At 31.9% G+C, this 72,089-nt stretch overlaps 6 protein-coding genes and 1 long non-coding RNA gene across 7 annotated transcripts; 4 read left to right on the forward strand and 3 right to left on the reverse strand.

The window, feature by feature from the left end:
- Positions 1–2,728: 2,728 nt before the first annotated feature.
- LOC107916927 (uncharacterized) lies at positions 2,729–4,647 on the forward strand. Its single transcript, XM_016846301.2, has 2 exons — positions 2,729–3,565; positions 3,714–4,647. The coding sequence occupies exons 1-2, from the start codon at positions 2,953–2,955 to the stop codon at positions 4,364–4,366; spliced, it is 1,266 nt and encodes a 421-aa protein (XP_016701790.2). The 5' UTR covers positions 2,729–2,952; the 3' UTR covers positions 4,367–4,647.
- Positions 4,648–12,237: 7,590 nt separating this feature from the next.
- LOC107916867 (ubiquitin-fold modifier 1) lies at positions 12,238–14,555 on the reverse strand. The gene is made up of 4 exons (XM_016846237.2): positions 14,301–14,555; positions 14,093–14,190; positions 13,001–13,033; positions 12,238–12,479 (listed from the first exon to the last, which is right to left on the reverse strand). Exons 1-4 carry the CDS (start codon positions 14,366–14,368, stop codon positions 12,412–12,414), a joined length of 267 nt encoding a protein of 88 aa, XP_016701726.1. The 5' UTR covers positions 14,369–14,555; the 3' UTR covers positions 12,238–12,411.
- An 8,088-nt stretch (positions 14,556–22,643) lies between these two features.
- Positions 22,644–25,105, forward strand: LOC107901395 (auxin transporter-like protein 3). The gene is made up of 8 exons (XM_016827389.2): positions 22,644–22,943; positions 23,045–23,230; positions 23,342–23,454; positions 23,543–23,726; positions 23,818–23,915; positions 24,008–24,215; positions 24,289–24,546; positions 24,635–25,105. Exons 1-8 carry the CDS (start codon positions 22,788–22,790, stop codon positions 24,824–24,826), a joined length of 1,395 nt encoding a protein of 464 aa, XP_016682878.2. The 5' UTR covers positions 22,644–22,787; the 3' UTR covers positions 24,827–25,105.
- Positions 25,106–31,562: 6,457 nt separating this feature from the next.
- LOC107901396 (cold shock protein 2) lies at positions 31,563–32,620 on the reverse strand. Its single transcript, XM_016827390.2, has one exon. It carries the CDS (start codon positions 32,386–32,388, stop codon positions 31,867–31,869), a length of 522 nt encoding a protein of 173 aa, XP_016682879.1. The 5' UTR covers positions 32,389–32,620; the 3' UTR covers positions 31,563–31,866.
- An 8,085-nt stretch (positions 32,621–40,705) lies between these two features.
- Positions 40,706–41,514, forward strand: LOC107901397 (uncharacterized). The gene is made up of 2 exons (XR_001685240.2): positions 40,706–40,974; positions 41,053–41,514. It is a non-coding gene; the product is annotated as an uncharacterized lncRNA (long non-coding RNA).
- A 13,433-nt stretch (positions 41,515–54,947) lies between these two features.
- Positions 54,948–58,639, forward strand: LOC107901399 (fluoride export protein 1). The gene is made up of 7 exons (XM_041095148.1): positions 54,948–55,159; positions 55,381–55,750; positions 55,841–55,915; positions 56,086–56,184; positions 56,669–56,861; positions 56,991–57,415; positions 57,629–58,639. The coding sequence occupies exons 1-7, from the start codon at positions 54,963–54,965 to the stop codon at positions 57,845–57,847; spliced, it is 1,578 nt and encodes a 525-aa protein (XP_040951082.1). The 5' UTR covers positions 54,948–54,962; the 3' UTR covers positions 57,848–58,639.
- Positions 58,640–66,912: 8,273 nt separating this feature from the next.
- Positions 66,913–71,288, reverse strand: LOC107942792 (G-type lectin S-receptor-like serine/threonine-protein kinase At5g35370). Its single transcript, XM_016876510.2, has 2 exons — positions 70,586–71,288; positions 66,913–69,890 (listed from the first exon to the last, which is right to left on the reverse strand). The coding sequence occupies exons 1-2, from the start codon at positions 71,147–71,149 to the stop codon at positions 67,152–67,154; spliced, it is 3,303 nt and encodes a 1,100-aa protein (XP_016731999.1). The 5' UTR covers positions 71,150–71,288; the 3' UTR covers positions 66,913–67,151.
- Between the last annotated feature and the right edge of the window lie 801 nt (positions 71,289–72,089).

Raw genomic sequence — 72,089 nt, forward strand, 5'->3', positions numbered from 1 at the left:
TTCCTATTTTAATATGTCCATTCCTTGTATCAATTTTATTCAGAAATTATCACATCATCATTGGCATGGCTCCACCATCAACCACCAACAGCCTGTGCAGTCTGCAACCTCATGCAATGCTCTCTTGTTCAGCTACTTGATTTGAAAGTATTGAAACTTGAAGACAATAAGGTGGTGACCTAATTGATTTATGATACATAAAAAGAATGAAAGCAAAAAAATTATTTTTCTGATACAAGTATGATATGAGAAAAGAGATGAAATACTCCTACAATGAAGCTTCAAATATACGAGAATGATTGTATGAAATTGTGATTTCGTGTTATTCTTATTCATTTCCAATAGGAGAATAACAAATCAGATTTTTTTCCTCCTAACTTTTAACATTTTTAGTTGAATTTGAATATTTTATTTTAATATCATGAATTTATGTCTTAAAAATTATTTGTTGTTGATGTGCGATAGTGATTTGCTGTTAGTGATGTATGTAAGTTGTACTAAATAATAATAATAAATGGACCCAGACCATCTCATTTCTTTATTCTTAGGTATCCAAATACTCATTTACTTATAATATCATATATCGGATTCAAATCTAGACAGTTTCATTTCTTTATTCTTAGGTATCCAAACAATAATTACTCACTTTTGTAATTATAAGGAATTCTAATTTTCTAAACATGTTTGGCTAACATAGTGTATTTACATTGTAATTTTTAATGCCATGTTTAATGGTATAAATTGTATTTACGCGACTACTTAATTTTAAATTAAAAAAAAACATATTAGTTATTAGAAAAGTGTCAATAATACTTGAAAAAAAACTCTAGACAAGTAGCAAACTTAGAACCAAATTATTGTATATAAAATGTTAGTCCAAGAAACACGATTACTAATAAAATTAATGTTTACTCGTAAAATAAACCTTCAAAAACTAAAAAGAAAAAATCAATTAAGTCTTTCCGAACTTTTTTCTCCCAATTTAGCTCCCAAACTAACAAAAGTGGCCAAATGGACCCTTTGACTGACATTAAGCATTAGTATTTAACGGCAACGCTGATGTGGTCGTTAACAAATATCATGTCAATGTCAGAAAGAAGAATAAAAAATTTCAAAAAAAATAACATTATATTTAAAATAAGTGCCTAGACTCTAGATTCATTCTAGAATTATAAAAAAATATAAAAAATTATTTAATAAATTAAAATTTATAAAGATTATAAGACATTAATTAAAACCATAAAATTTTATAAAATTTATAAAAAATAATTTATTACAAAAAAATTAGAAAAATTTATAAAAATATTAGAAATTAATTTAAAACAAAATATATAAAAATTAAATTATAAAATTTTATAAAAAATAATTTCCTCGTTTTGATTAAATTATCTAACCAATATAACTTTCACAGATTGAAAAATGAGAGGCAAAAGTATAACAAAAAATTGTTAATTTTAATTTTAATATATAAGTTGTTGATATTTAAAATATAAAAAATAATATTTTTTATAAATTTTATTATTTTTAATTAATATCTAGTATTTTTATATATTTTTAAAAATATATATATGATTTTGATGATTATTTTATAATTTTTATAATTCTAAAATGCATTGCAAAAATGAGTATTTATTTTAAAAATATTTTTTTTATTTTTGATGACATGGCGTCTATTAATGGCCACGTTAGTGTTGTCGTTAAATACTAAAGGTCAGCGTTAGTAAAAAAGGCTTATTGAGGGAAATGTAAGGGGCTTAAATGATTTTTGAGAAAAAGTTTGAGGGCTTATAATACCAATAAACCTAAAATTATTAAGAAAAATAAACATCATAGGAAATTTTATCTAATTACTCTAGCATTCTATATTTGTTAAGCTAGTTCCCTGTTTAAATTTAAACATTTACTCATTGTCAATTGTCATCGTTGGTCGGTCTTTTGTCAAGTATAAATAATTAATAATAAATTATTATTTAATTTAATTAAAATTAGTATTAATAATTTATAATATATACTATGTAAATTAGTTAAACGCTTCGTAGGTCAAAATGTATTTGAAATTATTTGATTAGTAAAATGATATATAATTATATTTTAAACAAATATATATTCTAAAATTAAAATACTGCTATTATACATTTTAAATCTAAACCATGTACAAGTGTGTTTGAAAAGCCATAGGTTGATTGGATTTAAATGTAATTGTTTGTAATTATCAGCATAATTACTTTAGCTACTATTCCAAACACATCATAATTAAAAAAAAGTTCAAATATGCTATTAATTCTTGTACTTTAATATAATTTAAGATTCAGTTCATGTACTTAAAAAGTTAGAAATAAAGTCCTCAAACTGTTTTGATTGAAAAAACACGGTTCAATTTCATATGTTGATTAAGTTATCCTCATGTGACATGCCATATGATTGAAAGAAAATAAACATGTTAAGTCGACAAATTTTAATAGAAACTACCAACGACGATAATGGTTGATCTATGATTTTTGAATTGAAAGAAGTAAGAAGATTGAATTTTTAACTTTTAAAGTATAAGGGCTAAATCTCAAATCCTATATAGAAATACAGGGACTAGTATCATATTGTAACCTAAAAAAAGAGACCCACTTTTTGTTTCTTGTTCAGATTATCCAAGTATCTATAATGGAAATCAACGGCCTATAATTGCCATCAACAATCTACAGTTATATTTATACAGAGAGAGAGAGAGAGGGAGAGAGAAAGAGAGGAGATTAATTTATAAATCCAAGTTGCAGAGGTTAGCCCTCCAAATAAAAAACTAACAAAACACAGCTAATGTCAGTAGGCAGCTATGAAGCATCTCTGAAGCTCCCTCCCTTTCATGTTACTAATGGCAGTCTATCTCAGATTCTGAATACATAAAAAAGAAGCCATCATTTTGTCTTAGCTCCTTTAATCCCACACTACATCTTCTCCAAAATGGCTGGACCTACTCACCAAAGAAAACCATCCAAAGACACTTATCATAACCAAAAGAAAAAGCGCCGCCCTCAGCCTCAACCTCAGCCTCAGAAGAATGACAAACCACCCTCTAATTGGTCACTTGTCAAAGGCCTTTTCTTCGGCAAACCACAACAACAACAACAGCATCAGCAACAACAACAACAACAGCAACAGCAACAGCAACAGCAACAGCAACAGCAACGGGAACATGTTGTGGTGGACGAAACTGGCAAGAAATGCAAGAAAATGAGGTGTTCAGGATCATTATGCAGCAACACAAAGATCATGGAAAGGCCTGTAACAGCTTCCCCTGAGCTCAACAAGAAAAGGGCATCGCTTGGATCCGTGAAAGCTCCTGTGCAGCATGAACCTAATGGAGTAGTAGTTTCTTCTTCTAATGTTGGCTCATTTCGAGGACTACCATTTACTAGATTCTCCGGCTGTTATGAGTGCCGAATGGTGGTCGATCCAGTTCTTGGTATGGCCAAAGACCCTTCCCTCAGGACTACTATCCGTTCTTGCCCTGAATGCGGTGAGATTTTCATGAAAGCTGAAAATTTGGAGCTTCATCAAGCTGTCAGGCATGCAGGTATACTTTTCTTCCTTTTGAGAAAGTTCACTTGTCTACTGCTCCTTTTTTTCCCCATTCGTTTCCTTTATTGCTTTTTATTTTTTTAAGTAACTTAAATCTCAATTTACCATTGAAAATATTCATACAATCTGATATAAATCAACAGTATCTGAACTTGGTCCTGAAGACACAAGCAAGAACATAGTGGAAATCATATTCCAATCAAGTTGGTTAAAGAAACAAGCACCTATATGCCAAATCGATCGCATCCTTAAAGTCCATAACACCCCAAAAACCATCTCCAAGTTCGAGGAATACCGTGATTCAATCAAATCCAAAGCCACCAAGCATCCCAAAAAGCACCCTCGTTGCATAGCGGATGGCAATGAGCTCCTTCGGTTTCATTGCACCACTTTAGCATGTTCACTAGGTCTCAACGGGTCCTCCAACTTGTGTAACTCGAGCCCCAACTGCAATGTCTGCAGCATCATTAAAAATGGTTTCAAGGTAGCCCAAGAACTCGGTAATGGTGGTGGTCCCAATGGGAAAGGAATATTGACGACAGCAACCAGTGGCAAAGCTCATGATATGGCAGCTGGGGTAGAAGAAGATAATGGAAAGCAAGAGAACAGGGCCATGCTTGTTTGTAGGGTGATTGCAGGGAGAGTGAAGAAGAACATGGAAGGCAGCTTGGAGGATTACGACTCGGTCACGGTGGCGGGTGGTGATGTTGGGGCCTACTCCAATTTGGATGAGTTGTATGTTTTTAATCCCAAGGCTATATTGCCTTGTTTTGTTGTCATCTATAGGGGGTTTTAATGGGGTTTTGGCTATAAAACCCGATAAATCCAAAGTTTAGTTCAGTTAGGTCATAAACATGATGTAAATCAATGGTTGATTTGCTAAGCGTGGAGGATAGCTTGGAGGATTACGACTCAGTCACTGTGGCTGATGATGATGATGATGTTGGGGGGTCTTATCCCAATTTGGATGTGTAGTATGTTTAATCCTAAGGCTACCTTGCTTTGTTGTTATTGTAGAGGATTTTAATGGGGGTTTTAACTATAAAACTGAAGAATCCAAAGTTTTTTTTATGAAAATAATCAAAAGTTTTAACTCGAGTCACAAGTCTGATCCAGCACTAATTTAATTGGGTAATAATGAAAATATTTTTTATTTACAAAATAAATAATATTATCTTCAACATTTATACTTTATTATTTGCGGACATTTTTAACTCAATATGAGATTGTGATTTTATCACGTGTCATATTTATTTATTTTTAAATCAAATTGAGATTTTATCATAAGTCCTATTTATTTAATTTTAAATTTTTAACTCAGTAAACAATATTTAAATTTTATAATATGTATTTTTTATTTATAAAAAATTTAAATACAACTTAAAGACACGTGGCACAATTTCAATTTCACATGTACCTAATATATTTGTAATTAAAATCTCAACATTAAATATTTTTAGGTAATTACATTTTGGGTCACTATATTTTGTATTAATTATTATTTAAGTCACAAATCTTTTATTTACAATAAATTGTACATCATTCAATTTCTATTATTAATAAATTAAGTTTTTTTCTTTCAGAATTCTTTTTAGAGGGGACGAAATTAAATTATATATTTTTATGATAGTAAAAGCACAATTTTATCATTTTAATATCTTACATGTTTATAATTTTTAAAAGATTAAATTAAATTTTTATTATTTTTAAAGGGTAAATTACAATTTTACTATTATTAATTTAAAATTTTATAAATTATAAAAAGACCTAAATAAATAAAAAAGATTATTTTAGGGGTCCACCCCTGCCAGCCCCTATGAGTTGGGTTTTCTTTATTAAAGTTTATTTAACAGAAATAGATGACATTAAAATTTGGTAACTTATTACTTGAAAGTAAATTATCCAATGTTTGATTTCCCAGCAAAATAAAAACAAGAAACATGTTGAGGCATGTGGGTCAACAAATGAATCATTAAATGAAGTGGGGAGAGACTTTGTTTTTCGATTTTGAATTCAGACATCATTTTCTTAACCCAATACCATGGCATTTAATGTACATTGGAGACCCCCAAGTTCCCTAACCAAGAACACTATTAAGGCTTTTAAATTTATTTAATGGTGCTATTTCTAAGGCATATTATTTATATTATTCACCAAAAATTTAATTAATGGATGAATGATAATTATTGTGTTAATATCGATATTTTAAAATTTGAAAACGTATAAGAACTTAAAATTATTCAATCGGAGAATATATATTAAATTTATAATTTTACACATAGTATAAGACTAGTAATTGAATTTAACTAAACATATTTTAAAATTCAAAAAGCACAATGACAAAAATTAATTAATTTGAAAAGTACAATAACTAAAACTAGTTAAATTAAATTACAGACAAAATTCACATTATAATATACGTAGATTAGTAGTAAAATTTAACTTTTTGGGTTGAAATAAAAATTTAATTTACATAAAAAAATCATAATAGAATGAAAATAAGAGGTCAAAAGTTTCCGGTACACTAGCTAGAAATATCAACAAAACAATATGAATGCTTAACTATGAAACCCGAATCATGAATTGTAAAAAAGTTATCTTTAAATAATGTTAGACGAGAAAAATAATTTTTTTTTGAATAATCTCAATATAGGTAGAGGTGTTTAAACGGTTAACTGAATCGAACTAGTATTAATCAAACTTTTAATCATTGAACAGTTAGCCGAATTGATTTTTTTTTCAAAAACAAATAACCGAATCAAAATATTTTGGTTAATTCAGTTGGTTAACCGAATTAACCAAAATTTATATTTTTTTTTGTTTTTGTTAAAACATATCAAAAAAAAAGTTGATAATGTTAATTTAACCGAATTAACCAAATTAGTAATAGCTTAATACATATAATATATAATTTTATTTATTAAGTTTGGTTAATTACCTGATTTTGAACTGAATTAGCCGTTAATCGAAATTCCAAAAAACCTTTAACCAACCTCTAATCGAGCTAAATCGGTTAACAGACTGAATAACCAAATTAGATCGATTCGGCCGGTTAATTCAGTTTTAACCAAAGTTTGAACACTCCTAATTAGAAGTTTTGTTCATATATGTTCTTTTCGACACAATACTTAGAACTACCATATATAACTCCTCTCCAACCCATAAATAAAAGGACAATGCACTTCAACACACTCAAGTTCACGTCCTCTTACATTAACAATGTTCATGACAACAAGTTAAGACTCAATCGGCATAATTTTTTAAAAAAAATTTGGAAAATAAAAGAAGCTAACGTAACAAATTAGCCAACTAATCCATCAGCTTGCAGCTGATTTAGAAACCCAAATCAATGAAACATAAAGTTTCTAAATTCTTGTTGGAACCCAAATAAGAAAAAACAAAAAAATGCAACAATCGAAGAAACTGACAGAGTTACAGTAAAATATAAAATGTGAAGTGAAGTAGTACCATCATAGAATAACTCAACAGGTAGCACAATTTAGGCACCCATAACTTCCATTCTCCCTAATGGGGAATTTACTTTTTTTTTCTTACAATATCAATGTCTTGATTCCATTGTCACTTACTAAAAGCCAAAACCCAAACATATTTGCATGTAAATTGGAATCGTAGGTTCGTTTTCCATGGTAGTGGAACCAGCACTGGGACATCATGCCTTGGTGTCTTGTCCTCTTTCAGTTTTATTTCAAATTTGAAGAGAATCCTGACAGAATTTGGTTCTGAAAACAAAGTCTGAAACTGAAACATGGATCTTTTTTTTCTTACAGGATGATTCCAGGGCAGCCATTGTGGAACAACCTAGTTTTACAAACACCTCTCCCTCCTACTCACTCTTTTTCTTTTCAGATAAAGCAGTAACTTAACCATTTTTTAAACTTAAGTCCTTCAATTTTGAATAAATTATATTAATACTCACCCAATTATTAATAAATTTCTTTTTTGGTCACTCAATTATTTTGGATTTTTGAATATTTCCACTTTTACGTTAGCTAGCTAGTGACCCAAAAAAAAAGAATAGTTGGGTGACTGTTTTGTAACTTTTCATAGTTGTATGATCAAAAAAGAAAAAAAATAGTTGGGTGACCTCTATTGTAGTTTACCTTATACCTTTTTCCGGTTTTGGTTTATGTCAACCTAAAAAATTATAATTTTTTTTAAAAATAATTTAGGTGATGACATAACACGATCTCAAAGTGCAAGGTCCCCACGAGGACCAAAATTAAGAAAAACTGTCAAGTTCAGAGACTAATATAGAACATAACCAAGTTAAGAAATATTGTCAAGTTTGAGAACTAAATGTTGTCATATCCGTTTTACTTATTGTCTAACACCTTTCAATATTCGATAATCACATTAAACCCTAATTAAATTTAGTGCGGATCCTCAAAACACTAACTCAAAAGATTTTATTTAAATGATATCATACTCTCAGAACAAAATGGGATATTTTATGGGTTTAATGTACATTAGCTGTTGTTTGTCCACATGTATATTTCTAGACTTTGACTCTGGTTTGATACTCATTATCTCAAGATTTTGATGTCAGTTAATAGGTTAGTATGGGTTCAATAAGCTCTTACAATTTTATATTATATTTATAAAATCACAAATTAAAAAATTTGAAAACTTCTTACATTGCCCATATAAATTGTCTGTGCATCATTGATATTTGGGATACTTTTCTTCCTCCTTTCAATTTCCCAAAAAGTTAGAAATAAAATAAATTGAATGCAGATATATATTATATTATATTATATGCATATTTAAATAGTTGTCTCCAAAACTATCAAAGGCTTGAATTAAGAAAAAAAATTTGAGCAATGACTTAAATTGGATTCAGGTTAGATTTGGGTCAGGTTTATATAAAGTATCTAGATCAACTTTTAAGTTTAGGCTCGATCCGGTTTAAAAATAGGCTTAATTTAAGAGAGGTAAATTCGAGTCCGATTCGGTCCGCCCATATTTAATTTTTTAAATTAATTTTTATTTAAGAATAATTTTAAAATATATATAATGCACTAAATGCACTAAAAACATTAAAATAAAAATTTCCTAACACATTACAAATATGTTTAAAAGTATTTATATTAAAAGTCACTACCATAAATATAAAAAAAATTATTGTAGTAAATATAATTTTTAAAATTTTATATTTTGGGTTGGATTATTTAGTTGGATATTTTTTTTTTAAGTTTTAGGCAGTAGGTTTAATTGTTATTTAGTTAGTGATTTAATATAAGTATAAATATATATTATAACTCGAGTGTTCTATTTTTTTTAGGTTTTGAGTTCTATCCTTGGAATACTCAAGTGTTCCATTATAACACTACAAAATATTACAACTCGACCTGTCACATTTGCAGCACATCGCTAGATTATTGATTGTTTTTGTATTGATTTATAACCTCGGCACACATGCGCCAAGGTGCAGTTAGATAATCAGTAGAAGGTTTTGTATAGTTAGAGGTGCTCATGGGCCAAGTCAGGCCCATGCAAGGTATATAGATTAATTTTTCAAGCTCAGGCCTGTCCCAACCCAAAAAATGGGCTTACTTTTTGCCCAAGCCCGACCCAATTTAAGAAAGGTAAACACGGGCCCGACCCAACTCTAAAGGTAAACACGGGCCCGACTCAACTTGCCTATATTTGATTTTTTAGATTAGCTTTTATTTAAAAATAATTTTTAACAAAATAATACACTAAATACACTAAAAACGCAAAAATAAAAGTTTTCTAACACATTAAAAATAAATTAAAAAGTATTTATATTAACAAATACTACCATAAATATAATAGATATTTTCTTATATTAAAAAACACTAATAAATATAATAAACATTTTACTATATTTAATATAATTTTAAATTTTTACATTTTGGGTTGGGTTGAGTTATTTAGTTAGGTAAGTTTATTTTTTTTAGGTTTTGGTCAAAGGGTTTAATTGTTACTGGGTTAATGATTTAATATAAATATATATAATTATTATTTAACATACATAATTAATATAACTATTTTTTATCATAATGTATTCGGACCAGGTCAGGCTCGGGCTCGTGCCAAAAAAATCTTGTCCAAAGCCTAACCTATGTAAAAAACGAGCCTTAAATTTTACTCAATCTTATTTTTTGGCCTTGTATTTTTATCCAAACCCATTTATTTATTAGACAGGCACTATCAAGCCTTTCCTAAAACTTGACCCTTGCCTTGCTTGTTGATAGTTCGTGTAAAATAAGGCCCCTTAGCTAGTATCTCTTCTAATCCACATTTAATAAGACAGTTTAATAGCTTATCCGCCCCTTTGATTTCATTTATATTGAAGGACATCTTGTCCTTGTGTCTATCCCAAACTCTTTTGTCTTTCATTTAAAATTAGAAAGCCATAAACAAATAAGCCAAAAGGATTATTTATCAAGCTCCTCAATATAAACAAACCAAATTTTATTATCCATAAACCATATCTTACAAGAAACTGAGCTAGACCACGTAGAGAACTGTCCATCCCCTTTTACCTGCACAATTTGTACCAACTAGTAAGTTTTAACCCCACTTTGTACCCAACTTGTTACAAGAATATGTTGTGATTTTCATTTCCATAATGAAACATAGATTGACTTTCACTTTCCTAGTCAGGTATCCATAGTAGAATGATGTTAGGGATTGACTTAGACCCTTAACATTTCAACTAATAAAGATCACGACAAAGTGGGAGGCTTTTGGAAGGACAACCTATTGTAGCTCTTCCTCATTCAGGGTCGGCCCTGGGGCTCGTTTTGAGGTGCAGTCGCCCTAGGCTAAGGCTAAAAGGGGTTAGAAATTTTATTTATTTATCTTTTAATATGAGAAATTCTTTTTCAAACTAAAATAAAATAATTAAATGTCTAGGGTTTTCAATTATTAGCCATAAATACTTCATCTTCAACTCCTTGACTTCTCCAAACCTCTTCTAATTCCTAAATTCCAACTCCTACCATTAAAATTAAAAATGAATTTCAGTTTTCCTTAAAAAAAAATTGTTACTAACTTTCAACATTTTCTATTTTCCCATAACCATGGCCATGGAAGAAATTTTCTACAAATTAAATAGGGCTAAATTTGATTTGAGTAATACATCATTTATAAAATCATTAGCGTCAATCAATTGAAATTATTAATTTTTACTTTATATTTGAGAGATTGAGAGCCTCTCATCTGCAGTTTGCTGAATCTACCATTATTGTAGGTATAATTCTCCCTCCTACCTCTTCTTTCTTGTAATCTTTTCATTCTTAATTTGATGACATTTTTGGGTTTTAACTAATAAAGTCATTAAACCAGCCGTATTTTTAGCTTCTCCCCCTAATTCCTTTTTTGGTGACATAGGGTAGATTGAATGAAAAATATTTTTTTTTAAATTTTGCTAAAAAATATCTTATTCGCTTAATATAATAAATCATATTATTTTAATAAAATTACTAGTATATAATTTATTTTATTGTATTATATTTTATAAATTTTTTAAAAGAACCTGATTTATTATTTTGTCTTGGCCCAATCATCCACCATAATAGAGAGATTAACAACTCTCTCAATCCTAGAACCACTGTTCGTGTGGGATTAATTTGCAACACTATCATCTAACACAACATTCCTATCTTATAAGTTCCATCAACACCAACATTAACGTATCGATGCGTTCAAAAAACTATTTTTTTTCAATATTCCAGTAATCTCAGTAATTTTTGAAAAAAAAAAGAATTTAATATTTAAGTTTTTGAGAAAAAAAAACATGGATTTCATATTTTTTTCAAGAAAACTAAAATTTTAGGAAAAAAAAGAATTATTAGTTTATAAAAATATATTTTTAAAATTTTTAGAAGAAATTTGTAATTTTATATACAAAATAATATTTTAATACTTTTGGTTTTTATAATTTGAATATCTAATCTATATAAAATATTTTTATAATTTTAGAAAGAGAACATTTAATTTTTATATATTTTGAAATTTTAGAATTATAAAATCCTAAAAAATTCTAATTTTTTTTATATAAATTAAAAAATTGAAATTATAAAGAAACCTATATTTTTAAAAAAATTATAATTTCTGAAATTTTAGAACTTTTGCATTTTTATAATTTAAGTAATTTCAAATAAAAACTTGGATATTTTTAAGATTTTTTGGAATTTCATTTTTGTAGAAAAGTATCACGTGGTAGTATTATAGTGGTCCAAATGCACTGACACGTTATACTTTAACACCGTTAAACCCAAGTACATTTTTGGAAGACGGAACAAGTCATAAAAGGCAAATTGAACATTTAAAAACTTTAAATGCCACATTAAAAGTTTTGATAAAGTAAGAAGGGCAAATATGCAATTATCCCCTTTTAAAATGTCAAAATTTTCTTTTATTACAAATTTACAGTTTTTTCAATGTAGAAATTTTTGATTACTTTATAAATTTTCTTAGAATTCTTAGGAGTTAGGATTTCTGAAAATTTCCTTTCATTAATTTAATGTATCTTAAAATAAACTCGAACCCTAATCACATGATTAAAGAATAACTATATTGCTCAAACATCAAGTAATAAAATAAAAATATTACCAATAAAAAAACATCAAGATGAAATGAAACCAAACATTAACATGCATCAAACAAAATTCAGGGTCTTTAAATTATATTGCTCTTATATATTTTCTTTAGGAAAAAAGGAAGTTGCTATCCGTCATGTTCTACATCAAGTAAAAGTTTAAACATACATACCAAAACAAAGGATCCATAACCAAACAAAGTCATAACCAGTCTTCTCACTCAGAGATAACAAATGAAGTTTTTGTTATTTCAAAAGGCTCCCACCCTGTCACGGGGAATCAAGCGAAGTTCCGATCCATGTTTGAGGAACACATTTCCTGCCAAATCCAATCGAGTATTATAGGTAAACATAAATCATAAACTAAAACTGCAAAATCTTTTTATTGTTGTAACCACAGAATAGCTGTTTTATTTTCCGGCTTAGACGGAGATTCTATTTACATAAGTCATAATAGGATGAACATTCAACACAGACACCAAGCATCAGAAGAGAGGTAGAACAGACTTAACATAAACCATACTATAGGTTTTGATATTACTGAGGCTATTCATGATTAAGGCAGATAGGAAAAACAAGGACATAGCTGTAATTCACATCATTACGTTTTTCTGGAAGTATTCAACGAAAGTGAAACTTACACAGGAATGCCTGTCTGCTTAAATGATATCCTAAACTAATCTTACACGCCGGATTCTCAAAAATGAAAATATCGATGCTTATTTCAAGTGCAAAGTTTATAGAAAATGGTAAAATTTCAGGAGACTTGATAAAGAAGAGCAAATAAAATGAAGCTCTAAAACCCTAAAATTAGTCAACAACAATTAAGTGTCAGCATACCTGCACTTTGCTGAGGATTGATTCCCACGCCATCTGTTTTCAGAAAAAAACATAATATAATTCAATATAAAATGAAGTGGAAACCAACATATAATTTAGGATGAACATATTAAGATACCTAACATCATAGAGTTGACATGCCCATCTGATCGCAACTATATGCACATTTATATTTAAAACAACATAGTTGCAACTAGGATTATTGAAAAGTAAATTATAAAAATGGAGCCAAAGCTGCTTATGAAGAGTTAACCATGGAAAGTTTTGATTTATCAACAATTGGTTCCAACTATCCTTTATCGACAAACAGAACCAAATTTCAAGCAGAAGATAATGAATCCTTTCAAATATGATGAACTTGATTAGGCCATTTTTAATTGTTTGCTAAAGAGTATACAGTGTCTTTTCATTGTCTTGGCCTGCTTGATATTTTAGCTAATCTAACTGAAGGACAACCATATGTATAGAACAGATGGAGCACCGTAATGTGCTCCTCTGTACAAGTCTCTCATGTCATTACTAATCAATAAGACCGAACAACTCTAATTGACTTATGACCCATTCATTGAAAAACAATGAATAGCCTTTAACCATAGTTGACAATTTCTCATGAAATTAACACAATGTTTGCAGCCACAAATAAGTGAATACAGATGAATTTTAAGTAGGGGAACAAGATAATATAGCAAAGAAAAAAAAAGGCCCAAATGTTAAAAAAAATACTTTAAATAACATAATAGAAAATAAATAAAGAGATTGCACTTGAAAAAAGCATATAACATCTCCCAATTCTATCAAAATATTAAAAGAAAAACAATTATTTTGATCACGTATTTTTTTTTCATCATAGTTGCCTAAGAAAATCAGATTGTACTAAATTGAATTCAGCCTAATTCACCAATTATTTCGATTTCCTTTAAAAAAGGGCAAATTTGCTAATCTAAGCCAGTTTACATCTTCCAATTCCCAAATCCTAATTTAACAAAAAAAAGCATGTGATTTAATTGAGACATGCAAAAAGAAATATAAAATCACCAAAATCAATACTTAAATCCAAAAAAGAAAAAGAGCAGAGGGAACGAATTGAATTACCATTGGTGATGATAGCACTGGTTTGAGGAGGGACTTTGAATTCCTCGGCTGCGAATTTCAAGACGGCTGTAAAAGGGGCTGCTTCAGGCACGCTAAACCTGCAATTTCGAAAATCATATCAAAAATAAAAATCAAGATTAATAATCAAAATTAGGGAAAATTAAATCAAGCGATCGAACCCCCCCCAAAAAAAAAAAAGAGAACTCACACTTTGAAAGGGAGCTTAGGATCAGAGGTAAGAGTGACTTTAAAAGACACTTTCCCTCCGCTCGCCATTTCTCTCCTTCGCTTTTTCAGATTTCTGAAATTTTCCCAACAAAAAGAGATCTGATTATATATAATCTTTTTAATTAAATTTCTCGAAATTAATTTATAGATATCGCTAAAAATGAAAAGCAGTGAAAAAAATAGATTTCGAATGGGCTGGGTCTTGGCCTAAAAAAGAGCTGGGTTCATTGAGCCTGGACCTTTTGTTAGAAATATCATAATTAATTAAAGTCTTTATGCAAACTTTAGTCCTTGAAGTATACCGTTTTTTCACTTTAGTCCTTAAAGTTTTTTTCCTACTTTAGTCTCTAACGTTATCAGAGTTCCCAGTTTAGTCCTTAAAGTTTGTTAATTAAATACTAGATTTGGAGAGGAAAAATGAATAGGAATAAAGGAAGATTTAGTGCCTAGTCTCTCAACTTGTAACTTTTCCAACTATGGCCTCTGAATTCTTTTGTTCACATTAGTTTCAAAACTTGATAATTTTTATCCAATTTGATCTCTAAATTTAGATTCTGTTAAAGTGTGATAATGTGATACTTTGAGATTGAGCCACTAGAAACTTTTTTAATTTTTAAAAAATTATATCTTTATTTTTTAATTATTTTTATATTTTTTAAATTTTATATAAGTCTATTTAAAATTTTTATGCAACGATGAAGCAATTTAAAATGAATATATGATATTCATTCATAAATAGTTTATTTTTATAGTCTTTATTCATTTATCAAGTTGTATAAAATAACGAATATTATGATTAGATTAATAACTTTTTTTATCATTTCTGTTTTTTATTTTATATATTATAATATAATTATTAATATTATGAACATATTTTTAATGGTTTGCCAACATGTTTTATTTTAAATTAAATTAAATTAAATTTAGGTTTTTTAAGATATTTTCTTTCTCAATCCTTAAATCAGAGAATACATACAATTCAGCATGCTTGAACCCATAAACTCCTATATTAACAATAATACCAACGTCAGTCGAATCAAGATTCACTCCACATATATTTTCTATTTAATAATAATTGGGAAACACTTGAGTTGGAGTGTTAGGTTGAGATGGGCCGGCAATGCCCTTAGCTTTAGTACTTTGAGGGCCCAATGAAGAAGATATGATACCCAATTAGGCGCTTTTGGAGATTACCATAAAATTATATATGAAAGTCATAAAAATGTATGTAGTCAGCTCGAACTTTTTGGAGAAAATAAAAAAGGGAAAAAGGAAGGCAGAGAAGAGAACATGGAAGATGGAGCCAATGGCACAATGGCTGGGCCAAGCCTTAGATTCTGGTCTGACCCTTCCCATGTTACATGGTCCTTCACCATCCCACTTACTCTATCATTCATCTCCTTCCTTCAAATAATGTTATTTTTGGTTCATGGAGTTTTCTTTCTATGTGTCTAGTTTCCTTGCACTTACCATTTCACTTTCATCAATTTTTTAGGTTACAAATACATGCAATATCATCATCAAATTGATAATAGAATAATGATTAAACAAGACTCGTACATCGTAAAACTTAAATTAAATTTTGATTGAGAACTTACACATGGTATTTACACATAGTGAGGCTTGAACATTGAATCTCAAAGTTTTCAAAACTTCAACCTTACTATTAAGTTAATACCTCATTGAAAACCATTGATATTCATAATGAAATTAAGATTATCTAACGAGACTTAAATAAAATATAGAACTTAAAACTTAACTTAATTGATTGTTGAAATTATTTTAAATTTTTTAAGTGCAGTTTGTTCGTACTTAACAATTATCGTTCATGATTCAATTAAGATTATTAGAGCTTTGTTTAATATTAAGTGTAAAATAGTGTTCTAATAAAAAAAATTGAAGCTTAACTCAATTGATTGGGGATATTCTCGATTTTATGATGACGAGGATGGAAAGAAAGAGAGAAAAGGATTCTTCAATGAAACATCCTTTTAAGCACGTGGGACAATGCATCCATTGAAAGATTTAGAAGCTTTTGTTCTACCCAAAGCTATTATCTTCCCAAGAATTTAAAGCACCACAAAAGTGCTTTAAAATGCTATATACAGCTTCGCATGACATCATTAGGTAAAAGTAATACGAAGATTTTTGTATTAAGAATTAGATTATATTTAATTTTTTTATTAAAAATGAGTAAATTAGTTTTTATACGTTAGATCGAAAAGTAAATTAATTTTTTTGTTAAAAATTACATCCGTACTATTAAAAACTGGCGTGACTGACGAAATAACTAGATAGTGACACCTGACATGCCACGTGTATCTCATGCTGACATATTTGTTCTTAATAGTAGAAATAGATGAAATTTTTAACAAAAGGACCAATTTATCCTATGACCTAATGTATAAAAACTAATTTACCCATTTTTTTTAATAAATGAAACAAAATATATTTCAATTTCTAGCACAAGGACTTCCATGATAATTTTACCAACATCCTTCAAACTAATAAATTTACATCATATTAAATACAGATCGCATCTAGTTTAGTTCAATAAACTCATTTTTATTATTTTTTAACATATTAAAAACTATGTATTTATATTTATATCTCATATTTTTATAATTAAATTTAAATAATTAAAAAAAAATCTCATTATGTTCCTTTACTTGAGATATCTAGTTTATGAAAGGATCACCACCTTTTCCTTTCTTTTTTTAATCAATCATTTGAGAGAAAAAAAATCAAAATTTATAACAAAAGATGGAGATGATTATCCATTATCATACAATCAAAGCTTGATGGAATTGCCCAACTAACGACAAAAGGTCATGTAAGAAAATGTAACATTTCAACTAATTTTCCTAGGTTTTCCCATGATTAGTCAAGTTGCACCATTTCATAAGGGTTAAAATTTGTTCCAAGTGTCCGTACCATTTATACATTTGAAATTTAGTTATTTTACTTTTCGAATCTAAAAATATAAGGTCAATTATTAATATTGTTAAATTCGAGTTCATTACAACACCATTTTCTTTAGTTACATGGTTACAAAGTGAGTACATTTTTTTTTATTTCAATTTAACAAAAAAAATTAATAGTGTTAGCAATTGGACTAAATACTGAAATCTAAAAGGTAGAGTCACTGAATTCTTAAAAACAAAAGTACAAAGAGTGCAGGGACTTGTGTCATATTTTAACCTTTTCTAGAACAACTGCCCGATATAATAATATTTTGCTATAACAATCAAGTTTTTAGTAAAACCGATTTTTTATGTTTTATTTTAACATTCTATAACAATTTTTCACTTATAAAAGCAACAATCATATAGTTATGAAGTATATTCTTTATTAAATTAGTTTTCTATAACAACACATTAATTATCTAAAATTTTAAGTAAAATTATAGATATTTCTTGTAAGCAAGCATGTTAATTATAATTTATTAAATAAAAATGATCATAATTAAAATATTATTTCAATAAAATGTTTAAATTTCACATGAAAAAAATCTATTAATCATATATATTTTATTAAATGAAATAATCTTTGGTGGGTGGAATTAAATATTCAATAAACTATTAAAGATATAGTTTTAACATATGCAAAACATAGAACAACTACGTTAAAAGAAATGGAGAAGGGAGGAAAATAGAGGGAGAAGCAGAAGAGAATAAAAAATAAAGAAAAAAGAAAAGTTAAAAAAATATAAAAGAAAAAATTTATATTGCTCAAAATGAAAAAAAAATATAGGGAACGGTTGTATAAATTAACCTAAAATTTTTGTTTGAAACGATGATTTAATGTGTCACGTCAGCTTACCATTACACCATTAATGACAATTAACAGGTCAATGACTAAAATATTACAACGCGATAACGTAAGTGACTAAAACGTAACATTTCAAACATAAGTGACTAAAATGTAATATGAGGTAAACATAAAAGTAGTAATGCATCACATGCTGGACGTTTTTTTTTTAATTTTATTGATGTGATTCTCACTTTCTTTCGTTTTTGAACATAATTTTCACTTTCCTCATTTAATGAAAATTCACAATATATTCTATGGTTGATTACAACAATTATTTCTATAACAACATGTTATAGGTGTATGATAGACATCTCTTTACAACAGACAAAATCGTAATAGACAAATAGGGCTATTATAGAGAGAGTTGATTGTATTTATATTTTTTTAATAAAAAATGTTAAAATATGTCATAAGTCCATGTACTCTTCACAAATTTAAAATTTAGTCCCTATACTTTTATTTATAGGAATTTAATCTATCTACTTTTCAAATTTCAAAATCCAGGTCCAACTGTTAATACTATTAAAAGTATTTTTGTTAAATTCAAATTCATTACAGTGTCATTTTTTTAGTTGCATTATTACAAAGTGAGATTTTTTTTTATTTCAAAATGTCACATCAATAAATTTGACAAAAAAATAATATTAACAATTGGACCTGAATATTAAATTTTAAAAAATAAAAAACTAAATTCTTGAATATAAAAATATAGGGACTAAAATCCAAATTTATAAAAATAACCTATGGCATATTTCAACCTCAAATTAGATTATCACTCAAAAGAATTGAGATTTGTTAACTTGTTTTGTTCGCCGACGATCAATCCACATCCTATCTGATCTAAAGGTCTCGTATCGTTTTCTTTTTCCATTCACATTCATTTTCCCAGCATCCAAACAAAGGTGAAATCATGAAATTATGATCAAATTGGAAACTTTGAAAAAAAGAAAAATAACTGAAAGTTGATGCATCACTAATCCACTCGATCCCCAAGTCAAAGTGGGGCATTCCAAAATAAGCTTTCGAGCTTTTCGCAGCTGTTTTGGTCCCCCCTCCCCCCCGGTTATCTTTTTCCCCAGAAAGACTATCCTCTTGCTCTCACATGGGAAAGTTGCTCCATATGCACTAAACGGCAACGAGTTGAATATCTAACTAACATTTTAAGTTTAAATTTTATAGGTAGGCAAAGGAATTTTGGAAGAATTTTACTTTCCATTCATTTAAGGTTGGATTTGGTCTAACCCCAAATCTAATAAGAGCTTATTCTAACAACAAAATACTAAAAGGTTTATTTATTTTGTTATTTTGACCGTTATTCTTTTTTTTGGGTTATTTTGACTCTCAATCTTTAAAATTTAATCAAATTGCTTATTTTTTGGTTAAATAACTAGCTGAAGTATTACAATTTTAACAATATTGATGTGGCCACTCATATGACAGTCCACGTGTAATTCATAAAAATTTAAAAAATTAATAAAAATATTTAAAAATTCAACAAATTAAAAAAAAAGAGTTCATAGCAACTTTTAGAAAAATCTGTGAAGTATACATTTAAAATAAATTCAAAATTTCAAAACTTAAAATTAATAATAATAAAAATCGAGTTGAAGTAAAACATCATTCAAAAACAATAAAAATCCTGATTCAACCAAATCAAACACATCCCTAATTATATCAATGTTAGAGAATATTAAATTAGAGATATTCATCCCTAAAATAATATTAAACTAATTTTTATGATTAAAATCTCACCACATAATATATATTTTTGTTTCTCAAAAATATTCATTAGAGCGAATCCAATGACTAATTTTTTGTGTTCTGTAAATCCATTAAGGCGGTAGAGATAGACCTATCCATGGGTCGGGTCACCTGGCTTGACCCCAGAAATGAGAGTATTTGGATAAAAATATAGGTCTGAAAAATAGGTTTGAGCAAAAAAAAAAAGGCATGTTTAGAAAACGGGCTCGGCCCAAATATGAAAAAAAATTGTTGCTTTTCCTTGCTTTTTTTATTATTACTATTTTATTGTTATTTTTTTCACTATTTTGCTACCATTTCACTATCATGTTGGTACTATTTTGTTAGTATTGTTTGGATATTGTATAACTTTTGTTTTATTATTAATTTTGTTACTATTTTAGAGGCATTTACTTGTTAAATTGTACATATCTTAATGTTATTTAAGTACATATATATATGTTTATTTTTAATTTGTTGAGAAACATTTATTTTAATATTTTTAGTATTTTGATATATTATATTTTATTTAAAAGTAAAAAATTAATAGGAGTAGACTAGGTCGGGCCTGGGTTTTAACATTTTTATTTAGTCTGTATTTGGGTAAAATCTTAAGCTTATTTTCCAGACCAGGCCCAAACCTAATAAATAAGGTTAAAATTTTAGTTGGACCCGGCCCGGTCCATAGACATCTCTTGATAGACATTAATCACGAATTTTAAAACTATTCCACATGCAAGGTGAACAATCAAATTTTACGTTATTTTTTTTTATTTTTTATTTTTTATTTCAGTCGAAAGAATCCTTCATGATTAGAACTAAATGGAATTTAAACAAATGAAAAAAAAAAAAAGCATGGTGGCGATTGTGGTGTAATTACGAAAGGTGCTTGATTAAAGGCAGTCAAAATAATGACAAGTATCATTTTCGAGCTGTCTAATTACCTTTTGCCTAACATCTCCTTTCTATTACAATGTGAAAAGCCTGAACTTACAGCCAAACCACAATCATGTTTTAATTTGCCTTGCATTAAAGCAACGCGTCAAATGATATTGTATTGAATTATCATTTTTGGTAAAAAGTTTTTTCCCCCTAAATATTCCCTTCCCTTTTACATCTTCACTTTTAACCTATTATTCATATTTTTGTCTCTAAAATTCGAATATGCATTTTTCTTAAAAACTGCAATGTACTTACGACTAATTAAAATAAATCTAAAACAAACACAGTAAAATTCGAGATTTAAATACCAACTTTATACCGCTTGAGAAATAGTGTTCAATAGAAAACAACATTGATATATAGGTCCAAAATATAAGGCTTTAAAGGGTCTAAGTTATGTTTTCCTTTTCTCATGTTTGCCACAGAAGTAAGCAAAATGAAAAATGCTAGGTTGCTTGTGGTCTTACGTATATTTTCTAGAAATAACAGTTTATGAGATTAAACATTTTTTGAGTACGTAATTGTTTTTTATTTATAATATTATTATTATTTCTTTAAAAAAACAATATATTTTGTCACCGTGCTTAATACTTAGTAAGTATTAAAATAAAAATATCCTTAAAATTGAAAAGAATCGCATAAATTAATATTGACATTTGGGTCTCTTCAGTGGTGTAATATTGGACTTCCTCGACCAAATATTCATTTGTATATGAAAAAGTACGTACTACAATTATGTATTTAGACAAACTTAGTTCTCATGTTATTATTATGTTATAACAATTTTGATATATGCTTAAAGGAAAGAACTTTTATCAAATTCTGTTGATGAATAGGGTACTTCGTCGGATATAAATTTAATTTAAATATTAATTAAAAATAAATATATTATTATTTTTGAATAATAAAATAGATTTTTTGGACATACCGAAAAACAAATTTTGGCAAGGGATGAAATGACATGCTAACTCAATTATTCCCTTAATTTGAACATGTCGCCATAATCTAAATAAAGCCACCTAATTGTGACTTCTAAAAGCGAGAGCATTTCAAGATCATGGTCGGATACAAAAACTACCCCCGCAAAATAATAATAATAAAAGACCTAATCAGTAATATTCTCATCTAATCAACCCCTTCAATCTTGGTTTAGATTTAATTTGACACCTTTGAAAATTATATATATTGTAAAGCCAGTTGGCACACGTGTGGTACTAATCATGTTTAGCACCAAAGCTCACTCCCTGTAATCATTCACTACCATCCTTTTTAGCCTACCCCAACATCTCCCCTCCCCTAACATTCATACTCAAATCAATTACACTAATCCTTTCTCTCCCCCACTTTCTTATCTTTTTTTTAATTTAGTCCTTGAGGACTAAATAAATTCTTTTTTGTATTTGATTCAATACCAATCAATGTTGAATGGCTTTCTTTTATGATGAAAATAGGACACATAGTGGACCACCCGCTCGTGCAATGCATGAGAGCATGGACCCATCACCTTCCTGTCAGCCCCAAAGGAAGAAATAACACTGAAATGAGCTTGTCACCCATGGGGGACATTGATGCATCAACCCACCAATGAATGCTAAAGCTATAACCAACTTAGGAAATATCATGTTATCTTTTTTTCGTATTAAGAAATGTAAATCCCGATTATTTACAACTTATATATTTTTTCATTCACAAAAAACGGCGTACTAACCTTTTAAACATGTATATACATGTACTAGTATTCAGTAACTAGCTAGGTCCCCACAGGGGTGACTCAATTATTGCTCAACAAATTCTTTTACTATATTTAAAAAAGAAAAAGGAAAAAAAGAAAAGAAAAGAGTATGGCAGCTGCTTAACTAGTAGTAGATAGGGAAAAGCAGCACTTAGGTTTATCTATAAAAATAGACTTAAATCACTCCATCACTGCCCCCCCAACATTGCTATTGAAGCTTACAGTATCATACCAAAAAACATGGCTTCTGAGAAGGTTGAAACAGTAGTAGCTGGAAACTATATAGAAATGGAAAGAGAAGAAGGGGATTCCAAGTCTGCAAAGAACAAACTATCAAATCTCTTTTGGCATGGTGGTTCAGTCTATGATGCATGGTTCAGCTGTGCTTCTAACCAGGCACACTTTCTTCACTTTGTTGCCAACTTGTTTCTTCTTACACATTTTGTCAACCACTTTGAGCTAATCTTTTTCTATGTTGTTTATGAAATTGCATATAGGTTGCTCAAGTTCTACTTACACTGCCATATTCGTTCTCACAACTGGGAATGTTATCTGGGATTTTGTTCCAACTTTTTTATGGCTTAATGGGAAGCTGGACAGCATACCTTATAAGTTTACTTTATGTGGAGTATAGAACAAGGAAAGAAAGAGAAAAGGTTGATTTCAGGAATCATGTAATTCAGGTACCAAGTTTTTACCTTTTTTTTCTCATACTGAATGTTCTTTCAGAAAGCAAAAGAAAAAAAAAGTTACACATTTTTTTGGGTTCTTTTTGCAAATTTTTTTCATGGCAGTGGTTTGAAGTTCTGGATGGATTGTTGGGGAAACATTGGAGAAACATAGGTCTATTTTTCAACTGCACTTTTCTGCTGTTTGGATCAGTGATTCAGTTAATTGCCTGTGCTAGGTAAATAAACATAAAGAATCATAATTAATGCTTACAATTTGGATGTTTTTATCCATTTGTTCTGATTTTGCATTAATGGAATATACAGCAACATCTACTATATAAATGACAACCTTGATAAGAGAACTTGGACGTACATTTTTGGAGCCTGCTGTGCAACAACTGTGTTTATTCCTTCATTCCATAACTACAGAGTTTGGTCATTTCTTGGCCTTATGATGACTTCTTACACTGCATGGTACCTGACAATTGCCTCCCTTCTCCATGGACAGGTACATGACATAGCAGCTTTATACATATATATGATCTGTCATGTTTTATTCTCTATCCCTCAAAAATTCTCTTTGTTTTTACATGGGAAAGATTGATGGGGTGAAGCACTCAGGTCCAAACAAGATGGTTCTCTACTTCACTGGAGCCACCAACATTCTTTACACCTTTGGTGGTCATGCTGTCACTGTGTGAGCATTTCAACCTAAAAAATCTATACATCTTTTAGTGATATAATTGGACTTGGATTATAATCATTGTTAAATATATGTTTTAATTGTAGGGAGATCATGCATGCTATGTGGAAGCCACAAAAGTTCAAAATGATATACTTGATAGCAACACTTTATGTGTTAACCCTAACTTTACCATCAGCTTCTGCTGTTTACTGGGCTTTTGGGGATTTGCTTCTTACCCATTCCAATGCTTTATCATTGCTACCAAGGTCTGGTTTCAGAGACACTGCTGTTATTCTCATGCTCATTCATCAGGTCTGTGTTTATGAACTTCAGATTCATTCATGGTAGTGAAAAAGTATGTAAACTAACTTCTTTTTTTTTTCAGTTTATTACATTTGGATTTGCCTGCACTCCTTTATACTTTGTGTGGGAGAAATTCATTGGGGTGCATGAAACCAAGAGTGTGTTCAAGAGAGCACTGGCTAGACTCCCTGTAGTGATCCCAATCTGGTTCTTGGCTATTATCTTCCCTTTCTTTGGCCCTATCAATTCAACTGTTGGATCTCTCCTTGTCAGCTTCACTGTTTACATTATCCCTTCATTAGCACACATGATTACTTTTGCACCTTCATCCGCACGAGAGGTTAGCCATACTTTTTGTTCAATTATCATCATCATTACCCTCTCAATAACTATTACTGATGTTTTCTTCTTTGTTTTCTGTTTTGCAGAATGCAGTGGAGAGACCACCATCATTCCTTGGAGGGTGGGCGGGCATGTACTCCATCAACATCTTTGTTGTAGTATGGGTGTTGATTGTGGGATTTGGATTTGGAGGATGGGCAAGCATGCTTAATTTCATACAACAGATTAATACATTTGGTTTATTCACCAAATGCTATCAATGCCCTCATAAGGCTTGAACTATATGGATTTATTATCATCTTCTTCCCAAATGATTAACAAAGTTTTAAGATACTTTTCTTTTTAAGTGTGTAAAGAGGTTGGCATTTGTAAGTTGTAACTCTCATTCCCCCTTTCTTTCTTTTATTTTTGGGTTTGTTCTTGTAAGAGAGCTATATATTATATATTATTAATGGTTTCTATATGAAGGTGTGATGGCAATGATGGCCACCCCTAAACAAACCTAATCTCTTAAGCCTATGATATTTTTATGGGATTAACCCCCTCCATTTATGTCATCCCTGTCATGCAATGATATTTTTTATTCATAATTTATATATATCAAATCTATTCTATTCTATTCATCTCATGAATCTCCTTTCCCCACATATATCACAAAGTTTGATATATATATATAAAGCCTTTTCATTGCCTTCCAATGGGAAATAAACAACAAATACAATAGTTTTTTTTCACTTGTCACCCCACAATCTTAAACCATGATTAGTCTATATTTGATAAATTTAGAATTTGGACTTAATGGTCCCCATGGACCAACTATGAAATCCTAATAAAAGGGTCAGAAACTTATCTAATGGTATCATATATCTTTATTACCCACTGTTCACTGGTAGGTTTATATAAATTTTTGCAGCAAAACTAAATCACTTCAAAAAAGCTCACATCCCATGTGAGAGCAATGCAAAAAAAGATTATAGTATATAGTGTATGATAGCTTGTGGAAGTGTGCTTGCAATTACAAATACAACCAGTGGACAATGGGCATTTGTAACTATTGGGAAGCAAAAGCCTTGCCTAAAGGGTGATGGGGTGTGTTAGAACTTCAATTATAGAGGGCCTAATTTGACAGAATATGGTTTGTCCTTTAGGCATTTAAAGGGTCTATTATTATTATTATATTGTTTAAAAACAGGGTCTTATCTTCATAACTCAAAAATTGGAGGTTTGCCTAATTTGAAGTGTTCCCTTTGTACATTGTGTTTGACCACAAATGAAACGAGCACACAAGTTTCAAGGGTTCAACCATTTGGTGCTTGGAAATTAGCTATATAAATTATTGGTGTCCTCCACATGAGGGGATTTGGGGTTTTTAAAACCCTTTTTAAATTGTAGGACCATACCCGGCCCCTTCATAATTATTGCGTTGCATGTTTGGTACATATGTGCCACTGAACCATGTAACCAGCTGGCTTGGGTTTCTGGGCTAGGGGACCTTAAAGAAGTGAACCACTTAGCCAAGGTGTTAAGGGTTAGGGTTCATGGTCCTGTGGACCCATGGGCTTGTTGGGCTCATTATGACTACCTATCTTCATTGCTAAAGTGACACATTCACTTCTTTGAAAAGGGAAAAATAAAGTTGAACGAATATATATATTAGAAAAGAAGAAGAAAAAAAAGGCAAACCTAATCTCTTAAGCCTATGCAAACTAAAAAGCCATATTCCCTTTCTAAACCTAATCTCAAGCAAACTCAATAGAGCAAAAAAAGAAAAGAAAAGGTAAAATAAACAACCTTCCAAAGAAAAGATGGCAAGGGAAAGTAACATGTCATTTGGTATTCATTCACATGACTTTTATGTGTTAAAACTATGTAGTAGGACCTACTAACATAGTCCCCTATACGTACGACAACAAAAGTATACTTTAACATGTCAGCATTTTTTAACGTTCATTTAAAGCATTATTGTATGTCCATAGATTAAATTGCTCAATTTTATAATAAAGAAATTGGTATATGCCGTCGATAGATTTTTAAAAATGACGGAATTTTAAGGACTAAAATGGTAATTTGAATTAATTAGAGAGGAAGGAGAGGTGTTTTAAAAAGTTTGGCAAAATGAAGGTTGAATTGGTTGGTAGAAGGGGGTATTCAAACATGATGAGTCCCCATCAAAACCCTAACACTATCCAAGATGAGACTGTATTATTGTGTGGTTGGTGTCAAGGAATATATTAATTTCTCAATAATTTTTGTTGCTCCTCCGATAATCAATGAATCTAACTATCCACTTGAACAATTGCTTTTGACCGTTCACACCTAATTGATCTTCATTTGATTTATCAAGCAAATGATTGGGGAAAAAAGAAACCCTAAATTCACTTATTCCCTTTGGATATTTATTGATAAATCTGAAAAAAATTTATGTAGTATTTTTTTATATAAATATTTTTTAATCTTTTTATTGCCTTTTAAAAATTTTGTGTTAGTATTTATTTATAATTAAATTAATTAGTAAGGGATAAATCAAGATATTAATTTTTTTATTTTGTATAATCATGGCTGTTCTCATCCATTTTTGGTAAAAAGAGTTTAATTGTTTATAAGAATAATCTAAAATAAAATATTTAAAACATTTTTAAATTAATGTTTATATATATATTGATTCAACAATGTCAAAAATTTTACTTAAAACAATTAGCTCTGCTTGAATTAGATTTTTTTCATTTAACGTTCACTCGTAAAATCGAACGAACTAAATAGATAGCCCAACCCGGCCCTCCATGGTGTAGATTTTAGTTTAGTGTAGAGACAAGCAATTGGCAACAGAGGGACATGTCCAAAGGCATTTAATACTAAAACCCCTAGTACTTGTATGCATGCAGCTTGTAACCTTATGGTAACAAAGAATCAAATCTTTCTTCATCATAAATTTTCATGCAAGGATGATCCAACAGTCGGGATAAAGTAGACGTGTGTGGTAGGGTTCTATCAGAGACATACCAATTTATGATTGAAGTGACGTGTGTCATTACATGGTTGGATTTTCATTATGACATCATCATCATCTTCTTCAACTCACTTTGTGTCACCAGTATTATTCCTCTAATTACATAGAATTTGCTTGCTTTTAAAGGATAATTTGGTGGATTTATTTAAATGGGATAACAAGTTGAGAGGCAGCACCTGTTTATGAACAGTACATTGGCATCACAATTCAACTCAGAATATCATGGACAAACTAAGTACCCCCTTCGCCCTCTTATGGTTTTTTCTTGCAGCCACACACACACAAATGTTTCAATTGAGCTGAAATGTTAGACCAGAAGCATCATGACAGGACATTTACTATAATTATTGTATACTCTGTTTCATGCCATTTTATCAGTACTTGAACTGTCATACATACAAACTCTTGGAAACACACATATCCTTACATTCTTTTTTTCTTCTTAGAATGTTTTTATCATGTTACATATATACGATAAAAATAAATGAATTATTGAGATCTTATAAGATCTATAATCTTATTATTTGAATGGTACCATATACCCCAATCATACAGGAAAAAGAAAAAGTAGCATTACTCTTGCCACGATTTCTTGCAAGACTATAACATTTTACAAATACTAGTTTGATCGAGTGGTAAAAGAGTTCAGGATTCAAGTTTATTGAGTGAAGAATGCAAAATCGGAGAACTTTACCCTTCATTTAAGAATCCTAAATTGATCCATGCTGTTGTTTTGACTTAAGTTTTTATGTACACTGAACCCAAAGCCGAAAGGGGTCATCAGATCAGTCCCCCCAAAAAGAAAAGGTGACTACTCGTAGAATGGCAATGTCAATGGCTCAGCGAGTCATAGTATTGGGTCCAGTCATGGAGAAGTTTCTTTCTACACTGAAATAAAACTATGTTGTGCTTCTTCATGATGGGTCTTTGTCCTACTGCTTTGTAGGGGCTAATCTAAATTCCTCTAGTGGAAAACAGGTAGAAGGTAGACTGAAGGGGAAGGGCGCATAGTCGTTTTCTCCATATGAACTAATATTTGCCAATTGATTGCCTATGGCCCATTTATATAGCTGCAGTCTGGTTTCAGCAATATTCGAGATAACCCATCTTCCCAATGAGAATAGAAATAACAAAAACAGTTATTTCTAGATCCCAAAACTGCTTTCACATAGTCTTTTTGGTGTAAACCCAGATAACTTGTGTTTTCCGGGTTCAGATTTGTGTTCTCACCATTGTTGGGGCTAGGCTGCTATCACCTCAACTAACAACTTGTTGCTATTGCATTGACATAATCAACAGCAAACTAGTGCCAATTTGGGTATCAAGTCGTATACGCAATATGTCTCGTCCCTGTGCCATGGCCCTTGAATAACTTATGTACAAACACCATTGGACTGCCTGTGTTGGAACTCTCAATAAACTTTAAGCTTTTGACGTGTAATTCCCAGCAGGATGTTTCATTTCATGTCTCACATACACACATTAGGTCCTGCAATTCTGATTAAACAATCTCAATCTTAATCTTAGCATAACATGATTGAAACAAAGACCTCTGGGCACAAATCATGGCGTTGGAGAGCGCATGGAATATGCATTCTGCCCTCCTGTAACAATCTCTAGACTGTTGTTATTCAAAGCAACCACTTCGATTCAGAGAATATTCAACCGATGGTTAGTATTCAAAATGTGAAGAGGCAAAAGTGATTATAAAGAAAAGGATACCAAATCCTCAAGTTGCAACATAAGGCTATGACAATAATTCGTCAAGTACCATGTCATGGGAAATACTATTACTGGTAGCCCTATCTTCAATATGTTTATGTGCCAGTGTGTGCATGTAATTATACACACACATTAATTGAATACATACTCTGTGAAGTCAGCAACTCATCAGATTATGTCCTGTAACAAATAAATTATTAAAGAAGTGTAAATAATCTCTCTTATATCCTTAGTTTATATGTAACACTGAAGAAAACTAATAGAAGCATATTGGATTATCAGAAAGTACTTCTCAGTATTTCTTTCCTACTTTAAATGGTTCAGTTACATGGTCAGCAAAACTGAATTCATCTGTAGCCAGAAATACCATCAATGACAGGTATACATTGGCATAAACAACAATAATTTAGGACAAATGGAGCAAGTGGGTGGAATAATTGAACTAAAGATATTAGCATGAACATGCCAATTCCTCAACGATGACCAAGGGAACTAGAAGTCTGCACAACCATCTACACAGAAAACTGTTTCTCAACATTATTTTCATCTGATTTCAAAATAACTTCGGCAACAATTCAAAATGGTATAAAGTAAAAACCTCATGTCACTAGAGTGCAAAGTCTTGGTTACCGGATCACCCCAGTACTCTTCATATCTTTTAAAAGTTAGTCGCAAATTACAAAAGCATTCCACAAAAGGCTCCCTGGAGAACAACATATCAACCCTCAAAGGTTGTAAATACCAATTGTATTTAACCACCAACATCACTACAAAATATTTTCTTCAGAAAAATATCTGAATGAACTGTTGTCCAATGGAGACAATCATGATTCAATTTTACGTCTTAATTAACTCAGTTCTACCACAAACTAAGTTCCCAAAGTATTCACCAAAAGGTCCCTATGTTACATTAGCATGAAGCTATGAACCTAGAATAGTTAACAACATAAAATGTTCTCCAAAACTGGAATTGATCTTAAGTTGCTAGGATAAGATACAAGGTAGAATTTGATTGTTGCAGCTACATGCATCTGATATAAGCATAAAACTTACTTTGTGTGGTTTCAATGCAATTATGATGCCAGAAATATCATGCTAGAATGAGTTCTATAGTACACTACAAAAGATTGGGTCTTGATCTCAAAGAACATGCGTACTTCTTGCCTTTGAACCATGAAAAGATGTGCCACAACTGCAAATAGCTTGTAAGCTCAATAAGAGATATTTAAATTCCAATGAAGAACGAAGTACTAATTTCACAACTGAATACTTTGCACTCGTATTGTTTATCATGCAAATGCGGTCAATCACGATTATTCTTCCACAACCAAATTTCTTCTGAACCATAAGAATAACATACAACAAAAAAAGAAAGATGTAGCTAATTCTGCAGTTCAATTGTGCATCAAGGTTATATTCATGCCTCTACGGTGATACTAAGAAGCAGTACTTACACAAGTATGAGTTGACGTCGTCTGTTCAAATTCTCAAAGTTATTCATTTCCATTATGATTAATCAACAAATGATATGTTAACTGTTGTGAATGCTTTAGTAATATGAAAATCAGTGCGATTATAATGGATGCCTCAAACAATCCCCTTCTAAGTTTTGATCCGTTGACACTGTTAGGGCGAAAAGATTCAGTATCATCATGCCATCTCATGGTACAGAGTAGTTAACGAATTAGATATAACAATATTTTTTTTCATTTTGTTTTTCTTTTGTCCCTATGAATAAAAGGATTAATCAACAGAGGAAAAAGATGTCAGCATGGCTTGAAAATGAAATAAAATTAAACACTAAAAACAGAACCTTGAGATTAAGACCATATATTGAATCTTGTCAACTAGTGACCATATGTAATCCCTAACCAATCCAACACCAACCACCTCTCAAATGTTATAAAGCAAGATAAGGATTATAAGGACCAACAGAAAGAGATGATTAGGTCCTCATCCTCTCTGCAAGAAAACAGATAAGTCGACCGTCTGGATTGCTCAATCAAGGCCCTTAATGCAAACGAAGTCCAGTGAACCTCATCGAAGTCTTGAAATTGTATTTCGCTCTCAATGTACCTTTCAGTGATACGGTTTTCTAAAACAACTAAAAAACCAATTAAAAGATAAAAAACAATTCACCATCTCTTTCCAAAGACAAGACCATACTACTAACACCTGCTGATATCTCAAAGACATGATGAATTATTTTTCAAGCATCAAACTAAAAAGGGTACTAAAATAACATAGAAATCAAAGAAGAAAACAACATAACCAAAGAAACAAGCTTCAAAGAACACAATTCTTTTTTCTTTTTCTTTTTTGACTTTATATGTAAACTGCAAATGTAAAGACTATGAATCAATGTTTAACAAAAACAAGAATTGCTAAGAATAAGAGGATAATAATGATAACAATACATCATACAGAATAATATAACTTTCTTTTACCACGCTCAAACAAGTAGTAACAGAGGAATCTAATCGGAAAATAGTGAACTTTCCGACTTCTCCTTCTTTTGCTGATAAACCCCATTTGCATCAACACCACAATATTCCTAGCCACAGGGATCTTCCATTTTTTTTGAATAATTTATTCAGAGCAATCCCTTGCAAGATGACCTTCTTCTCCACAAATAAAACATTGTCCTCCAGCTCGCCCTTCTCCCCGACCACTTCCACCACCGCCGCGGCCGTATCCTTTACTTCCAACATCATCTTTACGGCCACCACTGTATCTCGTGATCCCACCATCATCTTGATAACAATCCCTCGCTAAATGCCCCATCTTCCCACAATTATAACACGCACCATCACCACCATAACCGCCTCTCCTGTAACCGCCCCTACCACCTCTACCTCTTCCACCACCCCGGCGAGATCGGGGAAGAGGAGTCACATCGACGGCCTTAGCACGACCATCTTCGCCTAAATCGAGGGAGAATTCAACAGGCTGGTCATCAGAGAGGGTGCGAAAGCCTTGGGAAAGAATAGAAGTTTGATGGACGAAAAGATCGTCGCCGCCGTCATCGGGAGTTATGAAACCGAAACCCCTTCGGGCACTGAACCATTTAACTGTGCCAATGGATTTCTCGGTGCTGGTGGTCTCAGCCATTGGCTTCTAGAAGATTCTAGACAACGTACCAGAAATTTCGGAGTTTTTATTATAATTTTTTGGTCAGTGGATTTTTGCCTTTCTGGACGCGCCAAGAATGTTAGTGGCGGGTTTTCTTTTTCTGGGTTTTTGTGGGACCCGATTGGTAGATCGGAAGGTAGAAATGTGAGGATTGGATTGGATCTAACGGTTGAAAAGTTTTGGTGGTTTATCTATTTGGTGGGTATTTGTTTGACTGGTTTATTACCTTCAGCTTAACGTCTCATTTATTGACGTGAAAAATTAAATTGATATACATTTTTTTTAGATGAAATTATGATTTTACAATTTAAATTAAATCAAGAAAGCGAATTTCATATCATTTAAAAAAAATTATATTTATTTTGGATAAATATTTTTACTGTTTTTATTTTATACCAAGATAAGTTCGTATTTTTAATATATTTATTTTTGGCTAATTATCAAATAAAATGCTATTAAATTTAGATTTTTATTATCAGAAATGAAATTAGTGTGTTGAATTCAAACTCTTACAAAAAACGAGCTAAATTGGAATAAAAAGTAAAGATAATGGCTTAATTGAAAGATTAAAGATTCAAAGATGACTTGATAAAGATTGAATGGTTGAATGTTTTTTTTCAAAAATAACTGGATAAAAATTGAAAGATTTTTAATATTGTTACAACTCTATAATTAATTTATATTCTAATTTAAATTTAATTTTTAATTTTTAAACTATTTAGTGATAATATTTAAGAAAAATCTAGCTAGTACATTAACGCCTTTTAGAATTAATAAAAAAATTCCTTTATTTTTCTTTCCTTTCCAGCGGCAATTCATTCTTCTTTTTACTTTCAACTTTTTTGGTTTAATTGTCTTTCAAGGCCTTTTCCCTTTCCATGGTCTATAATTTCATTTAAACTATTTATTATGATTCTTTTCATGATTAACTAAATCTTTTTAGTTTTAGCTTGGAAATTATTCCAACAAAACATTTGTGAGATTCAAACCCACTCAAAAAACCTCTCAACACAGTATTTTCTATCTCTCCGGTATATGGGATAGTACAAATTCGTCCCTTAAAGTTGATTCAACTTTGATTCAAAAAGTGCACGTTGGGTTGGAGTTGTTTGACGTACAGTTGGGAAGACGAATTGCCCGTGCTGTTTTGGAATTCCCGCGAACAAATTGGCGTGTCTAGGTGAGAAAAGCCAGTTGAATTCTGTCAAGGGAGATAGAGATCAGATTTAAACGACCCACACGGTTGAGGCCGTTGATTTGAGTTGAACTTTTAAGATCATAAGGCTGTTGAAAACTTAAATTGCGAACACGTGTATCGTAGTTAGAAATTTGGCAAGAGTCAGTTTGCAGGTCACATCGGGATTGACTACATCAGGAAAAGTTTGCGATCGGGACGTTCATGGTCGCTATAACCAGCTTATTGCTTGGAAGGAAAAATCTATTTCAATGATCGATTTAAGATTGGAGTACACTGAGACTAAGACTAAGTTTAAAAAATATTTTATTCATCCATTTATTTTATTTTCTTAAATTTATTTTTGCATCTTCGAATCTATTTTTATTTTATTACACTTCATATTTCCTTATTTTATTATCTTAATCAATTTAAACCCCTCATTTATTTTTTCAGCATTGCTACGCATAAGTCGTGGGCATGGCTGTGACCGCGACAATGATTCTGGTTACAGAAAAAGACGAAATTAGATAGCCAGTCCCTGTGGATTCAACCCTACTACTCTATATTGTCATTTACTGTTATTTTATTGTAGGAATTCATATTTGGTGGTTTTGACGCCCATCATTAATATATATTTTAAACTTAAGTTTTTTAAGCATAATAATAAATTTAGTTATCAAGGTTTGCATTTTTTGTCTGTTTGAATTGTTTAGTTAAATTTGATCTCATTTTTTTAAAAAAAATCAAATTATTTTTTAACGAAAATAATAATTAAAACATTAATTTTAATTATTTAAATTAAATTTCATTTAATTAAAAATATTAAAATAATTTGATTAATTAAATAAAAGTAATCAAGTTTACTCCCTCAAATTTGATTAATTAAACACTTTTCTTTTGCTAGTAAATTTATAAACAATTTCTCTTAATTCATTAATTTATCAAGTAAAGTGCATTCATAAAATTAAATAGTTTGGTATGAAGGTATCCTTACAAAGTCAACCATGATATGATCTTAATACATTATAGAGGATGAAAAAATTAAAACAATAAGGTCAATAGTTGCTTCCTAAACAAGCAAACACATCTGCACACTTGTTGCTTTCTATAAAAAATATGTTTCATTGTTGCTTGTGGAGAGCACTTGAAAAGCGTTCTACAATTAGACACCAAAGTAAATAAAGCACGGTTAGTCATAATTGTGCTCTTAATCAAACTAATAACATTACTAGCATCATTTTCAATTTCCAATCCAGTGGTATTCATGGTTTAGAAAGCCGTAACCCATCCTCGAGAGCCCACAATTCAGCCTCAGCACTAGAGGCTTTAAGAATGTGTCGCACTGATCCTCTAACCTAATGACCACTTAGATACTTGTTAATCCCAAGTTTTCCATTGATAAACCATCAATATTCAACTCAAAACAATTGTGATAGGGGGCTTCCAATGAACCTACGCACAAAAAGAAATACCAATATGTTTTAGTGAGGAGAGTGAGGGAGAAAGTACAAACTATTCTCCTGCCTTGGCCACAACTTTAGTAACAACATTATCAACATAGGGATTATTATTAAAAAAATAGGGAATTGCGCTTTAACCAAATCTACCATAAAAAAGTAGTAAATAGTGTTCCATGGCAACTTAGAAGAGGGAATCCAATCATTAGAAGTAACATTAGTCATAATCTAATAAAACCAATCCAGATTTATTCTCAAAGAAAAATTTGGTGGCGGTCCCAACTAATTTTACACTCGTACAATTTCTAAAAAGGTGTTCTATAGTTTTAGGGTAGTTCTTACATAAAGGGCATAAATCTTGAGCATGAATTCCCCCTTTTGTCTAAGAAATATCTGGTAGGAATAGCTGTGTGGCAACATTCCTAAAAAAAATTAGGAGAGATTTTGATTTTCCACAAAATCTTCTAGACACTAGAACTAGAATTAGGGTCACAAATATTGTTAGCCACCAAGTCATAAGCATTACCTAAGCTAAATACCCCATGCTTGGAGAAATTTTAAAAAGTGGAGTCTATTCCTTCAATTCCAAAACTCATAGGAGTTCTTAAAAAGGCATCGACAACATCATGGGTTGGGGGGAGAGCATGGGTTACCACTTATTTGCTCATATTTAATCTTAAACTTCTCAATACTAAAGGCCTCTTCCTTGCAATTAAGAGGCCCCTCCATAAGGCTTCTTGAAGGACATAACCTCGACCAATTATTGAACAAAAAATTGATGTTTCTCCTATTGTGCTTTCTCCACTTGATACCTTTTCAATGAAGTTGCTAAATTTTCTAAGAGAGCTCCAAAAAATGGAGGCAAGTCTTTCGCAACCTTGAGGTTTCTTATTGTCCATACTGGACTCGTAATTCCTCTTTTTCATTCATAATTCTCCATCCAAGCTTAATGAGAAGGGCTTGGTTTTAAGGTTTTGTAATTTTCAGACCAAGACCTCTACATTCTTAGGCTTAGTAATGGCCTTCCACTTCACATGATGAATATTTTTGTGATTTTCATCTTCACCCCACACAAAATCATAGTTAATACGATCAAGGTCTTTGTAAACACTTGAATGAACTAAAACACATTGCATGAAATAGGTGGGAGTATTCGAAGTGGTGGATAGATCAAAGTACGGTGCCCTCACAAGAGAAAATAAGTTACATTTCCAGTTACTAAGCTTGGAGTGGACTTCATCAACAATGAAACCACAGTCTTATTTATAGACTCTTGAAATGGATAGGAAAAAACAATGTATCTACTAGCTACCAAGATATTTTATCTCTTTAATATTAAGCTCATGAATGACCATACTTCTATGACAAGTATTAGTGTTAGGAGAGAAAAATACTTTTGATTTAGCGACACTAATGCTTTTAACCTGATTCTTGGCATAACTCAATTAAAACCCTCTTAATGACACTAACCGTTTTCTTGTTCGTTTTATCAAAAAAAATAATGTCATCCTTAAAAAAGGTGAGATAGTTTAGGACTTCTCCTAAAGATACAGACGGGAGCCTAGTCTGTAACACCCCTAACCCATATCCGTCGCCAGAACAGGGTTACGGAGCATTACTGAAGTTTACAGAACAATTACAATTAATTCATGTCATTTACTATTCATATCTAAAATTAATTATATTTTATTATATAATCTCTTTAAATGGGCCCTCAAGGCCTAAAATAGGCATTAGAAAAAAAATCGGGACTAAACCAAAAACTTAGAGAATTTTTTACGAAATTTTAAAATTTTTCCTAGGTACAAGAGACACATCCGTGCCTTAGGCTGTGTGGGCATTCGATGTGGGACACACGGCCGTGTCCTTACCTATATAACTCATTGACTTAGGTCACACGGCCAACCCCAGGCCCGTGTGTTAGGCTGTGTTAAGGGTGCAGGGGTCACACGGCCAAGCCACACGCCCATGTGCTAGGCTGTGTGCAAATACCTGGGTATTTTGTTTTGAAATTTCAAGGTGCAGGGGACACATAACCAGATACACGCCCATGTGCATGGCCATGTGTCACACACAACTGAGACACACACCCGTGTGGATGAAAATAGGCCATTTTAAGGCCACTTTTCTCACCCTTTTTGACATCAACCTACTCACAACATTTAAATACACTATTATATCCCTACCAAGCAATCAAAACCAACCAATACATGTTCTAAACAAAATAAAACATTACATATACATCAAGTACTTATACTTACCCATTTAATTCATTTTATTGATTTATCAAATTCTACTACTAATTACACACATACAATCATTTAAGATTCACAACCACAATTCAAACTATTTCATTGCCAAACCAACCCTATACATGCCATATAAACCAAAATTTACATTTCAAAAACTATCGGATTAAACTGGATAGTGTGGCTTGATGTGTTGATCCGATCTCTTGATCACACGTTAATCTACAAGAACATAAAACAACACAAGTAAGCTTAATGAAGCTTAGTAAGTTCAATAGATTAAACGTTGATCTTACCGAACTTAATATAATAAACAAAATCGTAAATAAATCATACATTCTCCCTGTCAAATACAACACAAGTCAATGAACACACTTCTTTCAAATCAATATCATTAATAATCAATATATCTTTCAATTCGTTCACATAGGTCTTTTACCAATTCTTACTGAATTGAGGAACGACTTACGAATATCAGTACATCGTTTTCTTTGTGCCATAGTCCAACTATGATCTTACACATGCATTACCATGACCCAACCATGGTCTTACATTCGTAGTGTCATAACTCAATTATGGTCTTATCATCAGAATGCCATAACCCAACTATGGTCTTACTTATAAATACTGCCATAGTCCAACCATGGTCTTACATTCAAATAGCCATAACCCAGTTATGGTCTTTTCATTAAAATACCATATCTCAGCTATGGTCTTACTTATAAATACTGCCATGGTCCAACCATGGTCTTATCCGTCAATTCATCCTTTGCTATAAAACGATTGTACTCTATCCTAGGTTTTACTTATTTTAAGCATTCATTTCAATTTCATATTTTAACAATAAATTTTAATTTCAATGATAAGAATATGAATAAATACATTATATCATTCATAAATTAATAAATAATCATGAAATTTTAACCATATGAACTTACCTGGATTGAATTGCAAAATTGGTAGTAGTTCAGGGATTATTCAACTAATTTTTCTTTTTCTTGTTGATCTACGGGCTCTTGATCTAAAATGTTAAAATTTTCATTCATTAGAATATATTTCAATTTCAGTCCACTTCACAATTTATACCCTTCAGATTTTGAAATTATACAATTACGCTAACTTTTACAATTTTTATAATTTAGTCCCTCACCAATTAACTCATCAAATGAGCTAATTTTCCTCAATTAACACTTTATCTAACTATTATAAGCTATTACACAGCCTTTTATAAACAAAATTTAATACCAAACCCTGAGATTTAATCTCTTTCACAATTTTGTCCTAAAATCTATTGAAATTAGTTGATAAAATCATCATATAACAAAATTAAAACTTCAAATCCATGTTAATTCATCTTAAACATCCAACACTCATCAATGATAACTTTCAAAATTACCCATAGAATAAAAAACTAATAAAATAAATAGTTGAACCTAGTTGTAAAAATCTCAAAAACACAAAAATTTCAAGAAATAAACAAAAATTAAACTTACATGAAGAAAAAATATGAAAAACCAACTATTAGAAACCCTCCTATGACGTTTTGGGACAGCAATTTGGGGAAGAAATGTCTAGATTATCCTACTTACTCCTTTGTTTTATTTTCATTAATTTCCCTAAATGACCAATTTGCCCCTTACTCACTTGATTTTTGTTTTTCTTTTCTACTTAAGCCATTTCAACCTTTTCAATTAGACAAATTTACACTTTAAGTCCTTCCATATTTATATTTTAAGCTATTTAATCACTATTTCATCAATTAGCTAGTTTTGCACCTTTTTCAATTTAGTTCTTTTTACTAAATTAACTATCAAAATGTTAAAATTTTCTAACGAGACTTTAATACTAACTCAATGACACTCCGTAAATATTTATAATAAAATTAATGACTCGGTTTATAAAATTGAGGTCTCGATACTTCGATTTAGAAACCAATTAATTTAATAAATATTTCTAAAACACAAATTACTAATTCATAAGCCTTCCTAAACTCATAATTTGTTCACAAACACTAACACTGTGTTTGGTTCAGTGTAATAGGTAATCCATTACGCCCCGATTACGCGCCTATTACATTACGCCCCTATTCCGGCTTTTGGTTCGCTGTAATAGATATTACGCGCGTAATACAATCCCGACCTAATCCCCAAATTCCCTGCTTTTCTATTCCCTTCCTAAATCCCAGATTACCTATTACGTCCGGCTTCCCTTCCCAACTCTCTGTTTTACCCTCCCTCCCTACCCGAAATCGACCTCCACCCTCTCCTTTTTCTGTCCCCATCATTTCTCCTCCCATTTCCCACTACTTCATTTTTCCTCTCGGAGCACGTTTGGTTGTTGAATCTTACCGACGGCTGGGGTTCCTCTCTCTCAGAAATCCTTAACTCTCGACTAAAATCGCAAGGTAAGGATAATGGGTAATATATTTTGTTTTTCTTTTGTTTACTATGCTTTTGAGGTAGAGTATGTTTAGGTCTTAACAGTTCTCTATTTATGTTTATCGGAATTATTTGGGGTTAGCTTAAAATCACTACAAAGTTAAATGTCTCCATCTCTGCAAGTCCCCCAATATATATATTTTTTGCGAAAAATTTTGAACTTGGGAGAAGATATCTAATTCTTATAGATTGGTTTAGTTTTCTATATGGAATGGACATTGTTATCAGTTAATCCTAGCTGCTTGATGAATCTTTCTTCTTCTTTGACTTCTCTTAATCTGTTTGGGTGTCGTATGCAATGGAACTTCTCTTAATCTATCTCGAATACAACTAAATAAAATTCATATTTTTCAACCATTCTTCTGAAAATTTATTTTGTTTGTTTTGCAGTATCTTTGAAGTGTAATGTTTTTTTCTGGGTTTGATTAAATGGAGAAAAACAAGGATCATGATTATGGAGAGGAAGAAGATTCAGAGTATGTATTACTTGATCTTGAAGCTGTTCGTGGGCAGATTGACATCCCTCCAAATGCACCTTATACTCTTTCTGTAAGTTCTAAATTTTTGTATGTTACAAATTTGTTAAGGTTTTTTTTTTGGCAGTTATGTGAAAATTAGAATTTATAACTGAATGAGTATTTAGGAAGTTTAGTCTTGAATACATATGACAGATACAAATATTTTTAAAAAAACTAAGAACCCGAGAAGAAAGCTTTGCCTTTGGTTTTTGTTGCTCGATGTTCATTTTATATTTGTTAATTCATGAAACGAAAGCTCTCATATTTTTACTGGTCAGCTTATGAGGATTAGGGAATTTTAATGTGTTGATAGAGATCTTCATCTAGATATATAATACTAGCTATCCGTGTGATTGCTTTAACTATGGAGAACTTAATCTAGATAAACCTTGTTTAGATTATGTATGTACTTGCTTTGTACTTGTTGGATTTAATCTAGATAAACCTTCCAGGGCTAAGTTCAGTTAAGTCTATATCATCATCCTCCCCTTGGCATATTGCATTCATTTTAGCTATAGAGTTATTTGCACAATTGGTGATTATCGTTTGACATTTCTCAATCTTCTATACTGGCCTAGTAGTCATTCTTCTCTCCTAACCTTTCTCATATGTGATCAACTGTACTGTTTTATTGCAAGCGCAGTCTCCTAACTACAATGCTACCCTGAAACAAATTTTCCCCAATATTCAGCAAATCGATTCTAAGGTATTGGCTTAGAAATTTTGGTAGGTTCTGGATTTTTGTAGTTGAATGTTCATAAATTTGCAATCACGCGTGTAGTATGCTAACGGTAACATCTCCAGTCCCTTGTTGTCTGGAGCTTGTGAGTTTGCAAATGTTGCTAGGGGAAAACAGGGTTCTGGAAGTGATCCCTAATACATGACAACCAGCAGGAAGCATGTGAGTGCTTGGTGGGATGATATTAGCAGCAGACCGTCCTAGCAGAAGGTTCTCCAGCTCTATGCTCCTCATTTCTAAGAATTGAAAATGATGCAATCTGGGGATGGGGTCTTTTTAATGATGTCTGCTTTGTTGTTTAGCAGTTTGGTTTGGTTTGGGGTCTGGTCTTTGACTGTTTTAAGAGGCCAACTAGTTATCCTGTGTTAGTTATACTTACAATAAAATGTTGGTAGGGGTAGGGGGTTACAATTATCGTTTTGTTTGCCTATGTTTGATATTATGAATAAAGATGAAGAAATCATGGAGATATCAAAGAGAACCAAGTGCACAATTGAATGTGCTTCAAAGGCAAATTTTTTCTTTTATTTTCTATGGTTTTATTACTTATTGATTTTCTTTTGTTGGTTTAAATCTTCGAAATAATTGTCCAAAAGGTTTTGGTAGTGTTGGCATTGGCATCAATAAAAGTTTGAGCTTACTATGAGTATAATTTGAACCCAAATGTGGTAGTGTTGGCATTGGCATTATTTTAAATTGTATAAATTCATATAAGAAAATTTATTATCAAGAATTTTATGAAATTTTATATTATTATTAAATTATATGTAATAATTATTATTTTAAATTATACAAATTCATAAAATATAATTTATTAGTTATAATTATTTTAAATTTTATTAAATCATATATTTAAATTAAAATATATTTAATATTAATTATTTAAAATTTTATTTTATAGTATCATATATTATGATTTGAGTAAATTCATATAAGAATATTAATTATTAAGAATTTTATTAAATTATATATTTTAATTATATTATATTTAATAATAATTATGTTATTTTATATTTTACAGTATCATATATTATGGTTTGAGTAAATTCATATAAGAATATTAATTATTAAGAATTTTATTAAATTATATATTTTAATTAAAATATATTTAATAATAATTATGTTTAAATATGATTAAATTATTTATTATTGATATTAATAATCTTATTAAAATTTAAATAAAATAATTTACCAAAACAAATTTCTGCTAATTATTAAGAATTTTATTAAATTATATATTTTAATTAAAATATATTAAATAATAATTATGTTTAAATATGATTAAATTATTTATTTTTGATAATAAATAATCTTATTAAAATTTAAATAACAATAACAATAATCATTTACCAAAACAAATTTATGCTAAGGGTATTCTGGTCATTTTAATTTTCTCCATTATGCTATTACACCTCTATTACATTCAACCAAACACAGTTTTACTATTACGCCTCTATTCCATTACATTCAACCAAACAGTTGATTTGCTATTACACCTCTATTCCATTACACCTCTAATCCAATACACCTCTAATCCAATACAGCGAACCAAACGTGCTCTAAATAATAAAGTTTTTGAACTTACTAGTCAGATTTAGTGGTCTCGAACCACTATTTCTGACACCACTGAAAATTAGGCCGTTACATTTTCTTTATCCTTACTAACTTTTTCATTACTCAAAGTGAGATAATGCATACAAAGAATAGAAATGTAAGGCGACAAATGGTTCCTTTAATGAATGTCCCTAAAGGTGTTGAATCTTTCAATATGTTGGCCATTAACCATCATTAACAAAGTCGAGGATAAAACACAATCCATAATAAAGGCAATCCATTTGTTTGAGAATTCAAAGTATATAAGCACTTTGTGGATAAAACCCCACTCAAGCTTGTCATAAGCCTTTTCCATATCAAATTTAATAACCATTAACCCCACGCAACCTTTTATTTTCTTAAAAGAATGGAAAACTTCTTGGATAATAAATGCATTTTTTATTATCTATCCCCCATGTACAAAACTGTTCTGGAAAAGGGAGATGACCTTTTTGTAACAACCCATTTTTTAGTGGTGTCATAAATGGTGGCTTCAGAACCCCATTTTTAGATGATTGAGTCAGTAAATATTATTATTTAATATTTACAAGTCTATATTGGTGTTACATTGATTTTTGGTCCAATAATTTTGTTGAACGATTAGTAATTAAGGTATAAGGATTAAATCGTAAAAACTGTAAAAGTTAGACGCTATTGATTTTTATAAGTTAAAAAAGACTTGAATGGTAATTTTTCAAGAACAAATAACCACTTTTTAAAAGCCATAGATGGTTAGTGGGAATTTTTATGTTTAATTGTTATTTAAATTAATGTTAATTTAGATTAAAATATATTAAAACTTAATAGCATAAAAGAAAAGTGGCCATCATCATCTTTCTTTCATTCTCTTCACTGTTTCTCCATTTTTAAAAAGCTAAGAAATTCAACCAAGCTTCTTCCTTTGCATGTAAGTTCAAATCGAGCTCCTTCTTTTTTTGTAAATTTTATGTTTTTGATATCGTTGTAACTTGATTTAGCTAGCCTAAGGATTAAATTGTGAAACTGTTAAATTTTTATAATGTTTTCATTGATTATTTTTGAACTTTTGGTGTAATATGTAACGACCCAAAATCCGTGAGCACCGGAAAAGTGTGTGTTATCGGGCCTCCGTCTTAGTAAACTGAGTCATAAATAATTATTAAAAGTAATTATGAGTTTAGTTGAGTGATTAATTAGGTATTAATTAAGTGAATTTAGTCTAATTAAGAATTATTAGGAAAAAAAAGATTAAATTGCTATAGAAGTGAAAGTTTAATTATAGATTAAAAGAAAATAATAGGGACTAAAATGACAATTAAGCCATTTGGCATAATTGAGGCAGCATAAAGAAATAGAATATAAGGTTTTATTTGTTTAATTATATATATAATGGTATTTAAATATAATTTATATTATATGAATTTATGATAATTAAATTATAATGATATTATATTATTAAATGAATTAAAATATGCCAATTGTATGGATATGATAAAATACATGTGTAATATGTGAATATATATATACATTTTTATTAAAATTATTTATTTGCTTAAAAATTTTAGTAAAAAGATATTAATAATATTAATTAATATTATTATCATGATATTGTATTTGTACCAAATGTATGATGATTAAATAATACATGTGTAACTGTAAAAGCTAAATTTATACAATTGTAATATTTTAAATTGTATATTAAATAGATATTTATTATTTTAAAAAAATATTTATTAGATAAATGATTAAATTATTATTATTATTATTATATTGTGAGATGTTAAATTAGGACAAGTGTATGGTGATGATAAGGTACAAATGTAATAAATTTATGTGTACAATTGTAATACATGTAGATGATATTAAAATAGATATTTACTAATTATTATTATTAAGTTAAAGATATTTATTAAATTAAATAATTAAACTTTGAGATTTTTATTTGATAAACAAATCAAATAATGACAATTGTAATAAAACTATTGGCACAAATGTAAAAATATAAGTGTGACCAAATGTAAAATGAATATTGATATTAAAATAGATATTATTATAATATAAAGTAAATTAAAAACAAAAGAAACAAACAAAGAATAGAAACAGAATAGAAAGAGACGAAACAGAGAAGAAAACAGGGAAGAAAGAAAGAAAGAAAAAGAAAAAGGGAAGGAAAGGAAAAATTAGGGTTTAAGGTTTTAAAGCTTTAAAGGTAAGTCAATCAAGTTCTTTTCTTTTAATTTAGATGTTTTAGAAGTTTTAAAACAAAGTTTTGTTAAAAATAAGTTGAGCTTTTGGAAGTTTATAGATTATTAAGCATGGTTCATGTTGAATAAATTGTTAAATTAGGGATGTATTTGATAGAAATTTTGATTGGAATTGAATAAAGGATTGAATTGTAAACTAAACTATAGGTTTTGAATTTTAGGGATTGAATTGAAATAAATTCGAAATTATGAAAATATGAAAAAAATTAGATAGTTTCAAAAATGAGTTTGGCAAGAAAATTGAGTAGCAAGAAAGTATGAATTGAGAAAGAAAAATATATAGGTTTAGTTAGGATTAAATTGAAATTAAAGTAAAAGTTAGATAAAAATTTCAGCAATTAAATTGTGTTGTGCTAATGATTATGAAAATTATCTTAAATTTTTTTGTAGCTAATATCGCACCCGAGGCATCCACGAGGAAAGGAAAAGAAAAAGTGGACGAGGAATAGACACGGGAATTACGGTTTGTATCACTATAATTCAAACTTTATTATTATTAAGTGTTTAATTTGCTAATTATGTGTGGTAAGTATTTTAAGGTAAGTGTTTAATAAATGATAAATTTATAATGTGGTATTGAAATTGAAACTGATACTGAACTAAATTATGGAATACTGGATATTGTTTTGAGTACTGAGTGAATTGAAAAAAAAATACTAAATATTGTTATGTATAATGCATTGAATTGTGAAATTACTGAAGTAATAAATTACTGTAATACTGTGAAACTGATTGAAATAAGGAATTTATAATTGATACTAAACTAAAGTGGAGATTGTACTGAAAAGTGAATTAAATACCCTATTAACTAGTCGGGCTAGTCGGATATAGTTGGCATGCATTGGATATGGAAGAGTGCGGGGTATTTGCCGGCTTACTGATCAGGCACTTATGTGCCGACTACTGTTACTGTTACCGATTCGGCACTTTGTGTGTCGAATACTGTTACCGTTACTGTTACAGATTCAGCACTTTGTGTGTTGAATAATGTCACTGTTACTATTACTGTTACCATTATTGATTACTGTTTACTGGTGTGTTTGATTGGAATCCGTGTATTCGCCGAGTCCGAGTCAAGTTAATAGGGACAAATGAAATAAATTTACTGATAAAATCAATCTCGAATAATATAGTATATGTGAAAAGTGAAATTTGAAATAAAGAAATAAGAATGATATATATATAGTTAATTGATAATATAAAAAGATTGAATTATTTATTAGTAGTGATAATTGTAATGAAAAGTATGTGTGTGGTTTAATGTAATTAATTATAAACTGAATTATAGTGATACCACCGAGTATATACATACTCAGTGTACGGTTGTTTCCGTGCGCAGGTTGTAGAAGTCAAGCACTGAACCAGTATCCAAAGCCAGACCCGACTTCAGCATACTTTTGGTGATGTATATTTTATTTTGGTAATGTGACATGTACATAGGATGTGTATAAAGGTTATTATGTTTTATTATAAATGGTTAAAAATTTTAGTATTATAACTTTATGAATTATAATGAAAAAAAAAAGTTTATCTATTGTTATTTAACTTAGTATAATGTTAAATTTGAATTGATATTATGTTGATTAAGTAGATTAGAAGGTATTTAGAATAGGAATTGAGAATGTGAAATGAATTGGTTGAATTGGTTATGATTAGAAATGATATGGTTTTAATTGCAGAGGGTTTTATGTAAAAACAAGCAGAAATGCTGTCGAAATTTTTAAAATAAAATAAATAAAAATAAAAAATGAAGTACTCGAACGAGTTTCATTTCACTTTTAATTCATGTTTGAAACTTTGAAAGTTTATTACAGGGACTTAGTTATACAATTATATTACGACTGATATTTTATTATGAATTATCCATGAATTGTTGATATGTCTAGTAATGCCTCGTAACCCTGTTTCGGCGACGGTTTAGGGTTAGGGGGTGTTACTAGGTTAGTTTATAAGCTTAGAAATGAAAAAGGACTAATTTATAAAGTGAAAGTTGTTAGTTTTGAACATAAGGACTAAAGTGTAAAGAACTTGAATTTAATTTTAAATTTCTATAATTATAGATATTATAGGGCTATAGAAGGATGATATTGAAATAGGATTGAAATACGAGGCTTAAATGTGAAAAATATGATTGTTTCAGTTTTAGGGACTAAATTGAATAAAATGTGAAACTTTAGGAAATTTGTAAAAAGTGAAATTAAAGTTTCATATTCATATAATAAGAGGTTATAAGGTAATTGAAATTGATAATTTGAAATGAATTACCGTATGGATCAAGATTTGAATCAATCGATAGATAATCGAGGAACAAAGAAAATTGCAGATTAGTTCCTAACACTTCAATTATTGTTGATTGCACTTGGTAAGTTCATATGGTATAGTTATATTCATATATGTAATGTTTGTGGTTGAATTGTGAATTTATAGTATTTGAATGTACTTTAAACGTTTTACAAAATGATACAAAAAAGTGAGGAAATGATTGAATTGTAAATAGTTGTTATGATATGTTACTTGTGCGTGGATGAACGTGTGATATGATAGGATAAAAGTGGCATGCCAATAGGTTTATTCATACGTTGTGCGAGATATGCATAAGAGATGATATTAATGTATGAAAATTCACTGATTGTAGCAGAATCCAACATTTGTTGTGGATTACTGAGTTTATCTCTACGGAGACCACTATTATCAGTTGTCTCTACGAAGACTTTGCTGTGGTGGAGGGATGTACTGATATATGATATACGAGCCTATGGACCTTGCATTTCGGTGTTTTAGTGTAGTGTAGTTACTGCTCTGATGAGCTAATCGGTGTGCTGTAGTCACTCGCGTATCTGTATTTGTTTATTATAGTTCATCGAGCTAAACTGTTAATGAAAAGAGAAATGACAGAATGATGATATGAACTGAAATTGGAAATGTTCATTTAATGTTAGGTTATTGTAAATGAAGCATAATTGACGATTTCGATTTAATGGTACTGAATTGGATTGATGTGTATAGATTGAATCGTTATATGATTTGGTTATCTTGAACTCACCTTACTGTTGCAAAATGTAATGACAGAAAAGTTATGTATTTAGCTATTTTATTTTGTTAATCGTGTTTTGAGGTGAGTTGTTGTTTTAAAACCTATGAACTTACTAAGCATATGAAATGCTTACTTTGTTTCATTTTCTATTTTTGTAGTTGGCATTTTGCGGGATGTGTCTATTGGATCACCCCAAAGCTCACACTATCCAGCTTCTGACTTAGTAGATTTTTAATCATTCCGAACTTTGTTATGTGGCATGTATATAGGGGTTGCATTACATATGCGTCATACTTGATTTTGGATATTTACATGTTATGTATATAAATGTGTATGATGGCCAAACTTTAAATGTGGAATGGTTAAGATAATGTTATGAGAATGGTGTAAAATTGTTCAATATGTGATGGTTGGGTGATAGCTTAATGCGATGACAAATTATGGTATTCAGGATCATGAATTTGGCTTGGACTTTGAACGACTATACTTTATATGCAAGTTGTGTTTATATGTGAGTTGTCTTTATATGTAAGCTGGGTTATATGCGAGTTGTATGTATATGCGAGCTATGTTTATACGCAAGTTGTGTTATATGCGAACTGCGTTTATATGTGTGTTGTCTTTATATTCGAGCTATGTTTATCAATATGTGGACCGTGAAAATGCGCAAGTTGTGTTTATGTGTGAACTGATTTATTAAAGTTGTTATGTGTGAACCGACTTTGTATGGTATGTATGGCGAGCTCTTTGTGAAGTATTTAAGTGCAAGTTGTACTGTTGTAGTATCCTATAGCTCAGGTCCGACGACTGGACCGGGCGAGGGGTGTTAAACTTTTCAAGTGACAGGTGGATATCTTGAACCATGATTCTGGTAATAATTTTATAGCTAGTGCTGCATAGAATAATAGGTCTAAAATGTTGGATCAGAGTAGTTGATTAAGACTTGGGGATAAGGGCAGCCAGGGCTTGATTAATGTTATCAACTATCTTAACAGAATAGAAAGACTCTTTTACCATGTCACATATATTCTCTTTCCCTTGAGGCTAACATATTTGGAAGAAAAAATGGTGGATACCATCCAACCCTGGGACATTAAAGGATTTAAAAGACTAGACGACTTTGGTAATATCCGCATCTATCACTTTTTTAACCAAAGACTCAGACTCTTCATTAGATAAACTAGGCCAAAGGAAAAAAAATAGTTTAATCTTCCTATCCTCCATTAGCAATGCAGCTTGAAACATATCCTTGAAGTGATTGTTAACCATAGTGTTCAAATCTTTAGAATCAATGACCTAGTTCCCACGAGCACTTAAGAGGCCTAAAATCCTATTATAACTACGTCTCTTAATCGTAGCTAAATGAAAAAAATAGGTATTACAATCACCTTCGATAACCCAATTAACCTTAGACTTAAGCATCCATAAATCGTTCTCTTCATTAAGAATGCTCTAATAGTATTAAATGAGCGTATTTTGAAGTTCCAAAGGGAATTCACAATGCCTCAATTCAAGGGCAATCTCAATACCCTTGAGGTTGGCCAAAATACACTTTTTTTCTTCATAAAAACATTTCTAAAAGTGTTTCTATTCCACTTATTGAGGTAACATGTGAAAGCTTCGATAGTGGGAACTAGGCCTTAATCAAGCTAGGCGCAAAACCCTTGAAGGATCTAGTGGAATTCAAGGTGATCCATTCACAAGTTTTCAAAATTGAAGGACCGATCACAATTCGTATGAACCACTTTCTCAAGGGTGGCAAGAATTGTTGGGATCTAGTGCCCTTAATGTAGTGATTACATTTATATACTTGTAACTTTCTGAACAAGTTGGTTTAATAAAACTCCATCATTATCATTCATATATTTTATAAATTGTCCTCAAACAGTTTTTGCACACAAAGCAAAATGAAACCAAATATTATTTCATTGATTATCTAATATTTAACTAATATTGAACGACATTACATGGTCGAATCGTAATGCGAGAATATAACTTGTAGTAGTAGTTGATCTAAACATGTCCTTAGTCTAATTGAAATTCAACAAGTCGTTTGAAAAACTAATATGATATCTATTAAGTCCAAATGGAGAGATACCTTGTCATGGGTATTAGAGCAGATAATTCCCAAAAGATAGATATATAAATGTAACTAACTAGACTAGCAGTACATCAGACATGACCCAAGTAGAATAGATCCTAGATCCATTTATGTATTATTCACTTGTGACGTTCATAGTGTGAATTACCTCAATCCTGAGTAAGTGATGACTATGTATGCGTGACTCGTATATTTTGATGTATTGAAAGCTTGTGTTGAATTGGTAATAAAGCTGAAAGTTGGTACATTGGGTATACAAGTTCTTCATGACATGAATTTACTTACAATAGTGGAATTCATAGCCCAATAAAATGGTAAATGATATATTCTCATTGACATTACATAATAGATAAAAAGTAACGTGACTACAAGTCATTTGTCTTCAGATAAATGATTTAATTACTATTTGTTAGTAATGAGCTCTTCATGAAGGAATATGTAATTGTTACTATGAGATAAAATAGGATTATATTGGGAGAACATATTTACACTAAATAGATTAAGGATATCCTATGAGAGTAACACACATATGACAAATGTCATTGGATGAACACTTAGTAAAGTAACTTTCGTGATGGCATATAATGGGGAGAGCTTATGATATTTTAGTGGAATGACTCTATGACTAAATAATATTGTAATTAACAAACGAAGAGTTAGAACTTAATTACGAATTATTTGGACCCTAATTATATATGTTCAATTGGTCCCTTCATTAGCTCGGTATAATCTTGATGGTTTGCATTACTTGATGAAAAGAAAAATGTGAAACGATGAACTAGAGAAATAGATCACATGTATCACTATTCGCAATGAATGTGTTTTCTCACTATGAACAAGAGATGATTTGCAAATTAATTTATATCTTTGAATTATTATTTAATTAATCTGAAATTAAATAATTGAACTTCGTAGTGAAAATTAAATTAATTAAGTCATTATAATTTCATAATAATAAGATTAATTAAATTTGTTTACTCATAAATTCTAGTACGATAAAGTCATCATGACTTTAATGAAAACTTTAATAGAATTAGAATTGAGTTGAGAAAATAATTTAATTAGTAATTTAATTATTTTAATTAATTAAATGAATAAATAACATTATGGGCATATGCAAATATTTATTGGGCTTGGAAAATCATATGAGTTAGTTTAAAGATCAATTAGCACATATAATTACTCGATCCAGGACGAGGCTCAGTTTAAATGCAAGGGGCGACAAACTCTAGTACCAAAAGGGGGTTGCTACCGCCTCTACATATACACTCCATATGGGAGTTGATTTCCTATTAAAATATTATTATTCCATATGGGAGTTGATTTTCTACATTGGTATTGTGTCAAATTATAGAAAAATTTATTTTCAAATAAATTATATCTTTTGACAGAACTCGTTTTTCAGTTTCTAGCTTAAAGTTTCACATAATGATTCCATCGATTTGCGTAAAGAGGCCACACTCTAGCAAACCGAGATTAAGAATAGTGGAGAAGATTGGGTGGTCAAAAGTCGAGAACGATTTAGTCTACCTTTTATAAAACATGGATATGATCTAAGTAAATGAGTTTATTGCTATAAACTTCACAATTGATTGGTTTCGAAAGAAAATTTTTAAAATTCCACTGTGAACTATTCCACTGTTTAAATTGATTTTCCCAACAAGAATAAGATAATGATTTGACCTAATCTTGGATAAGTGGTTGACTGTGGTTTTATTGTAGAGACAAGTGAACTGAATAGAGAATCAAAATCGAGTGAGTCTGAGATGAAGGGGCAACGTTTTAGAGATTTAATAAGACCCAATCAGTGTAGCGTTGAATGAGCTACAAATGATAGATGACAAGGACCGGTCTCCCCTAGGAACTAGTAGATTAGCGCAAAGATCCCACCAATTTCTCAAATTATATGAGAACTCTCTACATTGTTGATACCAATAAGACCGGCTTAGCCTTTCCTAGAGGAAGGAGCAACTACCTATGTAGCAATTTATCGATCTTTATGGAATCTGAACTTTGCGAACAAGTGGATTCAGAGAATCCTTCTTACTTCTTACAATAGAGGGATAAAAACTCCATCTCCAAAGCAACGTGTTGGTAGCAATGTTAATAAAAGTATAACCAATAATAAATAAATGCAAGATTTATATGGGCTCTCTAGTGATTCAAGGAGCGCAATACCTCTTTCATAATGTCGAAATGAGGTAAGTTTGGGGGGGAGGCTTAAGAAAATATAATAATGGGATTTAATTGTTCTAATTCATCTCTTTCACTCATTATTTCTATGTTGATCTTGTTTGGAATTGTTGAGGGGCCAAACATGACGACTTTGTCAAAATCGTCAAGGATATGGTGAGGCTTTACAACCTGTTTATCATGATCATCACTGAGACTAGGGCGAGAAGGGATGAGGTTCCTTCTATCATCGATCAACTCCCCTTCGACGCTCAGTGATTATTGGACATAAAGGTGGACTTTGGCTCGTTTGGTACTCAGTGAATGCTTTTCCTAGTTTAACTTAAAGGTTGTTGCTAGTTCTCATTTACTGAAATCTTATCTCCACTCCATAAATGTGGGGGTCGTCCCCTCCCTAATTTGAGGTTTAAGTGATCTCGTTATTGTTTAGATGCTTAGGGTTGAAGGGACCCCGTTTCATGTGGTCCAACTTGAGGGAACCCCCCGAATCTTATTTCCCGAAGCCTTACTATGCATTTTCTGATCCCAATTGGAGAACCCTTAACTCCTTTTACAACTGTTTATGTCTGAAGTTTTTAACTTTGATATGATAGATTGATGTTGGACATACGTTAGATATAATGTAAATTATGGACTTGAAATAGTAACACAATCTATCTGTCATCGCGTATACACATAGGGGTGAGCATTCGATCGAATCGAATCGAAAATTTTTGAGTTAATCGAGTTTTCAAATCTCATTTTATCATCCTAACTTTGTTTGAAGTTTTCTCGAATCGAGTCGAGTGAGATAGAATTCGAATCGAATCGAATATATTTGTTCGAGTTAAATTTTAAAAAATAATTTTGGGTCCTTATAACCATTGTCACCCATCGTAATAAAATTTGTCCACCTTAATCAATTTTTTTATTAACTTTCATCACCTCATAATTTATTTATTAATTTTTTATATACTAGTTAGCTTCTTTGCTTGCTTAGTTGTTTCAATTATCTTCAAATTCTTGTCACTATGTATTTTGGAATTAAAAAATATATTAAATGTAAAAATATGATTTTTTTAATAAAAGTTATTTTAAAAATAAAATGTGAAATTGATACCAATATAAAATTTTAACACGAATATTTTATGGCATAATTAATAATTCAATTTTAATATAAATATTCAATATGACTAAACAATTCAATAATATAAATAATATAAAATGTGTAATTTAATTTAATAATATAAATAGTATATATAAATAAAATTATTACTATTTATGTTTAGTGATTTTTTTGGATAATTTTTATTTTTTATTTGAGAGTAAAGGGTGAGAAGTAAAAGTTTAGAGGGAAAATAAAAAGTTTTGAGAATAAAAGTTTGAGGAAATGTAAATAGGGGGAGTAAAATTTTGGAGGGAAAATATTAAAAAAAATTGGAGGAGGAGGGTTTGGGGTAGATGGGAGGTGGGATGGGAAGGGAATAAAATTTTTAAAGGAAAAGTGAGAGGGAGTAAAAATTTTGGGGGAAAATAAAAGGTTTTGAGGGTTTTTGGGAGTAAAATTTTGAGAAAAAATAAATGGGAGAGTAAAATTTTGGTGAGAAATGGATTTTGGGTAGATTGGGGGTTGGGAGGGGAGAGAAGTAAAAGTTTTGGGGAAGTGGAAAAGAGTAAAAGTTTTGAGGTAAAAGTAAAAAAGTTTAGGAGTTTGGGGTAAAAATGTAAAATATTATAGTTTGATATTCGAATTATTCGAATTCGAAAACTCAACTCGATTCGAACTCGAAATTCGAAAAAAAATTCGAGTTGATTCGAATAACTCGATTAACTCGAATAACTCGATTCGTTTAACTCGAAATTCAAATTTTTTTCGATTTTTTCGAATCGAATACATGTGAATAGTATACAGTTCTATAATTAAAAAAAAAGAGAGAGAAAGTCAGACTCGAACACATGGCTTAGAAACAACACAACGCATGACATTCATTGATTCTGCTTTCTTCATCGTCTGCAACCAATTTTACCTCAGTTTTCCCTTTATTATTATTTTTTGATCTTCCTGAAAACCCATACCTCCATTAATACACACCATTTATTCGTTTTCAGTTTTCAACTCTTCCAAAACATTGAAAAACACCCTTTTTTTCTGGTTTTTCCCTTTTCAATACTTTTATCTCTATTTTACATCAAAACTCCATCTGTTTTTCCCCATTAGTTCTTGTTCATAACGCGTTTGTTTACTTTGAATCCTCTCTATTAATTTTTTTTTCCAGTTGTTTGTTTCCCTCGGCGTTCTAACTTTCGACTATTAGTATTTGGTATGCCACTTCTCTCCTCTATTTTTATTAATATTTAACATATGAGCAGTAAAGTTAACTTTTTTTTTCTTGTTTCTTTAATTTTTTATCAGCTTTTGTTCATGCAGTTTCTCCTTTGTTTAGGTGGACTTTTTGATTTGTTGTTACGTTCTCACTTACACATATACTGTTCTTATTACTTTAGTGCAAAAGATGGAAAAAGTTTCGACTTTCAAAGATTTCAGTTCAATAAAGATTTAATATTTTATGGAATTTCAGCTAAAACCCAATTGGATTTAAAGCTGTGTTTATTGTAGTTTCAGATGTAACTCTTTTCAATTTTTTCCCCTGGTTTGTTATGTTAGTGGAGGACACATCTTTAAAACCATTGAAAAAGATGTTAATTTATGGTTATTGAGATTGTTCCTAAATTAAATTTCAAAAGTTCCTTCTTTGTGATTACTTCTTTTTCTTAATGAAACGTGGGATCCACTTCCACTTTAATGGAGTGGTAGGTTATCAGAAAAGAATCATGGGGTACATAGTTTCTTTGTCTTACTCTATGTTAACCACTTTAATTATTGATTCCTTTTCTTTGGTTGTTATAAAAAAGGTTTCTTTCTTTTTAAATGGTTGCCTACATCTTTCATTTGATAAGAATTATCAAAATATAAATCTTATTAATTGTTATGTATTTGTTACATTGCTGAGAAATGCAGTTGTCTATAGGTATTTGTCTTGTGACTTGACTTTTTTGTTATGAGTATTGGCAAGAGTAATTACTTGTTGTTATGTGCATGGACTTTAGTTTAACAAAGTACTTAAATCATTGATTAAAGCTGTGAGTATAATTGACTCAATCATATTATCATCAAGAGACGATTCATGTTTGCTGTTGCTTCTTTTGAGAAAGCTTTACTTATAGGATCGAAATCCGATATTTCTGGCAGGACGGATATGGATCATGGTACTCATAACCCTGAGCCTACGAGAACTGGAGCATTTAGCCAGACAGGCAGCCTTGGCTCTTCATTAAGGAAGCGTTCCTTTAGTATATCAAGTTCCGTGTCCTATCGTATCGATGATGACATTGGCAGTGAGGCTGTTTCGGAGGCAGGGGATATTGGTGATCGGGCTCTTCAAAGCAACAGGCACAGTGTGAGTAGTAGTTGCCGCTTATCTCTGGATCTTGCAATGGAAGGCGGGTCAGTTATTCATCCAGAAGATTTGCATAAAGTCTCTGTTGCGTCACCCGTGCCAGAGGATGTCACATCTCCCCTTCCACTTGATCTATTAAAGGGCCCTGGGGATGAAAAACAAGTGAGCTTTACTGTGTGATTTTTTCCCCCTGTTACCCTGTTTCGCTGTAATAACAAAAGTACATTTGGTGCACCATGCTTCCACATGCAGGAAAAACAAAGACTACCTATGTCGTTGGAGTATATCTCGTGTCTTATCCATTTGGCTGTTTTCGGAATTCTCGGGGTAATTTACTTGAGCTTCCATTCTTGAGTTAATTAGTTTCAGAATTCTGACTTCTGATATATAAAACATAAGGAAGAATACGTTTTGTTGGTAAAATTGACTTCTGGTATATAAAACATAAGGAAGGATACATTTGGTTGGTAAAAAACTGACTTCTCATAGTTTTGCAGGTTTTCACAAGATATTTGCTTGAAAAACTTTTTGGACCGAGTCTTTTAGGTGTGACCAGCAATGAGACCATTGTATACCCCAACCTTCCTTCTAATATGGTATCTTCTCTCTCTCTCTCTCTCCAACACAAACACTGTTTGCAATGAGTGACGGTTTGTGAGTGTAGGGTGCACATACTAACCGGTACAACCATGGTTGCACACAATGGTTCGCTCTATCACAATGCCACAAGATTTGGACTTTGGTTTGTCTAATGCTAATTGAGCTGATATATTGATGATATGCTAGACTAGGAGTGACTCTTCATGAATGTTGTTGTGAAGCTTATGCACTGGATGTGCTTCTACAAGCGCTTAATCTGAACCCGTAGACTCTAGATAACCCAAGGAAGCTGCATTGGTAGATAACTCTTTGCAGCCTTTGGTTAGGAAAACCTAGAGATAGATCGGATGCCTAGTGTTCAGTTTTTGCACTTCCAAATAAATTTTTATTCACTTCGGATTTCCTCTCTTCTTTGTTTCACCCCTATGAATATATTCAAAGTTTTTTTCCACTTGTGAACTTGGTTACATGTTCGTACAGGTTGGCTCTTTCTTGATGGGGTGGTGGGGTGTTGTTTTCAAAGGTGACATATCTCAAGTATCCGATATTTTGGCAGTTGGATTGATTACTGGATACTTGGGTAGCGTCACAACATTCAGTGGTTGGAATCAGAAAATGCTTGATCTCAGTGTAGATGGCCACTGGGTGCAAGCTATACTTGGGTTTCTCATAGGTAATGTGCTACATGATGCCTGTTTATGATTGGAAAAAGTATTTTCTGTTTGGATATTCTGAACTAATGAGCAAAATGGTACTCTCTTGGCTCAATCATCCATGAAAGTTGAAACTCTTTTTCTTGCAGGCTTGTTTCTTGTAGCTTATTCTATCATTTTCGGGATAGAGACAGCAAAGGGTTTCCGGTGGATTCTCAAAAAGCTGAATACAAGACCGGAAAAGGGAGTCCCGAGCTGTAACTGTAATTGGACACTCAACAGCTCCAGACGTCATTTGGTAGCAATGGTGATATTATTGTTAGTTCTTGGTGTTTTATTGAGCGTGAGTGGATTGCTGCTCAAGGAAGAATTTAACAGTGGTAGCAGTGGAGCTCAGCTGTGGCTGGCTTGCTTAGTTGGACCTTTTGGAGTATGGATCAGGTGGTTCTTGGCTCGACTTAATGGACGTGGGTTAGGAAAATCTGGGATTTTGAGATGGCTTCCATTTGGGACATTGATCACCAACGTTTCTGCTGCTTGTATAATGGCTGGACTCTCCACGATTGAAAAGTCGGTAAGGGCTCACTGAATGGTTTCTGTCCGTAGTTTTTATCTTCTATTTACCAATGTCACTTGTTTACACGACGCAAGTGCACTAGCATAGTCTTCCACATTAGCAACTTATGGCTCTTTCTCATTATCTGCATCATATCCTCATCTGCCAAATAGTTATATGCAGCTATGCTTTCAACATTGTGAATACCGAAACAATTCCTATGAGGTGCAGGTAAATATCAAGAACTTCGACACTGTTGCAAACGGGATACAGCTAGGATTTCTGGGTTGTTTGAGTACAGTTTCAACTTTCATTGCCGAGTTCAATGCAATGAGAGAAAGCAAGCACCCTTGGAGAGCTTACCTTTATGCTTCAACTACAATGGGGATTTCATTTGTTTTAGGGATTCTAATATACAATGTACCTGTTTGGACAAAAGGATTTACTTAGAATCCGGGGGCTGCCGCAGGGATGGGTTATGTTTTGAACCCGGGTATGTCAAAAGTTGACGAGAACACATTGGTTTGTTCATAGAAATGAACACCTGCTGTGACAAGACCTTGCTGTCCGTTAGTATTCTCCACCTAATACATTTACACGATTTGTACCAGAGAGCAAGGTATATACATCAGTTTTCTTCGTTCCTAATAAGCCACTACAATAAAATGAGTTACGAAAAGCTCCATTTCTGCCTTCAAAGCTCAAGTTCCCGGAGTCATGTTTGTATATTTTCTCGTGTCACAATTGAAGGTGTTTTATGTTTACACAAATGTAAAATACTGACATTCTTGATGGATTCACAGAGAAACTAATGAACCATGCTTCTTGAGAGAATCAAATCGACCCGGATTTACAAGAGACCTCTCTCTATCAACACACCATGTAGCAACATATATTGGTGCAAGATCATTAAGGTAAAAAAGTTCGACATTGAACAAAATGATCATGGGTTTATCATAGAGATTTAGTGTTCTATGTTTTATTGACACTAACAACTTAATGATTAATAATATTAAATTTCAACAAAAAAATATAGTTCAAAAAGAATAAAAGTTAATAATTTTCATCAACATTGAGAAATAATGAATAGAAAAATAGCAGGTCCATAAATTACTGTCTTCAGAATAGTGAGAGTACTGAAATACTATTACTGGTATAAAAGAACAAGAAGATGAATGGAAGTGTGTATCAATACTCTATTCCAATTGATCAATAAAATATGTTCTCTCTTTTGCTCTCCTATTTTTTTTGTTCTTTACTCTCTGTCTATTTACTTTATAACAAATAATAAAATAAAATCTGTATTTAAAATACAATTTGTTGAAATATGAGTTGTTTGTTGAAGAGCATCCGTTGAACTATGAACAATACCTTGATTTGGCCACGGATCAAAATATTTTTAAAGAGTTGTAGTTTGGTGCAGCATGGTGACAGGCAAGTGACCAAAGATTGGGTAGGAGACAAACTTTATGTAAAATTGTTTTTGTTGTTTCAATAACATGCCGGTGTCGGCACGGTGGCAGGCAAATGACCAAAGATGTTCTATACCATGGGAATGGAGATATATGAATAAAGGCTTTTATATTCTCCACCCCCATCAGTATGGAGAGAGGATTTCGGTGTAATGTTTTTTTCATAAGAGGATGGCACTGTTGAAAAATATCTTTCACTTCACTTTTATTTTTTAGTGTACACAATCAAGTAGTGTATTGATAAATGAAAACAAATAAATTTTTATCTATTGATCAAACTAGCAAGGGATTTCATAAATCACTAACTAACGTTTGTAAAGGTCAGACACAAGACAAAGTCATTGAAATGGTAGCCTCTGAGATTTATTAGAACAACAGACATTACAAAAAGTAAATCTTTTTTGTTCAGAAAATGACAACAAAAGTTTACTTAAAATGAAGTTCAAAATTCTAGAATGAGGATGATCCAATCTTCAGTGCCTAGTAATAACAGGGACGTTTGTGATGATAAGATAGTGTTTGTTGGAGAGCAAGATTCGTTCAACTATTAACCGGTACATAACTACTTTAACCTAACAGACGTTTACCTCTTTGAAGAGCACATTTCACAGTTAGTTGTTTGCCTCTTTTGAGAGCACCTATGGTGAGGAGATTAGTCATTGTTACCAGCAGTGGATCCCCTAGTTTCAACAAAAAAAGAAGTAAAAATTAAGTCTCATAAACAAATGGACTCTCAATAAGCACAAGTTTTCAGCTTTTCATTTTAAACAAAGCATTTGAGTTACCTTAAGAACTTCTGAGTTGAGCCTTGATGGCCCATCTTTCCATCTCTTCACATACTTCTCGTATTTTGCTTTCTCTTTCCCAGTCCCATGTACCTTTTAGTGTTGATTCTGTACCTTCTTCATTCACGTTGCTCTTCACTCCAACTCCCTGAGAAAAAAAAGATAAAAACTGAGAATAATTAGTTGCTGCTTTGATGTTGTTGAGAATATTTTATTATTTGATATTATTAAATAGTATTTTAGAGATTACAGTGGATATTTTTAGAGATTCTAGATATTATTTCCTTTGTTGTTAAATCCTACATTAGAGAGTTTTTTCCTCAAGATAGTAGAGTATTCATCTCTAAGTTCATCATGGTATCAGATTTTTTATCCGATTTTTAGGATTTTTTTTTTCTAATTTAAAATTTTTTTTCCTACGAACCCTAGAAACACAAATTTGGTACTTTCCACCCTAGCCTTATTTTTTCTTCTCACCGCCTCTACCATTGGAGTCGAAATCCACTTGCCGGAGTAACCCCAAACTCCGATGACTAGAAGACCTGCGCGTGGGCCCTCCGCATCGTTGCAAGCTTTTGTTGCTCCGTTTTGCGTGCCGTACATGGACTCCACTTGTTGCCGCCATGTGTTTTCTGATGTCGTCGATGTGCTCTCTTCTAATCATTCTCCTCTAAGTGGTGGTGTGTTTTTGGCTAAGTTTTTTGTGTGGGATATATTTGGTATTTTTTTTTCTTTAGTATTTTTGTTCTAATTGTGCAAGTAGATTTTTTTTGGGGGGTTTAGTAGTTTTTTTCCAGCATTATGTCTACAGACGAGAAACTCATGATTCCAACCGATAATCTCTCATTGCAAATTAGCCTTGTGAAGCTTGATGGACATAATTACCTTGCTTGGTCAAGGTCATGCTTGTTGTTTATCATGGCTCGTGGCTTAAAGGGGTACCTCACCGGTAAATCATCGAAACCTAAACTCACTGATTCAACATTTAGTTAGTGGGATTCAATGAACTCTCTTGTTATGACATGGCTTATCAACTCTATGTGACCCCATATTTCCAAAACCTATTTGCTGCTTGATATTACGGAAAAGATTTAGAATGCTGCTGCTCTCACCTACTCTCGTATTGGGAATGATGAGTAAATTTTTTAGATTCATAATAAGGTGTTTGGTACAAAACAAGAGGAGCTAACGATTTCTCAATATTTTGTTGAATTAAATGGGTTATGGAAGGAACTTGATTATTATCAAGATTTTCAAGCGAATTGTGCCAATGATGCTGAAAAGTTTCAGAAGATAGTGGAAAAAGAGCGTGTTTTTGATTTCTTAGCTGGGTTGAATACTGAGTATGATCAGATTCGGGTCCAAGTCCTTGGCAAGACTCCGCTCCCTTCCCTTCATATGGCATACTCCTATGTACAACAGGAGGAGAGTCATTGTGGTGTTATGCTCTATAATCCACCTTTAGAGAAAACTAGCCTCATTGCTAACTAGGATGGTCTATCGGGTGGTAAGTCTACCAAGGATCACTTAACGTATGATTATTGTGGTAAGCCTTGGCACACTAAATATTCGTGCTGAAAGTTGCATGGTCGTCTCACTCATGGTCGTGGTGGAAAACGAGGGGCTAATTCTCGGCCTGAGGCAAATTTGTTAGACTCATTGACAACAAAGAATAAGTCCACTTCTGTTGGAAGTTTTATCTCGGATGAGATTCAACATCTTCTATGCTTCTTGCCTCAATTGGACTCTACCTCGATTGGCAAGTCTAATCATGGAAACTCAAGTACTGTTTTAACTGCTCCATTTACTTCTGACTCTTGGATTATCGATTCCGATGTGAATAGACATATGCCAGGTCAAACAAAAACTTATTTAACCATACTACTTGTCTATTTAAAGATAGTGTGCGACTAGCCGATGACTCATTTACCTCAATCTTCGGAACAGATTCTGTTGTTTGTACTCCCAATATCACTTTATCCGCTGTCCTCGATGTCCCTAAATTCTCGGTTAACCTTTTATCTGTTAGTACTATCACTAAATCCTTAAATTGTAAACTTGAATTCTTTCCCAATCACTGTGTCTTTCAAGACCTCTAGATAGGGAAGACGATTAGCAATGGTAGATTGTGTAATGGCTTATATCTTATGGATCGATTGTCCAGTATGTCTCAAACATTATTTAGAGACAATAAAGATGTTAACTAGGAGATAATTCAGTGGCATAGGTGGTTAGGACATCCATCATTTATTATTCTTGCAAAGATGTTTCCTAATTTATTTTCAAGAACTCAATTAGACTCTTTAGTTTGTGATGCCTATGAGTTTGCTAAGCATACAAGAAACGGTTATCCTTTGCGTAATAATAAAAGTACTATTCCTTTTGAGATTATTCATTCAGATGTTTCAGGCCCTACTCGCATTACTTTTTTATCTGGTAATCATTAGTTTGTTACTTTTATTAACTGTTGAACTCGGTTAACATGAGTATTTTTATTAAAATCCAAAAGTGATGTTTCTCGTGTTTTCGTTCTTTACATAAATTGATTACTACTCAGTTTGATGCTAAAGTTAAAATTTTGCGAACTGGTAATGGAACCGAGTATAACTTTAATGATTATTTGGAATCATATGGTACTTTGCATCAGACTAGTTGTCCAGCTACAAATGCTCAAAATGGTGTTGCTGAAAGAAAAAATTGGCATCTTTTGGAGGTTGATAGATCACTTATGTTCACTATGAATCTCTCAAAGCCTTATTGGAGGGTGCGTTTTTTGTTGCGGCTTATCTCATTAATCGGATGCCTCTTCGAGTCCTTAATTTTAAAATCCCCAAAGAAACCTTATAGGGCAAAACGGATTACCCGTTTCACCAAAGGTCTTTGGTTGTGTTTACTTCGTTCATCTTCGAAATGGGAGCAAACTGGATCCTCGCAAGTCAAATGTGTTTTTATTGGATACTCTCCAACACAGAAGGGTTACAATTATTATCCTCTGCCATCTAGAAAGTATTATGTAAGTATGGATGTAACATTTCGTGAGGATGAACTTTACTTTTCTTCATCACAATCATCTCTTCAAAGGGAGGTTGTTGAAAATGAGGAGATGATACCTTGTTACTCTTTCGAGAAAGAATTTAGTTCCAACAGAGACTTTGGTTCAAGAGAAGACTAGTAGGCAGTTGTTGGATAGGCCTGATTACGGACATACACTAGAAAATGCAAGAAAGAAGATGCTATCATACAATCTACTTTATGCCCTGACTCTTCATTGTCAAGTGAGTCTTCTTTACCTCAAGCTGCTACTGATTCGAAATTATAAATAACCCAACGAAAATGTGTTAGAACTTGCACTTTACATCCTATGTCTGACTTTGTCTCTTATGATTTCTTATCCTCATCCTTTAGAGCTTTTGTTTTGTCTTTGTTCTCTATGTTTGTTCCATAGGATTGGAGAGAAGCTATCACTGATCCAAGATAAAAGAAGGTTATGATTGAAGAAATGAAGGCTTTAGCAAAAAATGAGACGTAGGAACTAATTAATCCTCCTGAGGGGTAGAAATTAGTTGGCTGCAAATGGGTGTTCACTATCAAGTATAAGGCTGATGGTTCAATTGAAAGATTCAAAGCCAGATTAGTGGTGCAAGGATTCACTCATACACATGGAGTGGATTATCAAGAAACACTTGTTCTAATTGCTAAATTAAACACGATTAGAATCATGTTATCATGTGCAACAAATCTCGATTGGGACTTACAATAGTTTGATGTAAAGAATACCTTTTTACATGGAAACCTGAAAGAAGAAGTGTATATGAAAGTTCTTCCAGGATTTGAGAATAAAGATACTCAAGGAAAGGTATGTAAACTGAAAAAGATCTTATATGAACTAAAGCAATCTCCCAGAGCCTAGTTTGACAGATTTAGTAAGGCCATGGGGTTGTTTGGCTATCTACAAAGTAATGCTGATCATAATCTCTTTATAAAACATCACAAGGGTGAGATTACTCTGCTTATAGTTTATGTTGATGACATAATTATGATAGGAGATGTCAAGGAAGAAATGATTCGGCTTAAGAAACAATTGGCTCAGAAATTTGAAATCAAAGACTTGGGAAAGTTACAGTATTTCCTCGGAATAGAAGTGGCCAAATCAAAAGAGGGAATTTTTATTTTTTCCAAAGAAAGTATGTCTTAGATCTTCTGATAGAAATTGGCATGTTAGGTTGCAAACCAGTAGAATCAACTATAGAGAGTAATCACAAGTTACAAATAGGGATCGATGAAATGGTCGATAGAGGGAGATATCAAAGACTCGTCAAACGTTTAATTTATCTCACTCATACTCGACCTGATATAGCCTATGATGTTAGTTTAGTAAGTCAGTTTATGCATGATCCTCGCGAAGCTCATATGCAGGCAGTATCACGAATTTTGTGCTATTTGAAGTCTGCACTAGGCAAAGGCATTCTCTTCTCAAAAATTGGTCATCTCAAGATAGAAGTATTTACAGATGTAGATTGAGCTGGCTCTCTTGATGATAGAAGGTCTACAACGGGTTATTGTACTCTTGTAGGAGGAAACTTAGTCACTTGGAGGAGCAAGAAACAAAGTGTTGTGGCTCGATCAAGTGCAGAGTCTGAGTATAGGGTCATGGCTCAAGGAGTTTGTGAGCTTTTATGGCTACAAAAGGTATTGGAAGAGCTGAAGTTGTTGAATGAAAATGGATCAACCTTGTACTGTGACAACAAGGCGGCCATCAGCATAGCTCAAAATCCATTACAGCACGATAGAACCAAACACATCGAAATAGATCGTCATTTTATCAAGGAAATAGTAGTTAGTGGTGCCTTAAGTTTATCTTACCTAGAATCCGAAAAACAGTTGGCTAATGTTTTTACTAAATGACTCAACTGTAAGACTTATCATAATCTTCTTTACAAGTTATGCATGCAAGACATCTATGCACCAACTTGAGGGGGAGTATTGAGAATCTTTGATTATTTGATATTGAGAATCTTTGATTATTTGATATTATTAAATAATATTTTTAGAGGCTACAACTGATATTTTTAAAGATTCTAGTTAAGAGATATTATTTCCTTAGTTGTTAAATCTTACATGTATATATAGTTATACATATTTCTAAGAAATATATACTTTGAGAGTGTTTTTTCCTCAATACATTAGAATATTCATCTCTAATTTCATCAGATGTAAATTGTGGTTGCTTCATGTTTATAGTGATTGCGGATGTTATCACGATGAATATAGGCAAGAGAGAGCTCTGGAACCACAAAATAGCAACCTGGTGACTTTTTTGGGTCACTGCTGTCATCTTGAAACTTTCATATTAAGATCTTTTGATCAACTTCATTTATTTGTTGTGTATGGTCATTACAGAATGGTGAAACAAGAAGAGGTGACATACCAGCTCAGAGAAAGATGACGCGTCTGAGAGTTCATCAGCATGTTCTGGCTTTCTAAGACGTACATAAAGAGGTTGTCTCACTGTTAAAAGTGCCATCTTAATATCAAGGAAGCCAGATTTCACCATCCTTTTCAAAACTCTGGCCTGGAAGGTCTTGCCACTACCATAAAGACAAATTAACTTTTAAGCAAAGGAGTTGAAAGATTTAGAAACAGAGAAGGTATGATCATTATAAACCGGATTAATTTAAAACCTGCTGCGATCCCTGAGTGGCGATCTACGCTCTGGGGCTGGTATAAGTCCAGCAAGCATTGCAGACTCAGCCAAGCTCAGTTGAGATGGATGCTTCCCAAAATAAAATTTTGATGCTGATTCAATGCCATTAATACCATGTCCCCAGTATATCTGTAATTTACAAAGGCCTTTTCAGATTTCAAATTTCAACATCTTAGAGTCACAAAATCCCAAAACAATGGGCTATAATACTCTACTGCTTTGCTTCTTTCATCCATTCTTTGGACATTCCTCGATAATGTATTTGAAGTATTACAATCCATTCAATAAAAAAGATGGGAAAGAATGAAGCACATGCATAAACATTAGGAAGGGCATCAATCATCAAAGTAAATGAGACATATGATCTGACCTTACAAACATAAGAGCTTAATATTCTTTGTTTTGACATTGTTCTTTCTAGTGCCAGTGCCAACACCATTTCCAGGATCTTTCTCCAGAATGTGCGCTCATTTTTCAGGAAGGTGTTCTTCACAAGCTGCCATGTGAATTGCAGAGAATTATCAGACATAACAAAAATTGATAAAACAGACAAATCAATTAGAAGATATATAATAACGAAAACTGCAAGTATTGGTTGAATTCAATACATTTCCGGAATTTGCAAAATAGAAAATGGTCAAGGTCCAAAATACCAGTTGATATGTAAGGATTGGTTTGAGGCAACAAGAAGGCAGGAGTAAAAACACAAAAAAAATTATCATTTCAACAATAACTCAAATCAAACAAATACAAAGATATAGATCCGTTCTACATTAACGCTGTAATGCCATATTAGCTGATTGATATGCCCAAAGAATACAAATATTCCAATAATGTTTATGAAGGTTGGGGGCAAGATAACATCATTCAAGTGTTATGAGGATAAGATAGGCTTACTGTTTGTCATCAGTGATTATCAACTTCAGATCATATCAAATATGATGAAAACAATTAAAATGTTTTGGAGGACTATAATCATATCAGTTTAACTAATAGCTTAATTTTAACCTTCTCATTGAGCAGAAAGGAGGAAGTACCACCTGGCCAAGTTTGAACTACCAACTTGAAGTAGGCTAAGAAGAAAATAACTAAAGAGTTACTTGAAAAAGTGGTCAAAACAGCTGAACTGCATTCTAACCAGAGCCACAAGTAGTCCCAACGGTACCAAAGAAAAATATACAGTTGCAGGACAAAATTTAAACTACTAACTTTCAATCTCATATACATCGAAGGATAACAATATTAGGAGATAAACAGTTTCATTCACAATTCATGTGTCGCTTAAAAAGTCAATAACAGCGAACAAATTACTACAAGGAAAAACAAACGATCTGGAAAGAGTTCAGAAATCAAGGTACACTAACGTAAGGAAATAATGTAACTGAGTTCATGCAGAACAAACCAGCACCGGAACCACATACTGTGCCAGCCACCTACAGCAACATGTGGCAGTGTGTACCCCTGTAACTTTCAGTGGTCCTAACACTATAGGTTTAGCAGTAGTAGACAAAAAATTAACACAAAGTTGAAAAAGATTAAAAGAAAGAGGCAAAATGGACATCTAATTTCCATGTGATCTTAATATTTACTCGAGTAAATAATTTGCACAAGGTGAATAAAATACAGCCAACCATCCATCCACCCTATATTTGGATCTTTTAGAGGAGATATACACAATATTGCCATCTCTAGTTCAGAGAATAACAACTAAGTTTAGTTCCCAATAACAAACACCAAACAACCCGCATTCACTACAATTACTACACAAGGTGCATAAGTTGCAACCATTCACATTATCTGGGGCCTGAGATTTGCTGTGAAGAGATATAAGAAAGGCACGTATTTGAGCCAGTTGTACTACTATGAGAAACATTTGCTTGTGGGAATAGCATGAAATCACTTTTCCTTCTTTCCTCTTCAATCATGGAAACCTCGGTAAATCTGCGGCCATAAAAGCGCAAAAAATTCAAGGACTCTACTCTTGGCTGACCTAGAGGAAGCCCACCTTCCAACATCCCAACAACAGTGGCCATACTTGGCCTCAGTGCTGGCTCCTCATGAACACAACACAAAGCAACACGCACTAGTTTCTCCACCTCTTTATTGGTCACTCGTCCCTCAAGTTTTGCATCCGCAAGCTCCAAGTATCTACCTTGTTCATGCATCTCTAGAGCCAACAGTGGAAAATAAATCAATCCCATCACTGATGAGGACAAGGAGTTGCCTCCACCGCTGTTGGTATCCTCAATGCTATGACTCTGAGATTTCAATGAACAGTTTTTCCTCCCACTCACCAATTCAAGCAGTACCATTCCAAAGCTATAAACGTCAGTTTTTTCGGAAATTGCAGAGTTAGTAAGCCATTCAGGTGCAAGATAGCCACGGGTGCCTCTCATTGTAGTGAACAGACTGGACTGTTCAGGGGTTAGAAGCTTTGAGAGCCCAAAATCTGATATTTTTGCTTGAAAATGATCGTGCAGGAGAATATTTTCTGGTTTGACATCACAATGAATGATCTTATGTTCACAGCCTCTGTGCAAGTATGCAAGCCCACGAGCAGTTCCAAGTGCTATATCAAATCTCTCTTGCCATTCTAATACAGGTCCACTGCCAAAGAGGGTTCTGTCCAATGAGCCCCGGTTCATATACTCATACACCAAAAAGCGTTGTCTCCCTTGCACGCAAAATCCTCTTAATTTGACCAAATTGACATGATGAATATTTCCAATTACTGCAATTTCTGTACAGAATTCTTTTTTACCTTGGATTCCAGGATTTGAAATCTTCTTGACTGCCACAACAGTTTTATCAGGAAGTGTTCCTCTGTATACAGAACCAAACCCTCCAGATCCTAGTTGGGTCTTAAAATTATCAGTAGCTGCCTCAAGTTCTTCATAATCAAACTTTTGTGGCAAACCTGGAATGTAGAAGGCATCCATATCTTCTGAAGAACCTGAGTTTAGATGTCCTAATTTTATCTCTCCACCTTTGCTGCATAGCCGCCTTTTCCACCAGAAGAAAACTAGAGCAGCTAACAGAAAAAACCCGATGGAAGGTAGGAGCACAATAGCTGCTATGGGAAACTCATTCTTTTCATTGCTAAAACTATTGTCGCCACCAGAATCTGTTGAAATAGGTCCAACAAGTACTTTTACATATCCCAGAAAGTCATTTTCTACAGTACTGCTCAATATAACGGAGCCCAAGTCATTTTCAAGCACATAGCAAGAGCCAGAAGAATTTTCATAGAACATGCCCAAGCAAGCACAGTCCTCAGAGCATAAATCTTGACAAACTGGAAATCTTACACCATATCTGACAGGCTGAGAGAAAAGAAGAGAGAAGTAATCAATACCAGAGCCTAGCCTCAGATATGAAACAGTTGAAGAATTTGACTCGTTAACATTATTGGTTGAATCACAAGCAGTAGGTAGAGAATATGAACTACCACTCGGCAAACAACCACCGATATTTTGTGAAGCTGGATGGAAATCAGATGGACACGAACAAGTGGGAGCTTTTGAAGTGGAGTCACCTGTACATAATCCCAGTTTGCCACAGCTAGCTGGAATTTGACAGTCATCAATTGGCCCAACAAATTCCTGAACCCATTTACCACCAGAAAAACTATTTACAGTAAAATGACCTAAAACATCCAACTTGGCAAGTCGGAAGGTAGCCGGCGCCAAGTTAAGCTGAATTACAACAACTGATCCATTATGACCAAAGAGAGAAAGGCCTGTTTTATTCATTTCCATGTACTCAACCACATAATTTGAATTCACATAGGCCTTGGTATCCATTGACAATATCCAATATGTCTGTCCATGCCATTGCAATAATGCATCAGAAGCACTAACCATGAATCTATAATCACCAGTTGACAAGTTACTTTCTGATACAGCATTTGACAGTTTTGCCCCAACTGGTAGCTGTTGGCCGATCACAATTGTATCAGTTGGATGGTAAAAACTCTCCCACAGAGAACCATTAAATTTGTCAAGTAGAACAAGATTACCCATCTCAGTTAGCAGTAATGCATAAATTGTCGTCTGCAACTGAGGTGTTGACCATTTGGGATTACCATCTGGATCTGCAATGCTAATCCCGTTGACTGTAAGATCCATTTTACCAGAGCTTGAGATAGGAGAATCACGATTAGCTGACCAGATGATGGTATTGGATTCAACATGTATGATGCACAAGTAAAAGTTGGTTTGAGCTTCGGGGTTGTAGATAGAAGCTTTGAATGTTCCATTACGAGAGAACAAGAAGGCACCATCTTTGTCAATAAAACTGAAGTGTGAAGCACTGAAATTTGGGTAGATAAACTCTGAGAAAGATTTCGCAGAGACAGAAGAATACAACAGGAAACCGAAGATAAAGAATAGGAAAGATTCCATAGAGATGGAAAAGAGAATGAGGAGACTCCGTAATGATGGAAGCCTTGCTGGTGAGGATGGAATATGTCTGTAATGATTTTCTTCAAATTTTTTTCGTTGCTGGAGCTCAGCATGCGTTGACAAATCTCTCTACAGTGACGAATTCCTGATTGTTATTTAATTGATGCTAACATCAGCAAGGGATGTAAAGCATGAAAAATTCGGTTCTAGTCAAACCTAAGTGTTTATCTAGTATAATCAGATAGGTGTTTCCATGCACTAGATACACCTTTCCCACCTATATTTTTTTTCCTTTTCACACTGTTATATTCTTACTCAGATAACTTAAATTACACCTTGCAATACACAAGTTGAGAAAGAAAGGAATAGGAAAAAGACAAGGAAAATAACCAAACACCAACAATACTACCGATTTAATGGTTCCTTGCCAGTCTATCCTACTTGGCTGGTTATTTATTCCAAAATCATCGATCTGGTATGTACTAGTGCACTTCATAAGTCGCTCAACACCTATATTCGATTCACCTAGGCACAATTTAATATTAAAAGTCCTACTTGGGTAAATTTTATAAGGATGGAGAAAATTAACTTGAAGCATGTAGCCCGAGTCAAATGCGTTTTCGGCCATTCACATGTACCGAAATACAAAATTCAAGAAATGAGGCAAAAAAAAAAAAAGGAACTCAAAGAAACAGCGCCCACTATTTTAAACATAAACAAATGAATATATATATATAAACGCACTTAGTTGAGGAAAACAATCAAACATGTTGTGTACTTAAATATATACATATATCTCGAATTAAAAAAAATACAGCACTAACCTGCTGAGTTATGGTGCTACCTCCCCCACGAGCCGAAAGCGACAAAACAGCTCGACCAATGCCAACTGGATCGATCCCAAAATGTGTAAAGAAGCGACGATCCTCGTAAGCAACGATGGCTTGCCATAGATGTTTTGGATAAGATTTGGTCCGAGCTTCAGCTTCACGAGAGAAAGCAACGAGGCTTTGCCAACGAAGAGCGAAATCGGGCAAAAGGAAATTGGACAAAAGACGAAAACACAAAAGGGACAATGAGAAAGCAAGGAGAGGGAGTAGTTCCTGAATGGGATGATGGGTCTGAATGGAGGGGGACTCTGGACGGACTGAGTTGACTCGTAGGCAAAGCAACGAATTGAAGTGAGTCGGAGACTTCAGAGAGTAAAAAGTCAGGGTTTTACCGAAGAGATTTTGTGGGTTTTTGAAGCGAAATTTTGAGGTTTTGCAGTGGATCATCGATCTGTGAGGAGGAGCAACAGCCAAACTCATTTTCTCCTTTTTCTCACCGATTTCGTTATTTGGGTAATAAAACTGTTGACATCGTTGAAGCAACGGCCTTAAAAACATGTTTTTTTTTTTTTCTAAATGGTCATAAAAACAGGTAAACAGTAATTGGCGGTTTTTTTTTCATTGCCAATCGCCACTGCTGAGATTTTCATTCTTTTAATTTTTTTTATAATAAAAATAAAATAGGAAATTATTTTATTCACAATTTTCAATCAAAATTAATTTTTTTCAAACCAAATGTTAGTTGCTTGTTATACTTTCTCCAATAGTGTTATTTGATTTTTCTTTTCTTTTTTACTTCACTCTATTTCCATGTTTTATTTTGTCATTTTAATTTTTTTATTATTTTAGCTCGCAACTTTTAAAATTGAGTCTATTGATTTTTTATAAAAAAATTGACTAAATTATTAAAATTTTAATGACATTAATATGATAATTCACGTGACATTTCATGTATACTTTATTATTAATATAAATAAATTTTCTAAAAGTTCTTATAAACTTTCTAAAATTTATTAATTTCTTTTTAATTTTTATGAATTGTACAGAGACTGTCATGTTAGTGACCACGTCAATGCCGTTGAAATTTTAACAGTTTAATCAGCTTTTTTCTAAAAACAAACAATTTGACTAAATTTTAAAAGTTAAGGATCAAAATAACTAAAAAATTATAAATAAAAAAATAAACATTAAGGACTAAATTTATTATTATGCTAAATAAAATCAACTATGATATTTATTTTCACGCCATTATTTTTCTAATTTCATTTTTATATTATTTGTGAAATGTTGATTTAGTTAATATATATATAAATGATGAATTAATATTTTTCTATTTTAATGAATTGTTTATAAATAATTATAATGAAAGAGCCATTTGGCCTAAACAAGCATTGACTACCTAATAATATAACATGTGGTTCAGATAATAAGACAAAAAGAATTTGACTTTTTTAAGAACCTGACTCTAAAATTTTTAAAAATTATAAAAATATCTAAT

This window comes from Gossypium hirsutum, chromosome D06, assembly GCF_007990345.1.
Source record: "Gossypium hirsutum isolate 1008001.06 chromosome D06, Gossypium_hirsutum_v2.1, whole genome shotgun sequence".
Lineage (NCBI taxonomy): Eukaryota > Viridiplantae > Streptophyta > Magnoliopsida > Malvales > Malvaceae > Gossypium > Gossypium hirsutum.

What these genes read in the sequence shown, in the direction of transcription:
- LOC107916927 (XM_016846301.2), top strand. Translation starts at nt 2,953, where the DNA reads ATGGCTGGACCTACTCACCAAAGAAAACCATCCAAAGACACTTATCAT. An exon ending in TCAAGCTGTCAGGCATGCAG is followed by an intron (nt 3,566 to 3,713) that starts GTATACTTTTCT and finishes ATAAATCAACAG; the next exon opens with TATCTGAACTTGGTCCTGAA.
- LOC107916867 (XM_016846237.2), bottom strand. Translation starts at nt 14,368, where the DNA reads ATGGCGAGCGGAGGGAAAGTGTCTTTTAAAGTCACTCTTACCTCTGAT. An exon ending in CCTAAGCTCCCTTTCAAAGT is followed by an intron (nt 14,191 to 14,300) that starts GTGAGTTCTCTT and finishes TCGAAATTGCAG; the next exon opens with GTTTAGCGTGCCTGAAGCAG. An exon ending in CAATCCTCAGCAAAGTGCAG is followed by an intron (nt 12,480 to 13,000) that starts GTATGCTGACAC and finishes TGGATTTGGCAG; the next exon opens with GAAATGTGTTCCTCAAACAT.
- LOC107901395 (XM_016827389.2), top strand. Translation starts at nt 22,788, where the DNA reads ATGGCTTCTGAGAAGGTTGAAACAGTAGTAGCTGGAAACTATATAGAA. An exon ending in TCAGGAATCATGTAATTCAG is followed by an intron (nt 23,231 to 23,341) that starts GTACCAAGTTTT and finishes TTTTCATGGCAG; the next exon opens with TGGTTTGAAGTTCTGGATGG. An exon ending in TTCTCATGCTCATTCATCAG is followed by an intron (nt 24,216 to 24,288) that starts GTCTGTGTTTAT and finishes TTTTTTTTTCAG; the next exon opens with TTTATTACATTTGGATTTGC.
- LOC107901396 (XM_016827390.2), bottom strand. Translation starts at nt 32,388, where the DNA reads ATGGCTGAGACCACCAGCACCGAGAAATCCATTGGCACAGTTAAATGG.
- LOC107901399 (XM_041095148.1), top strand. Translation starts at nt 54,963, where the DNA reads ATGGGGTACATAGTTTCTTTGTCTTACTCTATGTTAACCACTTTAATT. An exon ending in AGAAATGCAGTTGTCTATAG is followed by an intron (nt 55,160 to 55,380) that starts GTATTTGTCTTG and finishes TATTTCTGGCAG; the next exon opens with GACGGATATGGATCATGGTA. An exon ending in TATACTTGGGTTTCTCATAG is followed by an intron (nt 56,862 to 56,990) that starts GTAATGTGCTAC and finishes TTTTTCTTGCAG; the next exon opens with GCTTGTTTCTTGTAGCTTAT.
- LOC107942792 (XM_016876510.2), bottom strand. Translation starts at nt 71,149, where the DNA reads ATGTTTTTAAGGCCGTTGCTTCAACGATGTCAACAGTTTTATTACCCA. An exon ending in GTAGCACCATAACTCAGCAG is followed by an intron (nt 69,891 to 70,585) that starts GTTAGTGCTGTA and finishes TCGTCACTGTAG; the next exon opens with AGAGATTTGTCAACGCATGC.